This window comes from Zea mays, chromosome 2 (genome assembly GCF_902167145.1).
Source record: "Zea mays cultivar B73 chromosome 2, Zm-B73-REFERENCE-NAM-5.0, whole genome shotgun sequence".
In the NCBI taxonomy this organism is placed as follows: domain Eukaryota; kingdom Viridiplantae; phylum Streptophyta; class Magnoliopsida; order Poales; family Poaceae; genus Zea; species Zea mays.
In genome coordinates this window covers 212297121-212368473 of record NC_050097.1, presented here as the reverse complement: position 1 = coordinate 212368473, position 71353 = coordinate 212297121, and the positions used below count along the sequence as shown (strand labels likewise).

General features: G+C 46.6%; 2 protein-coding genes across 7 annotated transcripts; both read right to left on the bottom strand.

Annotated features, from left to right (window-relative positions):
* Window positions 1-29316: 29316 nt before the first annotated feature.
* Window positions 29317-38140, bottom strand: LOC100502312 (DUF707 superfamily protein). Of its 6 annotated transcripts, none has more exons than XM_008670340.4 (16): window positions 37775-38140; window positions 36550-36656; window positions 36307-36426; window positions 36177-36212; window positions 35924-36058; window positions 35699-35782; window positions 35514-35632; window positions 35268-35369; window positions 34319-34435; window positions 34187-34237; window positions 33940-34006; window positions 32886-32939; window positions 32380-32469; window positions 30210-30275; window positions 30078-30110; window positions 29368-29853 (listed from the first exon to the last, which is right to left on the bottom strand). In XM_008670340.4, the coding sequence occupies exons 3-16, from the start codon at window positions 36394-36396 to the stop codon at window positions 29722-29724; spliced, it is 1176 nt and encodes a 391-aa protein (XP_008668562.1). In that variant the 5' UTR covers window positions 36397-36426; window positions 36550-36656; window positions 37775-38140; the 3' UTR covers window positions 29368-29721. The 6 variants fall into 6 exon arrangements, 4 of the variants coding, with proteins under 4 accessions (XP_008668563.1, XP_008668562.1, NP_001350192.1 ...); NM_001363263.1 differs by having other exon boundaries at window positions 29417-29853; window positions 34187-34240; window positions 37775-38088; XM_008670341.4 differs by lacking the exon at window positions 32886-32939 and having other exon boundaries at window positions 29317-29853; window positions 34187-34240.
* A 133-nt stretch (window positions 38141-38273) lies between these two features.
* Window positions 38274-45177, bottom strand: LOC100384761 (uncharacterized). The gene is made up of 5 exons (NM_001177219.1): window positions 44824-45177; window positions 41720-41769; window positions 40655-40732; window positions 39611-40469; window positions 38274-39193 (listed from the first exon to the last, which is right to left on the bottom strand). Exons 1-5 carry the CDS (start codon window positions 44980-44982, stop codon window positions 38561-38563), a joined length of 1779 nt encoding a protein of 592 aa, NP_001170690.1. The 5' UTR covers window positions 44983-45177; the 3' UTR covers window positions 38274-38560.
* Window positions 45178-71353: the final 26176 nt, after the last annotated feature.

The window sequence follows — 71353 nt, the reverse complement described above, 5'->3', positions numbered from 1 at the left end:
CCTCCGACGACGAGGACGCCACCAACATCGCTGTCAACAAAGGACTCCTCTTCCCCAACGTCGGCTACAAATGTCTTATGGCAAAGGACGGCAAGAGAAAGAAGGTAAAATCCAAATCCTCCACTAAATATGCAACATCTAGTGATGAGGCCAATTCTAGTGATGATGAGGATGATTTGTTTACTCTCTTTGCCAACTTAAACATGCAACAAAAGGAAAAATTAAATGAATTGATTAGCACTATTTATGATAAGGATGAACTCTTGGATAGCCAAGAGGACTTCCTAATTACAGAAAACAAGAAGCATGTTAAGGTAAAAAATGCTTATGCTCTAGAGGTTGAAAAATGTGAAAAAATAACTAGTGAGCTAAGCACTTGACATGATGTTATTTCCAACCTTAGAAATGAGAATGTCAATTTAATTGCTAAGGTTGGGAAGCTTGATGATTGTGATAATTCAATTGTTAGTCTTAGAAATGATAATGCCAATTTAATTGCTAAGATTGACAAATTGAATACCTCTCTTGCTAGCCTTAGGAATGAGAATGAAAAATTGATTGCTAAGGATAAGGAACTAGATGTTTGCAATGCTTCTATTTCCAATCTTAGAGATGAGAATGATATATTGCATGCTAAGATTGTTGAATTTAAAACTTGCAAACCCTTTATATCTTCCGTTGAGCATGTTACTATTTGCACTAGTTGTAGAGATATTAATGTTGATGCTATTCATGATCACTTAGCTCTAATTAAACAACAAAATGATCACATAGCTCAACTTAGTGCCAAAATTAATGAGCATGACTTAGAAAATGAGAAATTTAAATTTGCTAGAAGCATGCTTTATAGTGGGAGACGCCCTGGCATTAAGGATGGCATTGGCTTCCAACAGGGAGACAATGTCAAGCTTAATGCCCCACCTAAAAGATTATCCAATTTTGTTAAGGGCAAGGCTCCCATGGTTCAGGATAATGAGGGTTACATTTTATACCCTGCCGGTTATCCCAAACACAAAATTAGGAGAATTCACTCTAGGAAGTCTCACTCTGGCCCTAATCATGCTTTTATTTATAAAAATGAGGCATCTAGTTCTAGGCAATCAACCCATGCTAAATTGCCTAAGAAGAAAACTCCTAAAGCATCAAATAATCATAATGTTTCATTTAGAACTTTTGATCCTTCTTATGTGCTAACCAACAAACCAGGCAAGGTAGTTGCCAAGTATGTTGGGGGCAAACACAAGGGATCAAAAACTTGTGTTTGGGTACCCAAAGTTCTTGTATCTAATGTCAAAGGACCCAAAACTGTTTGGGTACCTAAAATCAAGAACTAAACCTGTTTTGTAGGTTTATGCATCCGGGGGCTCAAGTTGGATCATCGACAGCGGGTGTACAAACCATATGACTGGGGAGAAAAGAATGTTCTCCTCCTACGAGAAAAACCAAGATCCCAACGAGCTATCACATTCGAGAATGGAAATCAAGGTTTGGTCAAATGATTGGGTAAAATTGCTATATCACCTGACCATTCCATTTCCAATGTCTTTCTTGTAGATTCTTTAGATTACAACTTGCTTTTCGTTTCTCAATTATATAAAATGGGCTACAACTGTCTCTTTACAGATACATGTGTTACTGTCTTTAGAAGAAGTGATGATTCAGTAGCTTTTAATGGAGTATTAGAGGGTCAGCTATACTTAGTTGATTTCAATAGAGCTGAACTCGATACTTGCTTAATCGCTAAGACTAACATGGGTTGGCTCTAGCATCACCGACTAGCCCATGTTGGGATGAAGAATCTTCACAAGCTTCTAAAGGGAGAACACATTTTGGGACTAACAAATGTACATTTTGAGAAAGACAGGATTTGTAGCGCATGCCAAGCAGGGAAGCAAGTTGGTGTTCATCATCCACATAAGAACATCTTGACGACTGACAGGCCACTGGAACTCCTCCACATGGACCTATTCGGCCCGATAGCTTACATAAGCATTAGCGGGAGTAAGTAATGTCTAGTTATTGTGGATGATTATTCTTGCTTCACTTGTGTATTCTTTTTACAGGATAAATCTCAAACCCAAGAGGCCTTAAAGGGATTCTTGAGACGGGCTCAAAATGAGTTCGGCTTGAGGATCAAGAAAATTAGAAGTGACAATGGGACAGAGTTCAAGAATTCACAAATAGAAGGTTTTCTTGAGGAGGAAGGGATCAAGCATGAGTTCTCTTCTCCCTACACGCCACAACAAAATGGTGTAGTGGAGACGAAGAATAGAACTCTATTGGACATGGCAAGGACCATGCTTGATGAGTATAAGACTTCGGATCGGTTTTGGGCCAAGGCGGTCAACACCGCATGCTACGCCATCAACCGGTTGTATCTACACCGAATCCTCAAGAAGACATCATACGAACTCCTCACCGATAAAAAGCCCAATGTTTCATATTTTAGAGTCTTTGGTAGCAAATGTTTTATTCTTGTTAAAAGAGGTAGAAAATCAAAATTTGCTCCTAAGGCTGTAGAAGGCTTTTTACTAGGATATGATTCAAACACAAGGGCATATAGAGTCTTTAACAAGTCCACTGGACTAGTTGAAGTTTCTTGTGACATTGTGTTTTATGAGACTAACAGCTCCCAAGTAGAGCAAGTTGATCTTGATGAATTAGATGATGGAGAGGCTCCATGCGTCGCGCTAAGGAACATGTCCATTGGGGATGTGTGTCCTAAAGAAGTTGAAGATCCTCCACAAGCACAAGATTAACCATCCTCCTCCATGCAAGTATCTCCACCAACTCAAGATGAGGATGAGGCTCAAGATGATGAAGGAGAAGATCAAGAAGATGAGCCACCTCAAGACGACGGCAATGATCAAGGGGGAGATGCAAATGATCAAGACAAGGAGGATGAGCAAAATCAAAGGTCGCCACACCCAAGAGTCCACCAAGCAATCCAACGAGATCACCCCGTGAACACCATCCTAGGAGATATTCATATGGGGGTAACCACTCGATCTCGTGTTGATCATTTTTGTGAACATTACTCTTTAGTTTCCTCTATTGAGCCACACAGGGTAGAGGAAGCACTTCAAGATTCGGATTGGGTGATGGCAATGCAAGAGGAGCTCAACAATTTCAAAAGGAATGAGGTATGACATTTAGTTCCACGTCCTAACCAAAATGTTGAAGGAACCAAGTGGGTCTTCCGCAACAAACAAGACGAGCATGGTGTGGTGACAAGGAACAAGGCACGACTTGTGGCCAAAGGGTATTCACAAGTCGAATGTTTGGATTTCGGTGAAACCTATGCACCTGTAGCTAGGCTTGAGTCAATTCGAATTTTACTTGCCTATGCTACTCACCATGACTTTAAGCTTTACCAAATGGACGTGAAGAGTGCCTTCCTCAACGGACCTATCAAGGAAGAGGTCTATGTTGAGCAACCTCCCGGCTTTGAGGATAGTGAGTATCCTAACCATGTTTACAAACTCTCTAAGGCGCTTTATGGGCTCAAGCAAGCCCCAAGAGCATGGTATGAATGCCTAAGAGATTTTCTTATCACTAATGGCTTCAAAGTCGGAAAAGCCGATCCTACTTTATTCACTAAAACCATTGAGAATGATTTGTTTGTATGCCAAATTTATGTTAATGATATCATATTTGGGTCTACTAACAAATCTATTTGTGAAGAATTTAGTAGGATCATGATTCAAAAATTCGAGATGTCTATGATGGGGGAGTTGAAGTATTTCTTAGGATTTCAAGTCAAGCAACTCCAAGAGGGCACCTTCATTAGCCAAACGAAGTATATTCAAGATATTCTCACCAAGTTTGGAATGAAGGATGCCAAGTCCATCAAGACACCCATGGGAACCAATGGGCATCTCGACCTCAACACGGGAGGTAAATCCGTAGATCAAAAGGTATACCGGTCGATGATAGGTTCTTTACTCTATTTATGTGCATCTCGACCGGACATTATGCTTTCCGTATGCATGTGTGCAAGGTTCCAAGCTGACCCTAAGGAAGTTCACCTTAGGGTCGTGAAGCGAATCATGAGATATTTAGTTCAAACACCTAAGTTTGGTCTTTGGTACCCCAAGGGATCCTCATTTGATTTATTAGGATATTTCGATGCTGATTGGGCAGGGTGTAAGATTAATAGGAAGAGCACATCAGGGACTTGTCAGTTTCTGGGAAGATCCCTGATGTCTTGGGCCTCAAAGAAACAAAACTCGGTAGCTTTTTCTACCGCCGAAGCCGAGTAAATTGCTGCAGGCCATTGTTGCGCGCAATTGCTTTAGATGAGGCAAACCCTTAGGGACTATGGCTACAAGTTTAGCAAAGTCCCTCTCCTATGTGACAATGAGAGTGCAATCCTCATGGCGGATAATCCCGTTGAACACAGCCACACTAAGCACATAGCCATTCGGTATCACTTTTTGAAAGATCACCAACAAAAGGGGGATATCGAGATAGCCTATATAAACACCAAAGATCAATTGGCCGATATCTTTACCAAGCCTTTAGATGAGCAATCCTTTACCAAACTTAAGAATGAGCTAAATATTCTTGATTCTAGAAATTTTGATTGATTCTTTGCACACATAGCTCATTTTTATACCTTTGATCATATCTCTTTTATGTCTATGACTAATGTGCTTTCAAGTGTATTATTATGTTTAGTCATAGATATTGAAATGAAAATGGAGTATTCGGCAAAGAAGGTGCTTCCACTCAAACTCCATTATTATTTGCTGGTATTCCGCATTATTCTCCACTATAGTATAATCTTCACTCATGTCTTTATTTACCAAAGGGGGAGAAAGTTTGATAACAAGGGCTTATATCTCACTCACAAGTATCCGTTTTTGGCGATTCATGCCAAAGGGGGAGAAAGTATGAGCCCAAAGCAAAAGGACCGCACTACCACCAAATTTAAAAATGAAGTTTTCAATTTGATATCTTATTGTGTTCAAAAAGGGGAGAAAATAGTATCTTCAAAACTTGCAAAACCCTCTTGAACACTAAGAGGAGAATTTTATTTAGGGGGAGTTTTGTTTTAGTCAAAGGAAAAGCATTTGAGACAGGGGGGAAAATTTCAAATCTTGAAAATACTTTCTTCAATCTTATTCATGTACCTTTGACTAATTGTAAAAAGTTTTTGAAAAGAATTTTACAAAGAATTTGCAAAACAAAACTCGTGGTGCAAATGTGGTCCACAATTTTAAATAAGAAGAAAAACCATCCATGCATATCTATTGAAATAAGTATATTGGTTTCAATTCCAAGTAACCTTTGCACTTACATTATGCAAACCAGTTCAATTCTGCACTTTTATATTTGCTTTGGTTTGTGTTGGCATCATTCACCAAAAAGGGGGAGATTGAAAGGGAAATAGGGTCAAACCTTTTCCAATAAAAATTTTGGTGGTTGAATAGCCCAACACAAATTACTGTACTAACTAGTTTGCTCTAGATTATGAGTTCTACAGGTGCCAAAGGTTCACAACAAACCAATACAAGTCAAAAGAAAGGGTTCAAACAAAGGGAGCAAAGTATACCGAAGGCAGCCCTGGTCTGGCGCACCGGACTGTCCGGTGTGCCACCGGACAGTGTTCGGTGCACCAAGGAATCCAACTCCAAACTTGCCAGTCTCGGGAATTTGGGAGGCCGCTCCGCTATAATTCACCAGACTGTCTGGTGTGCCAGCGGAGCAATGGCTACTTCGCGCCAACGGTCGTCTGCAAAACGCATTCAATGCGCTACAGTGCGCGCCAGAGTCAGAGCAGCGCCAGAAGGCGCATCGGACAGTGTACAGTGACTGTCCGGTGCAACACCGAACTGTCCGGTGACCCAGAAGACAGAAGCTCCAATGGTCGAACCCTAACGGTCGGGTGACGTGACTGGCGCACCGGACAGTGTCCGGTGGCGCACCGGACTGTCCGGTGCGCCATGCGACAAACAGTCTCCCAATGGCAACTTTTGGTGGGTGGGGCTATAAATACCCCAACCACCCCACCATTCATTGCATCCAAGTTTTCAGACTTCCTACACCTTACAAGAGCTATAGCATTCAATACAAGACACACCAAAGAGATCAAATCCTCTCCCAAGTCCAAAGATCATTCTAAATCAATTAGTGACTAGTGTGAGAGTGACTTGTGTTCATTTGAGCTCTTGCGCTAGGATTGCTTCTTTTCTTCCTCATTCTTTCTTGTGATCAACTCAATTGTAACCGAGGCAAGAGACACCAATTGTGTGGTGATCCTTGCGGGGACTTAATGTCCCGTTTGATTGAGAAGAGAAGCTCACTCGGTCTAGGTGACCGTTTGAGAGAGGGAAAGGGTTGAAAGAGACCCGGTCTTTGTGACCACCTCAACGAGGAGTAGGTTTGCAAGAACCGAACCTCGATAAAACAAATCACCGTGTCACACTCTTTATTTGCTTGTGATTTGTTTTTGCCCTCTCTCTTGGACTCGGTTTTAATTCTAACGCTAACCCCGGCTTGTAGTTGTGCTTAAGCTTTGTAAATTTTAGATTCGCCCTATTCACCCCCCTCTAGGCGACTTTCATGTATTCCTTGGGTACTCCTTTCACAGCACTGGGTATAGGTTCTTAATTATAAAATCTGATGTGCCTGATATGTATGTTGATACTATCATGGAATCAAGAGACGCAACATTTTTTGAGAATGAGTTTCCCATGAAGAATACACCTGGTGATATAAGTCATGAGACTATAATTCCCCATGAGCACGAACTATCGATTCCTATAGATCATGCTGGGGATCCTCACGTGCACATCCCTGAGGAGGATGACACTATAGTCACTCGAAAGAGCAAGAGACAGAGGGTTGCAAAATCCTTTAGTAATGACTTTATAGTATACCTTGTGGAAGACACACCAACTACCATTAGTGAGGCATATTCCTCTCCTGATGCTGACTTATGGAAGGAAGCAGTAAGGAGTGAGATGGAATCTATTATGTCTAATGGAACTTGGGAGGTCGCTGACCGTCCTTATGGTTGTCAATCTATAGGTTGCAAATGGATCTTCAAGAAAAAGCTTAGGCCTGATGGTACAATCGAGAGGTACAAGGCAAGGCTTGTGGCCAAAGGATATACCCAAAAGGAGGGTGAAGATTTCTTTGATACCTACTCACCAGTGGCTCGATTGACTACAATTCGCACATTAATAGCCATGGCAGCCTCTTATGGTCTTATCATTCATCAGATGGATGTTAAGACAACTTTCCTAAATGGAGAGTTGGATGAGGAGATCTACATGGATCAGCCAGAAGGGTTCATTGTGGATGGTCAAGAGAACAAGGTGTGCAGGTTGATAAAATTATTGTATGGCCTAAAACAAGCACATAAGAAATGGCATGAAAAGTTTGATAATACTCTTACAGCTGCTGGTTTTGCTATAAATGAATCTGACACGTGTGTATATTATCGGTATGGTGGGGGTGAGTCTGTTATGCTGTGCCTTTATGTTGATGACATCTTGATCTTTGGATCAAATCTCAATGTGATTGAGGAAGTTAAAAATCTTCTATCGAGCAATTTCGAGATGAAAGATTTGGGAGAGGCTGATGTCATTCTAAACATCAAGCTTGTTAGAGAAGCTGATGGTGGGGTAACTTTGTTACAATCCCATTATGTGGAAAAGGTATTGAGTCGCTTTGGTTTTAGTGACTGTGATCCTGCTCCAACACCTTATGACCCTAGTGTGCTATTGAGAAAGAATGGGAGAATAGCAAGGGATCAATTGACATACTCCCAGATCATTGGCTCGCTCATGTACCTTGCAAGTGCAACAAGGCTAGACATCTCTTATGCTGTGAGTAAGCTGAGTCGGTTTGGTCAAAACTAGAAGATGATCACTGGCGTGCTCTTGAGAGAGTGTTGCGGTATTTTAAAGGTACTATGACATACAGTATTCATTATACTGGAAACCCAAAAGTGTTGGAAGGCTATTGTGATGCCAACTGGATTTCTGATGCTGATGAGCTTTATGCCACAAGCGGATATGTGTTTCTGTTTGGAGGTGGCGCTGTTTCCTGGAAGTCTTGCAAGCAGACTATCTTAACGAAGTCTACAATAGAAGCAGAACTTGCAGCATTAGACACTGCTGGGGCTGAGGCCGAGTGGCTTCGTGATTTCCTATTGGATTTACTGGTAGTTGAAAAACCGATACCGGCTATTTCTAAAAGTCGCCTAGAGGGGGGGTGAATAGGCGAAACCTGAAAATTAAAACTTTATCCCCCAACTAGATCCCTTGATTAGTGGTTAGAACAAGATATACAAATATAGGAGTATACAAACTAAGTTCTTGCTTGAAAAGAGTATTGCTAAATAATGCAGAAGTGATAAATCAATACAACTATTAAGTTATAGAATAACAAAGCAAGAAGCCTTAGATGAGAAGAGCACTAGGACAAGTTCTTTCTTGCAACGTGTTGCTTCACTAAATGGAAATTTAACTTGAAGCAACACCAAATGATATTAGCAAATAATGGTGCAAGAAAACTTAGAGCAAGGGAAGACAAACAAATCACAAGCAATAAACACAATGGACACGGGTGATTTGTTTTACCGAGGTTCGGCCCTCGAAGGCCTAGTCCCCGTTGAGGAGTCCACTTAAGGACATGTCTTTTTCAACCCTTTCCCTCTCTCCCCCGATCACACAAGGATCGGCGAGCTCTTCTTCTTCTCAAGGATCACTCTCGACCCCGCAAGGACCACCACACACTTTGGTGTCTCTTGCTAGCTTTTACAAGCCTCCAAAACTTTGGAGGAAGTTCAATGGGAGTCAAAACTCCACGCGCAAATGAACACAAAGATGAAGCACACACTATCTCTCGATGAATCTCACAAGGCACTAGTGCTAAACTCAAATGAGTAGCTCTCTTTTGCTTGCTCTCTCTTTTGTGGCACTTGTGTTGGTTGTAGTGGTCTAAATCTTGTGTATAGGATGGATCAATGAATATATGTGGTTGGGAGGGCTTGAGTATGTCAACTATATGACTTGGAATGTTGCTTGGGCTCCCACACCTTGAAGTGGCCGGTTGGGGTGGTATTTATAGCCACCAACCAAAATCTAGCCGTTGGTGAAGGCTGTCTGTCGCATGGTGCACCGGACAGTCCGGTGCACACCGGACATGTCCGGTGCGCCAGCCACGTCACCCGACCGTTAGGGTTCTGACCGTTGGAACTCTGACTGCTGGGCCCGCCTGGATGTCCGGTGGCGCACCGGACATGTACTGTAGAGTGTCCGGTGCGCCATGCCACGCGTGCCTGACTTCTGCGCGCTCTGGCGCGCATTAAATGCGCTGGCAGGTGACCGTTGGCGCCGAAGTAGCCGTTGGTCTGCCGTTACACCGGACAGTCCGGTGTACACCGGACAGTTCGGTGTACATCGGACATGTCCGATGAATTATAGCGGAGCAGCCGAAGTGAATTCCCGAGGCTGCCGAGTTCGGAGCCACGACCTCTTGGAGCACCGGACACTGTCCGGTGTACACCGGACAGTCAGGTGAATTATAGCGCGCCAGCTTCCGAGAATTCCCGAAGGTGAAGAGTTTGAAGTCGACCTTCCCTGGTGCACCGGACACTGTCCGGTGGTGCACCGGACACTGTCCGGTGGTGCACCGGACAGTCCGGTGCGCCAGACCAGGGTGCCTTCGGTTGGCCCTTTGCTCCTTTGTTTGAACCCTTTTTCTTGGTCTTTTTATTGGCTTATGATGAACCTTTGTACCTGTAGAACTTATAAACTTGGGCAAACTAGTTAGTCCAATTATTTGTGTTGGGTAATTCAACCACCAAAATTAGTATAGGAAATAGGTGTAAACCTAATTCCCTTTCAATCTCCCCCTTTTTGGTGATTGATGCCAACACAAACCAAAGCAAGTATAGAAGTGCATAATTGAACTAGTTTGCAAAGTATAAGTGCAAAGGTTGCTTGGAATTGAGCCAATAAATATTACTTACTAGATATGCATGGATTGTTTCTTTATTTTTAACATTTTGGACCATACCATATGTTTTGTTTTTGCAAATTCTTTTTGTAAATCCTTTTCAAAGTCCTTTTGCAACATAGTCAAAGGTAAATGAATAAGATTTTTTCAAAGCATTTTCAAGTTTGAAATTTTCTCCCCTTGTTTCAAATGCTTTTCCTTTGACTAAACAAAACTCCCCCTCAAATAAATTCTCCCCCCTTTAGAACACAAAGAGATACCAATTTGAAATTTTCCAATTGAAAACCATTAATTTTAAAATTAGGGTGGTGGTGCGGTCCTTTTGCTTAGGGCTCACACTTTCTCCCCCTTTGGCATGAATCGCCAAAAACGGATACTTTGAGTGAGATATAAGCCCTTTTTCCTAACTATTTTCTCCCCTTTTTGGCAAATAAAACATATGAGTGAAGATTATACCAAAGATGGAGAGACATTGTGGAGTGATGGCGAAGGGTAGATAATATCGATAGAGTAGAGTGGAAGCTTTGTCTTCGCCAAAGACTCCAATTCCCTTTCAATGTACCTATGACTTGGTTTGAAATTCACTTGAAAACACATTAGTCATAGCATATAAAAGAGATATGATCAAGAGGATATATCAAATTAAACATGATCATAGTTCTATATAACATAGATTGCTCCCCCTAAATATGTGCGAGAGGAAAACATATTTTTGGCCTCAAATGCCAATTGCACATAATTAGGTAAATGAGAACATATCTATATCATACAGAATGTGAAGTGCATTGTGTCATAGTATAAGTGTGATGCTCATGACAATTTATGCACTTATGAAAGCATGTTGTAAACAATTTAAGCATTTTCCCTTAAGGATTTCAAAGAGACTTAAGGACCATCCACCTTTGAAACAAAGGCAGCTTATCCTCGTTACAAGGTTAAGCTTTAAGCTCTTTGACAATAAAAGCACTTCATCTAGTTTTACCAGAGATGCACTAAAGCAGGAATGAATCTTGGGAAATTAAACTAGGTATGAAGTAGGGATAATACATGGACATGCTTTCTCTTCCTTTTATACAGGATATCCAAAGAATGTATGGAAAAGGAAGATTTAGGTACAAGTTTTAAATGAAAGGAGATAGTTTTACCCTTTTGTACCTTCACATAGAGATGCTCTTCTTCATTGTGCTTTGTTCAAAGTCTTTACATGCTTAAGACCTATCTTCAATGACAATATATGGAAATATTTTGCACAAGAGAGAGTTTTACAACTAGTGATCCTTTTCAAGTTATTGTAAACATATATCAAATGGATCACCAATTGTATAAATGAATCATGAATTCTCCTTTTAACTTAGTGCATATCAAGAGAGATATTGATTGAAAGAATATGAGGCACTAAGAGGCATGGTTGTTAATGAAAGTCATTCAATGATCAAACAAATAACACATGTGATCAAAAGAACAACATACGCATTAGATTATCAATTAAGCTTAGGATAGGAGAATCCAGCAAATACTTCATGAGAAACTCATTCTCATGCAAGAGGCTATATGAAATTTCTAAGATAAAGTAATAGTCTCAACATAATCAAGATATAAAAAGAGGCTCCCCCTAAAGATATGCATCAAGTATTTGAATGAATTGAATGGATGCATTTACTTTAAAGACAAATAGAGAGAAGCATTATACACCTTGATCAAGGCTCATTAAATTTGTAATAAACAACTTGAGCCTAGTATTCTCATTATGAAAGGGTTTGGAATACTCACAACCACACTATTGATTGTTTCGTAGAAGTAGGTGGTGTTGTTCTTGATGTTCTCCTCTTTCATTTGAGAGTCCTCCCTTTGCAGTGGCTTCTTTTTCCTTTCAAACTTATTGAAAATACTCAAGAAGGATGTTAGTAATACAAGGGAGTATATAATGATAGATGATTTCTTTTAGATAGGAAATAAGCATAATTCATCATCCATAAGTCACACAGACATGAAGTAAAATCCTTAACATTAGTGCACTTTTACTTGAAAAGAGGAACATGCACTATTTAACAATTTGATCACTCATAGGAATTTACTTCTTTACATTGAACTTTGTTAATTATTACATAAAACAGGTCAATATGAGAATGGATATAGCAAAGGCATGAATTAGATTAGATACCCATTGAGATGGGAACTAAACTTAATTAATTAAAAAGATGAGTTCCCATACCTTTGCTTTTACCTTTCTTCCTTTGGGTGAGGATCAACCCATGAGGCTTGTGCACTTTCTCTCTTGTAGATTTTCATACTTGAACTCAAGAGGAATGTTAGTAGCAACACAAGCACTAGTTTCCCTCTTTGTAATCATTTTTGATAAGGAATGAAAAGTGAATTACTAAAGCATGGAAACTTTATAATATGAACTAGATCATTCCTTGAAGTATGCTTAGTTTTAACTAATGGAACAAGCATAGTAAGTTCTTTAGGATTATGAAAATAAATCTAATTCACAACATGGAGAGCGATGAATGAGGAAGAATCATATCCAATATAGGCAAGAAGCAAATCAACATAAATCATTGGATTGATTTTTCTTTTTATGTTAGATTACACGCTTCCAAAGAGAAACTTATTCTCTACACGTGAGACTACTTGGGTTACTTAGATAAAAAATCATTAGTCTCACTATTCTAGTTATAGAGAGAGTTTTCCTTTTACAAGTGTCCTAAGGATTTGAATTCCTTACATGATACCTTATTCTTTTAAGAACATGAAATATCTCTCTATATCTAGAATCATGGCAATAACAAGATAATTAGAGGAAGAATATGCCATGACATACTTGCAACAAATTAAAGCATGTAGATTGCCATAGTATGGAAATGATGAATGTGCAATCTACCATATGAGAGGAAATTCTTCAAAGAATGGTAATATCAATTTAAAGACATTTGAAGTGCTTCAATTTTTCTATGTGACTACACAAGACACATAAGAAATGATATTCTAAAATACTTGCACTTAAAAGATAAGTGTTACCATCCTTTGGCTTTCCTTCATGTTGTAGGCCTTGATTTTTCGCATATGATATCTGTTCACTTCCTACAACATATAATATCTTCCTCGAGATGATATGAGTTTAAGACATAGCAATTTGAAAAATAACCTTGGGTCAATCATGTATATAGATCATTGAAGATTGATAGCTTGAGTTGATAAGAATTGAATGAACTTTCTCAGGCACCCCAAAGACTTCATATCATCTTCTTCTCCTACAAAGCTTGTCAAGCATATTTTGGTACCCATCGCTTGATGGGTCCATCACGGTTAGTCAACAAAGATCTAGGAACCCAAAAGTCCTTTGCGTTAGCACTAGGTAAACTCATTACCTTTCTAGCACAAGTTGTAATTTTGGGTTGCCTAGTTACATGAGAATTAATTGACAAGCTAGGAGTGGAATTGTTACCAATGGGACAATCCTTGCATTGATGTCCCTTCTTTCGGCATGTGTAGCATAGGCGTTTTTCAAGTTTTGAAGTTTTCTTCTTTCCTTGTTTGTTGCTTGCTACATGGTTAGTAAAAACTTTCTTTTCTAACCCTATGCCTTTTTGTTTTAAATGGGGACAAGATCTAAGCAAGTGTCCCTTCTTGGAGCATTTAAAACGAAGTCTATCATCCTTGTTAATAATCAAGCCATTTTTAATGTAGGGACATGACCTAATCAAGTGCCCCGTTTCAAAGCATTCACTACACCTCTTAATGTGAAGTGTGGCTTGATCATTACCTTGGATGTTACCTTTTGTGGAGGCGTGGTTGAGGCTTTTGGAGGAGGTGTTGAGTTTCATCTTTTGTTTCTTCCTCTTGACAATCCTCAAATCCTTGACATTTTCTTCAAGGGATGTAGAGCATGCCACGGTTGTTCCCGTCTCAAGCTTCTTCACCATGTGATCACGGTTATCTTGAGAAGGTTGGGCAATGCATTTCCCTTTTAGTTGTGTCAAGCTCTTCTTTAGCCTCTCATTTTCTTCTTTGAGCTTTTGATATGAATCATCATTTGTTCCTGCAAATTCTAGCTCAAAGGAAGATTTGCTTGTCGACAAACAACAAGCATTAGCACATGGTAATATAGTATCAATTTGAATACATGTGCACGAATGAGGTTGTTGGGATTTTAAGTTTTCTATCACAACCTCATGAGCAATGTTTAATATGATATGATCATCCATAAGATTTTCATGAGAACATAGAAGCGTATCATATTTTTCTTGAAAAGCTGGATTTTCAACTTTTAGCTTTTCTACTTGGTCCTTAAGCAAGGTATTCCTATTTACTAATTGAGCGATACAATGTAAAGCGTTATCATGCTCAATTGAAACAGTTTCATACCTTTGGACCAAATCAACATGAGAGCACTTTAGCTCCTCATGTTCTTTAGTCAACTCGTCAAAGTGTAGCATTTTCATGGAGAGAACATCTTCTAGCCTTTGACGAGCTTCGCTTTGCTCTCTCGCTCTTTCTAGAAGTTTGAGCATGACCGCCTTATCTTCTTGGCTTAGGCGAGCGTAGAGATGCAAGAAGCTTCTTTCTTCCTCCTCATCCTCATTTGTCCTTCCGCTATCATTTTCATTAGCCACACAACATATGTGGGAATTGAAATGGGAAGACAAACCTTTTGGAGAGGTGGATTCATCGTTTGGTCTCCATCATTCATTTTCTTCTTCTTCCTTGCAAGGGTTAGTAACACAAATACCAAAGGAAGTAGAAGCACAAAATGAACTATCATGTTTGGACTCATTAAATTTGCTTTTAATTCTAGTCCAAATATCGTGCGCATTATGGATGGATTCGTCATAATTTGATATGAAGGCACGATAATCTTCTTTGCTAAGAGAATTGCTTAAGATGTCAAAAGCTAGGTAGTTTAAGCGAAAACATCTTTGATCCTCCTCGGAGATAATTTTTCTATTAAAACTAGGAGGGAAGATACTCTTGTCTAAAATTTGTTCTAATTGTGGATCTATGGTTCTAAAAGCATTTATTACTCTAGTAGACCAAGAAACATAATTAGAACAATCGGAAAGTAATATCTCAAGAGTTACCTCCTTGTTTTCCTGGGTCTTCTTGTTCTTTTGGGATCTTCTACGAGCCATCACTTCGAGTTGTTAGACTCAAGATGAAGTGCCTAGCTCTGATACCAATTGAAAGTCGCCTAGAGGGGGGGGGGGGGGGTGAATAGGCGAAACCTGAAAATTAAAACTTTATCCCCCAACTAGATCCCTTGATTAGTGGTTAGAACAAGATATACAAATATAGGAGTATACAAACTAAGTTCTTGCTTGAAAAGAGTATTGCTAAATAATGCGGAAGTGATAAATCAATACAACTATTAAGTTATAGAATAACAAAGCAAGAAGCCTTAGATGAGAAGAGCACTAGGACAAGTTCTTTCTTGCAACGTGTTGCTTCACTAAATGGAAATTTAACTTGAAGCAACACCAAATGATATTAGCAAATAATGGTGCAAGAAAACTTAGAGCAAGGGAAGACAAACAAATCACAAGCAATAAACACAATGGACACGAGTGATTTGTTTTACCGAGGTTCGGCCCTCGAAGGCCTAGTCCCCGTTGAGGAGTCCACTTAAGGACGGGTCTTTTTCAACCCTTTCCCTCTCTCCCCCGATCACACAAGGATCGGCGAGCTCTTCTTCTTCTCAAGGATCACTCTCGATCCCGCAAGGACCACCACACACTTTGGTGTCTCTTGCTAGCTTTTACAAGCCTCCAAAACTTTGGAGGAAGTTCAATGGGAGTCAAAACTCCATGCGCAAATGAACACAAAGATGAAGCACACACTCTCTCTCGATGAATCTCACAAGGCACTAGTGCTAAACTCAAATGAGTAGCTCTCTTTTGCTTGCTCTCTCGTTTGTGGCACTTGTGTTGGTTGTAGTGGTCTAAATCTTGTGTATAGGATGGATCAATGAATATATGTGGTTGGGAGGGCTTGAGTATGTCAACTATATGACTTGGAATGTTGCTTGGGCTCCCACACCTTGAAGTGGCCGGTTGGGGTGGTATTTATAGCCACCAACCAAAATCTAGCCGTTGGTGAAGGCTGTCTGTCGCATGGTGCACCGGACAGTCCGGTGCACACCGAACATGTGAAAGGGAAGTGTGCCCTTGGGCCATTTCTATGAATTTTGGTGATTGAGTGCCAACACATGTGCTTAATTGGGAATTTATGTACATGGATGAACAAGGTGAAAATCATGAAGTAAAGGTATGTTTCTAAGCCTTAGTACATTGGTTTTAAGTACTAATATATTTGTCTAAGTGTTAGAAACAGAAAGAAGAAGAATAGAGAAAAGGAGAAGGGACTTGGCTGTGTGCTGCCAAGACCCAGCTCGGTCTGGAGCACCGGACTGTCCGGTGAGCACCGGACTGTCCGGTGTGCACCGGACAGTGTCCGGTGCGCCAGGCTGGCGCGACTCAAACTGGCCGCTCTCGGGAAATTGACCGGCGACTTCGGCTAAAATTCACCGGACTGTCCGGTGTGCACCGGACTGTCCGGTGAGCCAACGGTCGGCCAGGGCCAACGGTCGGCCGCGCAATCCGCGCGGGACACGTGGCCGAGCCAACGGTCGGAAGACGGCACCGGACTGTCCGGTGTGCACCGGACATGTCCGGTGCGCCAACAGCGCCAGATCTGCCAACGGTCTGCAACGGTCGTCTTCACCGTTTAAGGAAACAAATCGGGCACCGGACAGTGTCCGGTGTGCACCGGACTGTCCGGTGCCCCCGACGACAGAAGGCAAGGATGGCCTTCCGGATTTGCTCTCAACGGCTCCTAGCTGCCTTGGGGCTATAAAAGGAGCCCCTAGGCGCATGGAGGAGATACACAAGCAACCTTTGAGCATTCTTGATCATCCACACTAAGTCTCTGCGCATTCGTTTGTGTTTCTAAGTGATTCGAGCTCTGTTCTAAGTGAGAACTCTGAGATAGTCTTGTGAGCTCGATTCTTGGCCGTGTGTGTGCGCTTTTGCTGTGGATTTGTGTGTGTTGCTTCCCTCCCTTACTCTGTGTTTCATTTGTGATCATATACTTGTAAGGGCAAGAGACTCCAATTTGTGGAGATTCCTTGCAAACGGGATAGTGAAAGGAAAACAAAACACCGTGGTATTCAAGTGGGTCTTTGGACCGCTTGAGAGGGGTTGATTGCAACCCTCGTCCGTTGGGACGCCACAACGTGGAGTAGGCAAGCGTTGGTCTTGGCCGAACCACGGGATAAAACCACTGTGTCACTCTGTGCTTGATTGGATTCTTGTGGTTATTGTGTTTTGACTCCTCTCTAGCCACTTGGCATAAACTGTGCTAACACCTAATCAAGTTTTGTGGCTATAAGTTTGAAGTTTTTTTTTACAGGATCACCTATTCACCCCCCCCCTCTAGGTGCTCTCAATTGGTATCAGAGCCGTTCTCTTCAAGAAAGGGACTAACCGCCCGAAGAGATGGATCCTAAGGGGAAGGGAATTGTGATCAACGACAAGGAGAAGGAGTCCTTCGTCAACGAGCCAAGGGATGACAAGTCCAATGACTCGGGCTCGGGCCACAAGCGAAGAGATGGGAAGAAGAAGAAGACAAGACGCATCAAGGAGATCGTCTACTACGACAGCGATGAGTCTACTTCTTCCCAAAAGGACGAGGACCACAACAACTACGAGAGAAGAAAACCGGTTAATTCGAACTTTTCTTTTGATTACTCTCGTATTCCGCAAAGTTCACATTCTCATTTGCTCTCCATTCCACTCGGCAAGCCCCCACACTTTGATGGAGAGGACTACGGATTTTGGAGCCACAAAATGCGTAGTCACCTATTCTCTCTCCATCCTAGTATATGGGAGATTGTAGAGAGTGGAATGCATTTTGATAGTTCGGATAGTCCCATGTTCATTAATGAACAAATTCATAAGAATGGACAAGCTACTACTGTTCTTCTAGCTTCCTTGTGCAGGAATGAATACCATAAGGTGAGCGGCTTGGATAACGCCAAGCAAATCTGGGACACCCTCAAGATTTCTCATGAGGGGAACGACGTCACCTTACTCACCAAGATGGAGTTGGTGGAGGGCGAGCTTGGACGGTTCGCAATGATAAGGGGCGAGGAGCCAACGCAAACATACAATCGGCTCAAGACCCTTATCAACAAGATAAGAAGCTACGGGAGCACGCGATGGACGGACCACGACGTCGTCCGCCTAATGCTAAGGTCATTTACCGTTCTTGATCCTCACTTGGTGAACAATATACGTGAAAATCCCAGGTACACCAAGATGTCGCCCGAAGAAGTTCTTGGGAAATTTGTTAGCGGGCGAATGATGATCAAGGAGGCGAGATATGTGGACGACGCCTTGAATGGTCCGATCAACGAGCCGCAACCTCTCGCTCTCAAGGCAACACGAAGCAAGGAGGCGCTACCTAGCAAGGTGGCACAAATTGAGGCGGCCGGACTCAACGATGAAGAGATGGCTCTCATCATCAAGAGATTCAAGACGGCGCTAAATGGTCGCAAGGGGCAGCCAAGCAAGACCAAGACCAAGGGGAAGCGCTCATGCTTCAAATGCGGTAAGTTTGGTCATTTTATCGCTAACTGTCCCGATAATGAAAGTGACCAGGAAAAGGGAAACAAAAGAGAAAAGAAGAAGCAATACAAGAAGGCAAAGGGCGAGGCGCATCTAGGAAAGGAGTGGGACTCGGATTGCTCCTCCTCCGACTCCGACAACGAAGGACTCGCCGCCACTGCCTTCAACAAATCGGCTCTCTTCCCCAACGAGCGTCTCACATGTCTTATGGCAAGGGAGAAGAAGGTGAGTACTCAAGACTCCACTTATGCTTCTTCTAGTGATAGTGGGTCTAGTGATGATGACATAGATTATTCATGCTTGTTCAAGGGCTTAGATAGATCTAAGATAGATAAAATCAATGAATTGATTGATGCATTGAATGAAAAGGATAGGCTTTTAGAAAAGCAGGAGGATTTATTGTATGATGAACATGATAAATTTGTAGAGGCACAAAAATCATATGCTTTAGAAGTAAAAAGAAATGAAATGCTTTCTTATGAACTATCTACTTGTCATGAAACCATTTCTACTTTACAAGGTGTTAACAATGATTTAAATGCTAAGTTAGAAGTAGCAAATAAATCTAATTCTTGTGTAGAACATGTTAAGATTTGCACTAGGTGTAAGGATTTCGATGTTGATGCCTGTAGTGAACATCTAGTTTTAATTTCCAAATTAAATAAGGAAGTGGCTAGTCTTAATGCCCAACTTAAGACTAGCAAGAATGAAGTTGATAAAATAAAATTTGCAAGGGATGCCTATACGGTTGGTAGACACCCCTCAATTAAGGATGGTCTTGGCTTCAAGAGAGAGGCCAAGAACTTAACAAGCCATAAGGCTCCCATCTTCGTCAAGGAGAAAGGGAAGGCCCCTATGGCTAGTAATGCTAAAAAGAACCATGCTTTTATGTATTATGATAGGAGAAATGCTAGAAATGCTTATAATGATTTTGATTCACATGTTTATGATTCTCATGCCATGTTTGCCTCTAGTTCTTCTTATAAGCATGATAGGGATATGCCTAGGAGAAATATTGCTCATGTGCCTAGAAAGAATGTTATTCATGCTCCTAGGAAAGTAGTGAATGAACCTTCTATAATTTATTGTGCTTTAAACACTTCCTTTGCTATTTGTAGAAAGGATAGGAAAATAGTTGCTAGGAAGTTAGGGGCAAAATGCAAGGGAGACAGGACTTGCATTTGGGTCCCTAAGGATATTTGCACTAACCTTGTAGGACCCAACATGAGTTGGGTACCTAAGACCCAAGCCTAAATTTACCTTGCAGGTTTATGCATCCGGGGGTTCAAGCTGGATTATTGATAGCGGATGCACAAACCATATGACGGGGGAGAAGAAGATGTTCACCTCCTACGTCAAGAATAAGGATTCCCAAGATTCAATCATATTCGGTGATGGGAATCAAGGCAAGGTAAAAGGGCTAGGTAAAATTGCAATTTCTAATGAGCATTCTATATCAAATGTATTCTTAGTGGAGAGTCTTGGATATAATTTGCTATCTGTCAGTCAATTATGTCAAATGGGATATAATTGTTTATTTACAAATGTAGATGTGTCTGTCTTTAGAAGAAGTGATGGTTCACTAGCTTTTAAGGGTGTATTAGACGGCAAACTTTATTTAGTTGATTTTGCAAAAGAAGAGGCCGGTCTAGATGCATGCTTAATGGCTAAGACTTGCATGGGCTGGCTGTGGCATCGCCGCTTAGCACATGTGGGGATGAAGAACCTCCACAAGCTTCTAAAGGGAGAACATGTGATAGGTCTAACCAATGTTCATTTCGAAAAAGATAGACCTTGTGCAGCTTGTCAAGCAGGGAAACAGGTGGGAGGAGCGCATCACAGCAAGAATGTGATGACCACTTCAAGACCCCTGGAGCTGCTGCATATGGATCTCTTCGGACCCGTCGCCTATCTAAGCATAGGGGGAAGTAAGTATGGTCTAGTTATTGTTGATGACTTTTCCCGCTTCACTTGGGTGTTCTTTTTGCAGGATAAGTCTGAAACCCAAGGGACCCTCAAGCGCTTCCTCAGGAGGGCTCAAAATGAGTTTGAGCTCAAAGTGAAAAAGATAAGGAGCGACAACGGGTCCGAGTTCAAGAACCTTCAAGTGGAGGAGTTCCTTGAAGAAGAAGGGATCAAGCACGAGTTCTCCGCTCCCTACACACCACAGCAAAATGGTGTGGTAGAGAGGAAGAACAGGACGCTCATCGACATGGCGAGGACGATGCTAGGAGAGTTCAAGACCCCCGAGTGCTTTTGGACGGAAGCCGTGAACACGGCTTGCCACGCCATCAACAGGGTCTACCTTCATCGCCTCCTCAAGAAGACGTCGTATGAGCTTCTAACCGGTAACAAACCCAATGTATCTTACTTTCGTGTATTTGGGAGCAAGTGCTACATTCTAGTGAAGAAAGGTAGAAATTCTAAGTTTGCTCCCAAAGCTGTAGAAGGGTTTTTGTTAGGTTATGACTCAAATACAAAGGCGTATAGAGTCTTCAACAAATCATCGGGTTTGGTTGAAGTCTCTAGCGACGTTGTATTTGATGAGACTAATGGCTCTCCAAGAGAGCAAGTTGTTGATTGTGATGATGTAGATGAAGAAGATGTTCCGACGGCCGCTATACGGACCATGGCGATTGGAGAAGTACGGCCACAAGAACAAGATGAACGAGATCAACCTTCTTCCTCAACTATGGTGCAACCCCCAACCAAAGATGACGAACAGGTACCTCAAGTGGAGGCGCTTGATCAAGGGGGAGCACAAGATGATCAAGTGATAGAGGAAGAAGCGCAACCGGCACCTCCAACTCAAGTTCGAGCGATGATTCAAAGGGATCATCCCGTCGACCAAATTCTGGGTGACATTAGCAAGGGAGTAACTACTCGATCTCGATTAGTTAATTTTTGTGAGCATTACTCCTTTGTCTCTTCTATTGAGCCTTTCAGGGTAGAAGAGGCCTTGCTAGATCCGGACTGGGTGTTGGCCATGCAAGACGAGTTAAACAACTTCAAGCGCAATGAAGTTTGGACACTGGTGCCTCGTCCGAAGCAAAATGTTGTGGGAACCAAGTGGGTGTTCCGCAACAAACAGGACGAGCACGGGGTGGTGACGAGAAACAAGGCTCGACTTGTGGCAAAAGGTTATGCCCAAGTCGCAGGTTTGGATTTTGAGGAGACTTTTGCTCCTGTGGCTAGGCTAGAGTCAATTCGGATCTTGCTAGCATATGCCGCTCACCATTCTTTCAGGTTGTTCCAAATGGATGTGAAGAGCGCTTTCCTCAACGGGCCAATCAAGGAGGAGGTGTACGTGGAGCAACCCCCTGGCTTCGAGGATGAACGGTACCCCGACCATGTGTGTAAGCTCTCTAAGGCGCTCTATGGACTTAAGCAAGCCCCAAGAGCATGGTATGAATGCCTTAGAGATTTCTTAATTGCTAATGCTTTCAAGGTTGGGAAAGCCGATCCAACTCTTTTTACTAAGACTTGTAATGGTGATTTGTTTGTGTGCCAAATTTATGTCGATGACATAATATTTGGTTCTACTAACCAAAAGTCTTGTGAAGAGTTTAGCAGGGTGATGACGCAGAAATTCGAGATGTCGATGATGGGCGAGTTGAACTACTTCCTTGGGTTCCAAGTGAAGCAACTCATGGACGGCACCTTCATCTCCCAAACGAAGTACACGCAAGATCTGCTAAAGCGGTTTGGGATGAAGGACGCCAAGCCCGCAAAGACTCCGATGGGGACCGACGGACACACCGACCTCAACAAAGGAGGTAAGTCCGTTGATCAAAAAGCTTACCGGTCAATGATAGGTTCTTTGCTTTACTTATGTGCTAGTAGACCGGATATTATGCTTAGCGTATGCATGTGTGCTAGATTTCAATCCGATCCTAAGGAGTGTCACTTAGTGGCGGTGAAGCGAATTCTTAGATATTTGGTTGCTACGCCTTGCTTCGGGCTCTGGTATCCAAAGGGGTCTACCTTTGACTTAGTTGGATACTCAGACTCCGACTATGCTGGATGTAAGGTCGATAGGAAGAGTACATCGGGGACATGCCAATTCTTAGGAAGGTCCCTGGTGTCATGGAACTCTAAGAAACAAACTTCCGTTGCCCTATCCACCGCTGAGGCCGAGTATGTTGCCGCAGGACAGTGTTGCGCGCAACTACTTTGGATGAGGCAAACCCTCAGGGACTTTGGCTACAATCTGAGCAAAGTCCCACTCCTATGTGACAATGAGAGTGCTATCCGCATGGCAGAGAATCCTGTTGAACACAGCCGCACAAAGCACATAGACATCCGGCATCACTTTTTGAGAGACCACCAGCAAAAGGGAGATATCGAAGTGTTTCATGTTAGCACCGAGAACCAGCTAGCCGATATCTTTACCAAGCCTCTAGATGAGAAGACCTTTTGCAGGCTGCGTAGTGAGCTAAATGTCTTAGATTCGCGGAACTTGGATTGAATTGTAGCATACATGTGTTTATGCATTTGATCAGGTTCATTCTGCATTTTGTTGCTTATTGTGGTGCTCAAGTTGTACAAACCCTCCCTGGACCTCACAAGTCCGTTGCAAAGTGATGCACATGTTTAGGGGGAGATGTGTTACAACTTGACCCTTTGAGACTAACCATGTGCTTGAGTTTGATAATTTAGTCTCGAAGGAGGATTGAAAGGAAAAAGGTGGACTTGGACCATGAAAGACTTCCACTGCACTCCGATGAGAGGGTAACTAATTCCAAGTTCATCTCATGAAATCTTATTACCATTTGGTGAGGCAATGGGGTTAGAAGGCCAAGATTGATCCCGTTTTGGTGCTTGATGCCAAAGGGGGAGAGAATAAAGGCCAAAGTGATAAATGGATCAGCTACCACTTGAGAGATTTTGAAAATAGTAGAATAGAGTTTTTGTTTTGTCAAAAGCTTTTATTGTCTCTTATTGTCTCTATTTTCAAAAGTTGGCTTCTTGTGGGGAGAAGTGTTGATTATGGGAAAAAGGGGGAGTTTTTGAAATCCGTGGTCAAATTCTTTTGAAATGACTCTCTTTATGCCTCAATATGTGTGTTTGACTTATAGATAGAGATTTGAGTTTGATTTGCAAAAACAAACCAAGTGGTGGCAAAGGATGATCCATATATGCCAAAATTGAATCAAAAACCAATTTGAGTTTTTATTTGAAGTGATTTTGCACTTGTTCCACTTGCTTTATGTTGTGTTGGCATAAATCACCAAAAAGGGGGAGATTGAAAGGGAAGTGTGCCCTTGGGCCATTTCTATGAATTTTGGTGATTGAGTGCCAACACATGTGCTTAATTGGGAATTTATGTACATGGATGAACAAGGTGAAAATCATGAAGTAAAGGTATGTTTCTAAGCCTTAGTACATTGGTTTTAAGTACTAATATATTTGTCTAAGTGTTAGAAACAGAAAGAAGAAGAATAGAGAAAAGGAGAAGGGACTTGGCTGTGTGCTGCCAAGACCCAGCTCGGTCTGGAGCACCGGACTGTCCGGTGTGCACCGGACAGTGTCCGGTGCGCCAGGCTGGCGCGACTCAAACTGGCCGCTCTCGGGAAATTGACCGGCGACTTCGGCTAAAATTCACCGGACTGTCCGGTGTGCACCGGACTGTCCGGTGAGCCAACGGTCGGCCAGGGCCAACGGTCGGCCGCGCAATCCGCGCGGGACACGTGGCCGAGCCAACGGTCGAAAGACGGCACCGGACTGTCCGGTGTGCACCGGACATGTCCGGTGCGCCAACAGCGCCAGATCTGCCAACGGTCTGCAACGGTCGTCTTCACCGTTTAAGGAAACAAATCGGGCACCGGACAGTGTCCGGTGTGCACCGGACTGTCCGGTGCCCCCGACGACAGAAGGCAAGGATGGCCTTCCGGATTTGCTCTCAACGGCTCCTAGCTGCCTTGGGGCTATAAAAGGAGCCCCTAGGCGCATGGAGGAGATACACAAGCAACCTTTGAGCATTCTTGATCATCCACACTAAGTCTCTGCGCATTCGTTTGTGTTTCTAAGTGATTCGAGCTCTGTTCTAAGTGAGAACTCTGAGATAGTCTTGTGAGCTCGATTCTTGGCCGTGTGTGTGCGCTTTTGCTGTGGATTTGTGTGTGTTGCTTCCCTCCCTTACTCTGTGTTTCATTTGTGATCATATACTTGTAAGGGCAAGAGACTCCAATTTGTGGAGATTCCTTGCAAACGGGATAGTGAAAGGAAAACAAAACACCGTGGTATTCAAGTGGGTCTTTGGACCGCTTGAGAGGGGTTGATTGCAACCCTCGTCCGTTGGGACGCCACAACGTGGAGTAGGCAAGCGTTGGTCTTGGCCGAACCACGGGATAAAACCACTGTGTCACTCTGTGCTTGATTGGATTCTTGTGGTTATTGTGTTTTGACTCCTCTCTAGCCACTTGGCATAAACTGTGCTAACACCTAATCAAGTTTTGTGGCTATAAGTTTGAAGTTTTTTTTACAGGATCACCTATTCACCCCCCCCCCCTCTAGGTGCTCTCAACATGTCCGGTGCGCCAGCCACGTCACCCGATCGTTAGGGTTCTGACCGTTGGAACTCTGACTGCTGGGCCCGCCTGGATGTCCGGTGGCGCACCGGACATGTACTGTAAAGTGTCCGGTGCGCCATGCCACGCGTGCCTGACTTCTGCGCGCATTAAATGCGCTGGCAGGTGACCGTTGGCGCCGAAGTAGCCGTTGGTCTGTCGTTACACCGGACAGTCCGGTGTACACCGGACATGTCCGATGAATTATAGCGGAGCAGCCGAAGTGAATTCCCGAGGCTGCCGAGTTCGGAGCCGCGACCTCTTGGAGCACCGGACACTGTCCGATGTACACCGGACAGTCCGGTGAATTATAGCACGCCGGCTTCCGAGAATTCCCGAAGGTGAAGAGTTTGAAGTCGACCTTCCCTGGTGCACCGAACACTGTCCGGTGGTGCACCGGATAGTCCGGTGCGCCAGACCAGGGTGCCTTCGGTTGGCCCTTTGCTCCTTTGTTTGAACCCTTTTTCTTGGTCTTTTCATTGGCTTATGATGAACCTTTGTACCTGTAGAACTTATAAACTTGGGCAAACTAGTTAGTCCAATTATTTGTGTTGGGTAATTCAACCACCAAAATTAGTATAGGAAATAGGTGTAAACCTAATTCCCTTTCAATTTCCATGAACTGTGACAACCAAACTGTGATTACAAAGGTTAACAGTTCTAGGAATAACATAAAGTCTACAAGGCATGTTAAGAGGAGATTGAAATCTGTCAGAAAGCTGAAAAACTCTGGAGTTATAACGGTGGATTATGTCCACACATCTAATAATCTGGTAGATCAATTCACTAAGGGTCTGTCACACAATGTGATAGAAAGTGCATCGAGAGAAATGGGTATGAGACCCATGTGAAATCTACTCTAGTGGTAACCTGCTCTATGTGATCAGAGATCCCGTGAAGTAGAGTGGAGAAACAAGCTAGGAGTAGATTGTGAGGAAAGATCCCTTCCTTAACTCATTTCTGATGCACATCTTTCCTATCTGTAAGGCAGGATGGTTTTTACCTCAATGTATTCCAAGAGTCTTATAAAGGTGAGATGTTGTCCTACAGAACATCTTCTGAGGAATACACCTATATGAGTCAGACTGCTGGTCACAATCTATGGGACTTGGGTAATCCCTAAATACTCATGAAAGGCACTGAAGTGTGACTTATATGCTTCTAAACAGCGGGAATGCCCTTTTGCAGCCTAGTATCAGCAAAGGATTTGAGTGAATCTCATTTCGCACAAAACTGTCAATTCAAAGCTTAGTCCATTGTTCAGTTGTGAATGAGTGAAACTCTTATTCTAGATGGATGTTCAACTTAACAGTCTCCATCGAAACACTGGTATATCAAAGGATTGTGATTCTGATACTTCATCATTACAAACCCTAGAGTTTGGTGGGGATTGTTGGATCTTTTATGGGCTTGGCCTATTTATTGAATAAACTCTATGGTGTGTAATGGTAGAGAATACCAATAGTACCATATTGGAAGTCCAAGAGTCTTTTGGCTTGACTTATATGGTGGGATTTATTCCACTTAATTTGAGAAGTCAAGAAATGGACAAAGGCGTGCCACGCGCGCGCGCGCCGCCGCCGCCGGCCGGGCCGGGCGTGGCGTGGCAGGCGGCGAGCGGGCGTGGTGTGGTTGTGTTAATTTTTAGCACTCATTAACCGCGGGAGTTTCAACTACGGGTTAAACCTTTCAGTTGTCTGTCTCTTCGTCAGCTGCATGCGAGACCCTTATCCTTCAGCTGTCTGTCTCCTGACGTGCCGCATGCGACCCTTCTTCTTTAGCTTCCCTTTGCGAGAGGTTAAGTAGAGGAGAACCCCTGACACTTGGTACACGGGAACAGAACCATTTCAGAGTCACAGCCCAGCCGCAAGTGAGAGTATTTCCATCTCGTGACTCTGCGCGCACAGAGCAGCGAGAGGGCAGGTGCCTCCGAAGCCCTTGCCGTTCGAGACCTTGCACGGGGGATCGACAATTAGGTTTTTGGGGAGCGTCTACGCGACTGCCCAAAACATCTTCTTTCTGGCGACATGACAAGGGAAGATGGACAAGGATCTGGATCATCAGAGCGCATGGGAGGGTATGATCAGTTTATTTCCTTACTGTTTTACGTTCTGCAGATTATATATGTTTTATATATTCATCTGTGCTGTTTTATATGTAGCAATGATTTTATCTAATCTGTTCTGTCATACTATAATATGTTATATCTGTCTGTTTTAATTTTACAGTCATACTGTTTATGTTTCTATCTGTTTATTTTTAATTGTTCAGTCAGTTTATATGCTTATCATTTTTATATGATTTATATGATTCATATGCTTTGTGTTCTCATGATCCATATTGTTATGGATATATTTGAGATCACGATTTCTATGATTAATTATTTGATATTTATCATCATTATAATGTTAATTTATGGAATTAAAATGATATGAAAAATACCTATAATTCTAACAAAAATAACAAGAGAGAATAAAAAAGATCAACTACCTCAACGTCCGAGCTCAACAAAGATATCTTAATAATGATGTACTCGAATAAAATGAGAGTGAGATAAATACGAGGCCATAGAGAAATTTGAAGTATGAATGTGTAAATGAGTTCAAACAATTTACCTCTATTTTATAGACCGGATTCTAATATATTTTTTTATTTTGTTGGGCTTTTTAAACAATGAATAACGAGAGAAGAGAGGGAAAAAAATCAACTACCTCAATGTCTGAACTCGACAAAGATATCTTAACAATGATGTACTCGAATAAACGAGAGGAGGATAAATATGAGGTGATAGAAAAATAGTGTGGGATGTAAAGTTAGGTTCGTTAAGAAATCGAGCAAGATGATTAACTCGACTCGGCTTGTTTGCAAGTGAACTGGCTTTTTTAGCTCGCGAGTCACAATAAATACAATGTACACATATATACAACAATATAATCAATTATTAGTTAATTCTAAAATAATTTAACACCAAAAAAATACTCACAATTTTATATACCACATCAATCCAACATCAAATTAACATAGTCCATCACTTATTAGTCCATCCAATGCAAGTGCAGACTTTGTTGTGTTGACAAATGGTTCAAGCTAACGAGCCCAGCTCGAGCTTGGCTGGAGCTGACTCATCAACAAACCAAATTAAGATGCTAGCCCAACCTGTGACAAAAGTAAAACAAGTCGAATTGATCATGAGTCGAACGAGCTCACAGGCTACGAGTATTTCATTCAAGCCTAATGGGATGTGTAAATGAGTTCAAAAAATTCACCTCTATTTATAGACCGAATTCCAATATTTCTTTTTTTTGATTTTTTAAATAAGATCCAAAATAACGTAGACCAATAAAAACATCACGTGTCAACAACAAACGGTCGATATCGATCGATCATGATCGGTACCATTAAAACTTTTTAGTAGTAGGGTTGATACAGACCGACAGTCACGACGGGAGTGTTAGACTAAGCCTGTTTGGTTCAGCTTTTTTAAAGACTTTTTTTAGAGAGAATCTAAGTATCGTGGAGATTACATACAAAGTAGATAAAAAAATCATAGGATTTAAGATGTAGAAAGATGGTTTTTATTATCACAATGACTCGTCTGATTATGTATTTATATTAATTTTAGACGGTTTTAACTAAAATGATTCTAATAGAAGCGACTAAAAAGCTGGACGTTTTACGATCTACCGCAACAGCGAGAAGTAAAAAAAAACTGAAACAGCATACAGAGGTGACGGTTGATACCGAACGCCGCCCACGCTACACAAGCGGACGATGTGCTGAAAGCTGCCTGAAGAACCGGATGCGGCGACCGGCTGCGAGGACGTGCGACATGTTCATCGCTTCTGTTTTTTCTCGCTACCAGGCCCGATCAGACATTTTCGCTGTGCTGGGTTTTCTTTCTGAAGGTAAGCACAATCCATCACAGGGTAGCAAAATGGAGAGTCAGCCAAGTAGCCAACGACAGCACCAATGGACTCAGCAATCGAGGCATCGAACCACTAATTTTCATTGCTATAGTGGGGTGGGTGCCTCTGGAGTTATGCTATGCACTCACTCCCAACGCTCTTTCGGAAGCAGAGTGTCCCAGTTGAGATTAGGGACACAAACTAGCTCGTCCGTATGACATCCGGTTTCAGATACAAGGAGGCTGAGCTCACAACTCCCACTCGAACCATGCAATTATATACACTAAAGGCATGTTTGGTATAACTCTGTTCTACTTTAGAGCAGTTCCACTTCAAAACTCTGGATGAAGCAGCTCTACTCCAGATTTAAATTATTTTCTCATAACCAATGACAGTGGCGGATAAATAACTCCAAACTCCACGTCTAGGTTGTTTTTTTAAGTTTTCAGAGCAGCAAAAGAAGTACTCCAACTATATGTACTACAACTCTGAAAACTTTATGGAGTTTGCAACTCTAGAGTTACGAGTGTTTAGTAGACTCTTGCTAGCTCCTCCTTAGAATTCTGCTCTGGAGCTATATCAAACACACCCTAGATGGTAGGTGCAGACGAATTCTGTGCAAGCTTAAACAATGATGATTATGCTTATCTACTGTGGGTTTCTATTCCTCCGCTTTCTTCGGGAGTGGGCAAACGGATCAACCCATGTTCTGTCTTCCCTTGCAGCCCGGGCCCAGCGCTTCTGGAAATCACGAAGCTCCGATCGTGATTTTCTCCGGATCTGCAAGGTCGAAACAAAATTGTGGCAAACTGTGAGAACTGATCGATTAATGGATTGCAAATTCTGATGCGTTGCATAATCTGATAGCTACTGATTATTGAGCTGTTATTGGCAAGTTAAAAAGGGCATACAGAATTTTACAAGTGAAGTGACAGGTTTTTGAACTCTGAATTTTCGGCTTATGCCAACAATTTTCGAGTATACCAAGTGCTTTGTTAGCTCACCTTTGTTCGCATATCAAGGCCAGGATCCCTCCCCTGGTATGTCATAACAGATATCATGATCACAGAATAAAATGCAGCAACATAAGTATGCAGCAAACTTTTTCATTAACGTGTCAGGCACACATAACATACTCTCGATTTTTGGACTTGAGCTGCTTTCTGGCGGAGTGACTGGGCATTTTTGCCACGAATACCATCCTTCCAGAATTCAAAACAGAGGAAACATTTAACATTATTTTGCACATCCACGAAGAAAATTCACAATATAAAAGATGTGAAGATACAGACACAACACAAGGCATAGTATTATCTAAAGACATTTCCATTGCAAGCGAAGACAATTCCCTGTTCCCATCATAACTTTACCTCATAAAAAATAACAATTATGACAAAGGGTTTTTTTAACCGAGGTCAACCTCATTTCCATTACTCCCATAACAGAAATGCAGAAGTCTGATGAAAAAGAACCTATAAAAGTAAGGGGAAACAAAGGGCTTTTGTTCTCATAAAACAACTTAATTAAGGATTGTATGAATTATGCACACAAGTATAGATGAAGCCTTTTTTTCCTGAGTGTAAGGAGAGATTACGTACAATGTGTGGATGGTATTGCATTGAGCCTCTAGGGAGAATATACAGGAGTACATGACTTGAAGGGCAAGAACTCTACCCTAAAGATAAGAAAGGTTATCCTAGATACAAGGAAGGTTATCCCAGGATTACAATCAATACTAAACCAACCATATCAGGAGTTGCCTAATATATTCTAACATCCCCCTGCAGTCGTAGCGTTAGCAATATGAACCGAAAGACTGGAGAACAGTGGAGATATCCCCCATAGTCGAAACACGGTGCGAATGCTGCGACTGGAGTAGCCTATGCAGATGATAGCCCTTTGTGCCGATTATGTCAAGATAGCCGAGTGCAAGGGCGCCGAGGCGTTGTCAAGGCGTCGTGCGTTGGGTAGCTATGGACGTGGTCGATGTAGCTGTCGAGGACACCGAAGAAGACAAGCCGCACAAGTCGCGAATGCAGGTGTAGTACGCGGGAAGGCCCACGGCGCGCCAGGAGGCGCCAGGGTGACGGCGGCGTAGGAGGGCGCCATAGACGAAGACGGAGACACAGTCTAGGCAGTCGTAGAGGAGGTAGCCGATGCCGAGAACGATGCTGTCAAACCGCCATGGACGAGGCGTGCTCCAGGTTTGCCACGCCTAGAAACGCGTCGTAGACGAATGCGCGTGCCAGTGTTGCCAGTACCACACGTACTAGGTAGAAGGCACCAACCAAGTGTCAGCGTCTAAGGGACCAGCAGAGAAGACCTCCACGACTGTTGTTATGGAATCAGTTTATAGAATCATAGAAACAGATGCATCTTTGATGGCCTTTCCCCTAATATTGCTAATTTCTTAATTCAAGTTGGGGACGAGCGCCGTCTGTGAGAGTCTACTGGAGCCAAGGGATTGTCCTCCCTTGCTGCCTCCCTCTCAGACGTGGATTAGAGCTTTATAGATAGATCAGTTTATGTTTGTTACGTTTAGACCGCCATAAGGCGTCTCTTGTACTCCGGTCTATTTTGGACCTTGTTTATTTCTCCTTTTAATATAATGATACGCAACTCTCCTGCGTGTTCGAGAAAAAAAATGGTGACCGAAGTTGTCGCCCAGTAGGGAAACCGATTACTTCGATAAAAAAACCCTATTACAAACTAGGATCCTCTTTATAGAACAAAGGTTTCCACAAACTCAGGGATAAGCCCTTGGCCAGCCTTGGGGGATAAGCCTCCTCCCCTGGTTATTCTCTAACAGACTGCAGATCGGCTAGCTAAGCCTGATCTGTTATTTTTCAAACAAAGCTCTCCTCTATCCACTAAACCTTCCTGCGCTGATATTTGCGCCCTATAAATGAGTCCACAAAATTGGTGAGAAACCATTGGATATTTAAGCAAGTCCCACTCTCTGTGGAAGCTTGTAAAGCTAAGTTCAAACATGATTTCACTATGCTTTTGCATCGTGCGAAGAGTTATTTCCTAGCATTACTGACTGGCTAGATAGCTTCTTTAATTTCTCTCTATCTCTGTTTTTTTTTTCTCGTTTGGACTGGCTGTTCTACTTTTTTATCTATTTATATATATATACAGTAGGGGCAAGCCCTTCCTGTTTCCTAAAAAAAAAGATTGTGTTATTGCATTAGGAAACGCAGCTCAAATTCATGGAGTGTACTGAAATATTGCCACGATCTATTGCTTTGCATATAAGATATCAAGGTTCTAACTTGCAATAACAAAATAAAAGTTAAGACAAACCTTTGTTATTGTAGAACCTCCTAATGTCTGCACTCCTCGGTGAACTATAAATTCACTATCAACTACGCCGATGTTCTTTGTCCTGTCACCCTGAAAGCAGATTAAGAAAAAATAGTTTAATTTGAAGTCTTGACCAAAAAGAAAATGGCTAAGTTTGCTTGGACAACTGGGTCACGAATTCAGGATGACTAAATTACAGATTAAAAGATGCTAGATGCACAATAAGAGCATAAAGAGGTACAAATGTTTATATTACTTTGTATATCAACCTCGGCCAAAACATGATCACTTTCAATAGATTACCATAGAAAAAATATATTAATTGAATATATGAAAAAATAGTGCTATATGATTTTTCTTGTGAATACCAATCATAATCCATAATTCACAACAATAATTCTTGCATGGATAAAGGTCAAACAAACAACTTAATCAATACTTTGTGCTTTAGATAAAATTAAACTATAAGGCATGCCACAGTTACTTGAAGAACAATTTTATCAAACCTGAGCACAATACCCAAACTTGTAATCGATGCCCCATCCATGTATAAGATCATTCTAAATAAATATAATGTAGATATATTAATAGCTGGAATACTCCATAAAAATTAATCAGGTAAAACCATAAAAGACAAAGGAGATTATCACAAAAAGTAAATTTTATCCAAAAACAGGTTGATGAAATGGCAATGTCCCTTCTCATAGCAATCAAGTACTCAGCTTAAAGACCTATGAACTAATGTGGATCCATTTTCCTGTGTCCCTGACAATTGCAGTAGTGAATGCATGGAGCCATGAAGTATGTGAAGGCACTGTAGTGAGTTCATAAATACCTATAAAATTACGACCAGAATACACAGAAATAACATGAACCTATTCAAGAATTCTCCACAAGTAATGACACAAAATGCCAACCAGTGTAGCATAAAAACTGACCTTACTTGTAAATATTATAAATCGAAAAATATAGTGTAGCCAATGCATTGTTTTCAAGTCGGACGACTTGTTGGTCGTTCTGGTTGACCGACTTGCACGATTAATCACGATTAGTTGGACGACTTGGACAATTAATCGCGATTGGTCCAAACCGACTTGGACGATTAATCACGACTCATCGCGATTAATCTGATGACTTGAAAACAGTGAGCCAATGAGACAAGTAATTAACTCCTAGCTTGTATATATCTATTGCTTCTGCGCTCCATGTTATTTCAGAAAGAAGCAAAATATAAATACATAACACATTCAGAAAGAGATAAAATGTGAAGACTCAACACTAAGAGAGGTGAATGTAGAGCCTAGGTTAAAAAATGTACTAGCTTTGCCTGTTTGGGTTCCCACCCCTGCTATTCTCAACACAGTTACGCATTGTTCCCAGTGTTCCCTGACTCCAAATACCAAGGAATAACATTACACATGGAAATCTAATGCTATACCATTTTGTACAACTCATACTCAGAATTTGTGGATCACTGGAAGAAAAACAGACATATTGTCTGGTACAATAGAAAGTCAGATGTGCAACATGGTTAAGAATACATATGAGAACAAAGTTTACCTGTATAAGGTGCCACACACATTGCCAAGCGTACTTTGAGAAAACCGGTGCCATGCCTTCGACCCATCTATAGATCAATTAATTACCACGTCAACCACAACTCTCAAACATATTTGTCGCAAAATATACCATGGTTAGTAAATAGAAAGACAATTCTAGTGAAAATTATTATGTGTAAAAATGTAAAGAGCTAATCAGCAAAAAAATCTGTTGTAGCATAAAAAAGGGTTCAGGAAAGAAAATATACCCAGAACAAGGCGGTCCTTCTCTTAAACAACGTTTGTTAGCCCGACTAACTCTTCTATCAAAATACACATCATGTTTCATTGTGTTATGACATAAAAAAATCCAAAATAAAAGGTGCACTACAAGAACTTACCTATGAAAGGTCCCTGTATTTTTACGAACAGTTATTCGGTGATGAATTTCAGAAAGCTTAGAATCAAGACCTGGTTGTGATATCTCCAGTCCTTCTGATCTAACTATATTTAAGTACCTGAAAGTAATCAATGCATTAGCTAAATTGGTGTCAAAAAATGAAAAGATCAAACAAACTCATTTTGTGTGTGAGTGCATGTGTTTTTGTGTGGAGAAGGTTAGCATAATATGACATTTCTTCACAAGTTTCTCCTATCTGGAACAAGAACTTAAGGTGGATACTTTCAAGAAACTGTTTGCCGCCTAGCACCTAGCACATACCTGACACTGGCAGCAGAAACATCCAAAAAACTATCATTTTATACTAGTAGCTTCTGAGCGAAAGGGCTTCTAACCGAGTTGATTAGGTAGCTTGAGGAGGGTTAGACCATATGGAAGCGAATTTTAGGCCAAGGTTATCCTCATCTATCCCACATAAACTCACATGCCTAAGGCCAGGGGCGGACCCAGCGGCGGGTGATCCATATGGGACACGACACACCATAAGATCATATAATGGTAGTTAGTATAGCGATGTAAGTACTATCTTTTGAACTTGGCAGTCAAGGTTCGAGTCTTGATGATCTTTGTTTTTTTTGATATTTTTCTTGGCACACTCTAGTGTAGCAGCTGGGTCTGCCACTGCCTAAGGCCCAGCTCAGTCATGGTCATTCTCCATGGGCTACGGTGTCGTTGTGTACGGGTGGAGCAAGAGTTCGTAGGTTTTCTCGACCTGCATGAGAAGTCTTCTTAATGCAATGTCTAGGGGTTATCTTATCTCCGCAGGTCGAGTTTTTTTACTAGTAGCCTGATTTAAAAGTCAAATAAGCAGGGCTCTTTTGTTGTTGTTGCTAGGCAATGGTAAGTTTGACAATATAGGGCTAGTATCATGTAATCCAATTAGAAAATACCTTCTCGGATTAAAGTTATCTACTTCCAGGTCTTCATCCCAAAGAAAGATGTACTGGTACATAGACACAACAGCAGGATGGAGGAACCTCTTTGCAAACCACCTATAAAAATAAATATCTTGTCATCTTATCTTGAAGCTAAAACGATATCAGATCAGAATTCAGAATTAAAGGGTGGAAAATGCCCTTTTTGTTGCAAAATAGAGACAAATGCCGAATTTCAGTGCAAAGGAAGAGATGACATACCATTTAGTCTGGTTAGAAGCAGCTATATGTATCACACTTTTGCTCCATGGTAGATCATTCCACCCATTGACATTCCCGTCGTAATGGAACAATACAGCTGTAAAATTTTCTGGAAGAAACTGAAGAATCAAGAGTCACATGACAATTTTATGTGCAATTACTGCACAGAGGTGTAAATGAAGTACCTTCTTCATTATAGCGTCCACACTTTTCTTTTGATTTATACCGGCAGCAATAGCAATCAAGAAGTGATCTTTTTGTTTAGACTTCTGCTAGGAACAAAACACTCAGAGCATTAAATAATGGTTAGGAGGTGGGAACAGCTAATGATTGTTGAGTTTGAAAAGTGAAACCAACAGAAATACTGTACCGGACTCAAAAGTCCATCAGGTATATTGTACTTAACTAACCTTTGACTGCGCACTTGTTGTCAACCACAACGGTTTCAACTTCATGTCGGAGTTAGACTCCACTATACCATGGGGTAAATAACCAATCCTAACCTCAGCTTTTTGGGGCAACTTAACAGCATCTCTGTCAGAGACCTGATGTTTACATTGGAGCACAAATCATAATTAGAAACAGAGGAAAATCTGCATTTGGATTAATAGGGGGAAAAGCCAAATCTTCTGGTGTTTTTAACGAAAAAATGCGTTCACCTACCGTCACTGTATCAAATGGATGGGATTTTGCTTCCGACTGTAAAGTTGCATAATCACATCAGATTAATCTTTTAGGTATATTTACGTTCACAGAACCCTGTTTCAATAAACCAGGGGATACTGGTTGTTACCGATGTCTGCTTATGTTGAAAGCTAGCCATGTTGTACACCAGGAATATGATGATCACGCACAGGACCAACAGATGCAACCGCAGTTTCATCTTAGGACACCTACCGCCCCCCTTACCATTCTGTACGATCAAAAGTAGGTAGCAATATAGTATCATGACCTCGCACTCAACCAACCCTTTAAGGGTTCAGAAAATGTAGATGTCACTAGTAAGTAATCATCAAAAGAACACAAGCAAACTCACCTTATCTTTCAAGGCACTAGCTTTCTGTGTGCAACTGGAAACAGATGGATCGCCTTCTTATGGTGTCAAGAAGCAACTCAAGCAAGTCAGGTTCATTTCATGACGCCCTGCTTGCAGGATGGCAGGTCATAAAAAAACAGCACAATGAATAATGCCATTATTTTTATAATGGAAAAAATGGCTCATCACGTTTCATTCTGGGTGGTCCCGAAATATGTTCTAAGTAAAGATTTGGCGTGTTGCTCAAGTTCAGGCATACCACACAGAACAAAGGAGAAATTTCTTAACATATAACATGGAACACCATTGTATTTGATGGAGCCAGGCGGCCAGGCCTAGAAGAGGTAGTACACCATCCGTGTTAGTCAGATTTGTTAGTACACAATCCGTGTTAGGCACTTAAAATATGTTGGGCTGTTTGTTAGTCAGGTCTTACCATGTCTTTTGTAAGCTTTAGAGTTTTAGTGGTTTTGTCTACGGTCTCCTATTTTGTCCGGGATAGGAGACTATCATGTAACGGACTTTTCTTCTTCTTAATATAAAGATACATAGCTCTCCTATATATTCAAGAAAAAATATTAAAAATACACTTTTTTAGTTCCAGAGACCTGTCCCAGCCGAACTTTGCAAAAGGACCAAAACACCTCACACAGGACACATTGATCACACAGTCAAACAACCTGAAATCAACAGGTTCCAGGCGCGCGCGCACACACACATCAGATAAGAAAAATACTTTAGCATCGCTTTCTCCAAATTTTGCTGGTGAAACGGAAAAGGAGAGGAAGTTGACAAGGGGGCGAAATCTCGAACGAATAGATAGATGAACGTCTGGCGCAAGCATCATGCATGATCTCGCTTTTGTTTGTTCGGAGTGCAGCAGTGCCCCCTCGAAGCAAATTGACGGCAAAGGGATGTGACGCGCGCATCGATGCCGAGGCCCAAATGGGGCGGGAACACTGACGCGCCTGCCGAGACCGAATTACGCTACGCTCTATGAAGTATGACTGTATGAACCCAACCTTCTCCAGTTTACAGGTCTGGGGGCACCTCGGGATAACGAGGGCGCCCCAACCCCAAGAGATCGTTTCCCAAATCCCAATTACAGACAGGTAAGAGCACCCAAGTCCCAAGGCACGATCAGAACCAATCCATGATATACCAGGTGCAGTAGCACACGGATATCTGAACAATCGGATTGAGTGAGGAGAACAAAACGAATTACCACGGCGGCGGGAGGAGCCGGAGATGATGCCGCGGCGAGCGGGAGGCCTCGGAGCTGAGCGCGCAATGGGCGGTGGTGGAGCGCCACTCGTCACACGAGCGGGCGCCTTGGCAGCGAGGGCACCGGTGGTGCTGATTGTGTCGTGGGAATGGCTAACGAAACATCTCGCGGTGCCGGAGCCCGGAGGGATTGGGAAATGTTGGGTGGGAGTTGGGACGGGGCACGGGCACGGGCACGGGCGGAGGCGACCGCGGGAAGGAGCGAGACAGCCGAGAGCGCGAGAGGAACGGCGATGCTCACAGCTCGCTCGCGCGCGCGCCCCACGCGGCCTCCTCCGCGACCGGGTTTTCCGCTCGGTTTATTGGTTCATCGTCGCTGCGCTGCGCTGGCGCGTGTGCTAGACGGTGACGCACGGCCCACGAGCGGATCGCCATCAGCCCATCCCTGACGTTGCTCTTATCTGGTTCAGTGTGACAGACTGATGATAGGTAACTTCGGTGTTCAAGCATCAGTTCACATGGTATAACAACTTAAACTACTATAAGCATTACATGGTCAGATATGTATAGCCTAACTCGGATAATCTCAATATAAAAATGAGGGTTCCCTTCTAATTGTCCTTACTCCTTACAAAACAACATCAGAAACAACTAACCCTTCCTGTTACATCAGTTTGAATACTGGGACAATAACTTTTTTTTGTCAGGTAAACAAACCGGAAGGGAACAGCCTATGATATATGGTTAAGCTGTACACAGTTTCACCGGCATTGAGCTGATGGTAGCTTCACCGCCGGCTCCTCTTGCCCCCTTTGCTGGAGCTATCATCATGTGCTTCCACACTCCTCTTCCTGCCTTTGCTGGGGCTATCTACCTGTGCCCCAGCGCTACTTTTCCTGCCTTTGATGGGGCTATTTTCCTGTGCCCCAGCAATCCTCTGCCCACTCTTTGGAGGCCGACCCACACCCCTCTTCTTGGCTGGCTCATTTCTCTTTGTAGTCTTTTGATTAGCCAGCTCATCACTGCAAGGTCTCTTGCCATCCCCTTCCTTGGCAGCAGCATCCCTTGAAGAAACCTTGCTTGCCCTTGCATCCCCAGAGTGCAAGCTTGTTCTTGAAAAATGCAGGGCTCGAGCATTCTTCTTTATTACAGGGGCACCAGCTGTTCTGGTCTCTCGATGGCTTTTCAAGAACAAGCTTGCACTCTGCTTCACAGTTTTGCATGCAAAGTCACGAAGCTCAACCGCAGCCATGTGCTCTAATGTAGTCTTCGGATAGAAGGTTATTACATTATTGATGAAAATAAGTATATCTCTCAAAAGCTCCTTGGTGCCAGAGATTGCGCCACTCTTGATCTTAGAGTGAAGCATTCGGAAGTCCATATGCCGGCGAATCATCTTCTTATATCTAGCTCTTTTCCTCTGTATATATAGACGAATGGTAAGGAGTCAGATGAAATTCAGACCATAAGTGTTCACGCTATTTCACAGACCTTGAGAATGATTTGATGGAACAATTAACTTGAAAAGTAAAACAATCAACTATAGCCAGCTAGTGAGAAAATAACCATCATTAAAACCCCACAAAAATCTTAGCTGAGTAACTAGCAGGAAAAAAAGTGGAACAGTTTTAATAGTAGTCTTAAAATTATTAGCACCCACATGAAGTATCCCATCTCTCAAATGACCTAAGGAGTCATTATAGTACACACACACACACAGAGAGAGAGAGAGAGAGAGAGAGAGAGAGAGAGAGAGAGAAGAGAGAGAGAGATAATTTAGACCATCACTGAGGCACTGCAAAAACAAAATTGATGAAACTCGGTGAACCTATCATACCTGGGTATCAAGTTGGTGTTGCAACATTTTGCAGTCATCTTGAGTTGATATAGTATTCAAAATCTCTGCCAGCTTTAGTTTAACGCTCTCAATCACAGGCTGGCAACATTCTGCCTTTGGAGATCTCAAGCCCTTCTTCGTAACATCAGATCCTGCTTTGGGAGTTTTCCAGTCCATAACATCAGGTTCTACTTTCGGTATTTTCATCCCCTTCTTCATACCATCAGACTCTGCTTTAGAAGTTCTCACGCCCTTCTTCATCATATCAGATTCTGTTTTGGGAGCTTTCAAGCCCTTCTTCATTATACCAGATCCTACATTTAGGGTTTTCAAATCCTTATTCATCACATCAGATTCTACCTTTGGAGTTTTCACACCCTTCTTCACAACAACTGATTCTAAGTTTTGAGTTTTGAAGTTCTTCATGCAGCCTTTGGACAAACCCTCCCCCTGTATGCATGCTGTAGATGTAGGCTCACCATCCCCACTACTATCACCAGCTTTCAGAAGTGTCCTTCTAGCTCTCATTACTCTTTGTTTTCTAGAACCCCAAAGCAAGCCATCTTTGGGACCGACCTTTTCAACTTGGGCCTGGGGATATGACTCGTCTGGTGATGGATTGATAACTTGAATTGAATCAGTATCACACTGCTGCACTTTCTGAGATTTCTGACTGTTGCTTGCTTCCTCTGTGAAACTAGCAGCTGATGATCTATCCCTGGACGTTTCTTTACCTGAGGAATTAGTATCTGCTGTATTTTCAGAATGTGGACATGATTCAGTATGACTGGTGCGGCATTCAGAACTCCCATCAACGTGTTTGCTATTGCTGAGGCTTTGAATCACAGATTGGAGGGATCTGGAAGAGTAAAAAGATCACACATTACCAAAAAGTTGGCAAAGCATCACAGTGGCTTGCTTGGATGAAAAACAATCAACAAAGATTGCATCTGGGTTCTGGGATAGTCAACAATAAAACAAAATATAAATATTAAATAGCTCAACTGAAATTCAAAATTGCTCTGTGAACAACTTGTCACTGACCCAATAGAATTTTCTGACTTCTCCAATTCCCTTTTCAGTTCAGCAACTCTCTGCTTACGAAGCTCTTCATACCAAGCACTGCATTGAAGCAATTAAGATGATCGGAACTCAGAAAAGATATAAGATGCTTCACATCAGAGTTATCTATTCAACTGCAGCCATCTGAAAGGCAGCGCAATGCCTGCATTGTTGTATGCATAACTTATTGCTTACAGGATTGAGAATCCAATCTTAAAGTTGAGGTTGTTGATCACTAAGAGCTCTATGTTTTAGTATTTCCCTCTTTATTCTCTTCATTGTATATTATCTTTTCTTCAAACTGAGGTTGGTGATCTTTACTTGTGAAATAGTGTAAGATGCAAATTTAAAAACTTGAATCACCAACATGCGAATAGAAAGAAGTGCAGGCATTTCTGACTGTCTAGTGCAGAAGCAGACATGATCAGCAACTACTCCCGATGTTCCAAATTATAGTTCACTTTAGTTTTGTCCTACGTCAAACCTCTAATTTTGACCATGTTTTTAGAAAAATACATTAGCATCTACAAGATCAATCAAATGTACTACCAAGATATATTTCTTTTTTTCTCGAACGCGCAAGAGAAATGCGCATCATTATATTAAGAAAAGAGAAATAAGAGGTCCTTAGAGGACCGGTACATATTTCATGAAGAATTTGACGAAAATAATTTGATATTCTAGATGTTGATGTATTTTTCTATAAAATTGGTCAAAGTTAGACAAGTTTGAATTAGGACAAAGGCGCAAAGCTAAAATAAACTATAATTTGAGATGAAGTACTGTCTAATATGATCCAAATGTAGCACGCTGCTTACATGTTATCTTTTACCAAAACAGCAAAGACTCCACCCGACAGTTATGTTTAAAGATTCACAGAGTTCTTATTCAGCTCCTGACAAAGGCTCAAAATTCATATTATTTCAACTTCTCTAAATATATAATGATAACCAGTAGGTATTCTATGCCACTCATCCAATTTGCAAGGTCATGTAATGTACAAGAAGGCACATAGTATGAACATGACACAATCAAGTATACACTTACTTGCACGCAGAGTACCGCAACTGTATCTCTGCAAATTTTGCTTCACATTCCTGCAGATATTAACAACTGTAAGCAAAGAAATGGTAAGTAATTCTAACAACAACCACTTCATCAGTCTGCCATAACTTCAAGATGATAATAAAAGTATAAAACAGTTCAATTGCAATTAGGGGTGACAATGGGCCCCAAATTTTACACTATAGAACTTAAGGATCGGATCGAATTAAGATCGGGCTTTATTTCTATTCATTTTTGAACTATAAATAATTTAGGGCCCTAATAAATTGTGAAGAGACATTTGGATCGCGATCCATTACCACCCCTAATTGCAATGCAATCAGAAACAATTTGATGCGTAAAACAAACTGCACAAAAAAACCATATTGTTAGGCAAGTTTCTATTACATTTCATTGTTAAAAAAGGCAACATAGTAGTATCACCCCAAAAATGCCTACGAAATCATACAGCAGCAACAATAGAGCCTTTTTTCCCAAGCAAGTCGGGAAAGGCTGCTGCATGGAAAATTATCTTGTTTCTAAGAAAATAGCTGACGCCTAAGGCCTTGTTCGGTTGTATTCGGATCGGAAGAGATTGAGGTGGATTAAATCCCTTCCTATTCAAATTTGACTAGCAAAGGATTTAATCCCTCCAATTAAGGATGGCAATGGGTACCCGATATCCGATGGGTAAAAACCCTTTTAGGGCACGGATATGGCGGATTTTAATACCCATGGGTATTTTATTGGGTCATTTGTTATACCCATCGGGTATGGTGGGCGTGGGTATGTTCTCTTTTGCCCCATACCCACTACCCAATGGGAGACCCGCTAACATATGACATGTGGGTTCGGATTAAGGGACTTGTTCTTTCTCATGCATGGGCATGGTCTTTGAGGCGACGCCTAGGCGTCCGAGCGGCGAAAGGAACTGGGCGTCGGCCACGCCTGAACAGGATCCTGTAGGGCGTCCGCCTGAAGCCGAAAGGCGTCGCCTAGGCGTCGTCGGACGTCGGAATCACGTCCAACTAGGAAAAGGCGATGTTGATGTCAGAACACGCTTGATTAATTTGAGAAATGATGGTTGGGAGCCATTGTTGGAAGAAGCCACAACATTCTGCCTTGCAAATGATATCCCAATACCAAATCCAAATATGAGTCATGTTGTACCACGTTTTGGTCGATCAAGGAAAGGTGGGAGAAACAATATTACCACAGAACATTTTTATCATGTTGATACTTTCTATGCTGCTATAGATTCTATCACCACAGAGTTCGATCATCGCTTTAATGACCTACCTTCAGAGTTGCTTGTGTGTTTTTCTTGTCTTGACCCAAGGAATCATTCTCTAAGTTTGATGTGAATAAGCTTGCTCGGCTCGCGGGTATCTATTATAATGATTTTTCTTTTGATGATCGCAAGACTATAAAAGATCAGCTAAGAACTTTTATTATTCATGTACGAAGAATTGAAGAGTTCAAAGCTTGTTATGATCTTGCGTGCCTATCAAAGACAATGGTTCAACTTGAGAGACGTATTGTGTTTCCATTGGTATATAGACTTATTGAGTTAACATTGTTGTTACCAGTGGCGACTGCAACAGTTGAAAGAGCCTTCTCTGCTATGAAGATTATTAAGACTGAGTTGTGCAACAAGATGTCTTGGTTAAATGACTTGATGGTGTGCTACATTGAAAGGGAGATTTTTAAAAGACTCGATCTTCAGAAAATTAAGAAGGCATTTCAAAACAAGAAAACTAGACAAACGCAATTGCCTAGGTCTCCTAGAACTGGACTCAACTATAGGTATATTCTTATTTCACTTGTTCAACAATTTTTACTTCAATTTGCAATTGTTAACTTATTTTTCTTTTTTCAGATTTTATTCGATATATGGCATTTGGTTATAAATGGATTGTGGTCGTTATTACTCTTTAATAAGGTATTTTCCAATATATATCACTTATTTTGTAGCTATGAATTGCTTTAAATTGTGTCGTGAATTTTCATTCGCCATTGTGTTAGCAACACCTTGATTTTTCGACGTCCTCCGCCATTGGGCAACAACAACTGCAAAAGGGGGAGTGGAGAGTACATCTCAAGATTGGACAACAAAAATGTTCGTATTCTTTGATCCTTCTAATTTTTGTGCCGCTATAGTGTTAGGATTTGTGTGTATCCTCGTCTAGCCTATGTTCATAAGGCGTCGCCTCGCCACGCGCCTAATTTGCCTAGGCGTCCAGAAGGTGGCGGAACGCCGCACCTCGCCTTACCGCCTTAATAACTATGTGCATGGGCTTGTATGATGTTTCCATTTAATGTTGAATGTTGTTGACCCTGTGAAAAAGATAGTATGTTATTTTAGCATCTTTCTATATTGATGAGGTATGGGGTTTCAATGTTTTGTATTTGGTACTTACTTTTACGATTCAAATGATCATGTCTACTATAATGTTAGTGGGTATGGGTACCCGCTACACATGGTGGGTATGGGTATGGCGTAATTTTGTACCCATGATGGGTAGCGGGTATGAGGCATTTTTCTCTAGTGGGTACGGGTATGGCTTTGTGTGCGGTGTGCCCATTGGGTACCTTACCCACTACCATCCCTACCTCCAATCCCCTTCAATCCACCCCTAACCGAACATAATAATTAATAGTGTGCTCCTCTTGTGTGAACTTGAAAATAAGCAAATAGTGCACACAATTTCAATGGCTATAATAACATGTAAGCAGAAATTTGTGCAGAAACCATGCAATGTGCATCGTCATGCCATTGCTAGTTACTGTATCGCACTTCATTAATGCACACATGGTTATTTCTGGGCTCCCCTCTGTTCAACTCAAAATCATTGCATTGTAAATCGCACAGCCTACTCAGCAAGAAACCATCTCGATCACAGATATTCAGCATTTATAGAATCGCATAGCTCTACGGGCATTGCAAAATCAAACGCAAAGGTAGGGCCATGAAACCCTATCCTCAATATTAGGTCGAGACAGTTATTCGGCGCCGATCGGGCCCTAGGGCCATGTCCTAATCCGTATCCTAGTTGGTCTGGAGCTGTAAACACGAGCTAGGGTTTGACAGGGTGCGGGGTACGTACCTCGGGCGAGAAGGTGCACGGAGAGCGGGTCCGAAGCTCGTCGGCGACGGTGGCCCACGCGGCGCTCCCGTGCCGGAGCACTGCGCCGCCCAGCACCAGCTCCTCCCACGTCCCCCAGCCACCGCCGCCGCCGCCCCCTCCCACCGCCACCACCACCATCGGTTGCCGGCTCTGGTCGACTTGATCGCCTGAGAGACAGGCGGTGGATAGCCAGTATGAGTCGGAACTCGGAAGGAGAGGTGGACGAGGTGTCGGGTCGTCGCGGTATCGGGGCGGTGGTATGGTACTCTGGTTTCCCTGCCCCGCCTGCTGTTTTTTCGGGTTTAGTTCGCGTGGGCGTGGCGTGGGATGATGGATTTTCATTTATGGGCTCCTATCCTATTCCTGGGTCTGGGTGGTTTGTGGTTTTGTGCGGCGCCTCGGACTCGGGCGGGAGAGCGTGCGTGACGTGGGGACCTGGTTGGTGGGCCCCCACACCTCCATCTTTTCTTCCCGTTGCGACAGTGTAGTAGTGCATTGGAATTCGGAATCGTATGACCCGACGGGGACTTGAATAGGGTCTGTGAGGGCTGGTTTAGCGGACAGTAAAATAGAGGGGAGGGATCTAGAGTCTCTTCTATAAATTCCCTCCATTTATTTATCCATTAAAGGCTAGTTTAGGTACTCTAGTATTAAATTGGTTTGGAAGGATTCGAGAGTGTATAAATCTCCAATAAATCAAAAACTCCCACAATACATCTCAATTAACTCTAATCTCTTTAATTACTAAAGTATCCAAACTAGGCGAGTTCGGTTCTACTCCAATCCATATAGATTGAGGGGAATTAAGGATGTTTTAATTCCTATAAAATGAAATCTCTGTCAATCCATATTAATCCCCTCCAATATATATGGATTGAAAATAACCGAACAAGCTCTAAACCAGTCTCCAAATGGAATTGGATTGCAGGGGTGGACGACAAGCATGGATTGGACCAGAAAATTTTCAGCGGCATCTCAACAAACGGTGGACGTGGAGTGAAATCAATCGTCAATAGGATCACAAATGGTCTAATATATTTGTTAGACTTCTTGGTATTTACATTATAGTCTAGATAACCACGCTTAATCACACCAAGTGATCTGGAACCGGGCACTGAGAAATGTATTTTTCAGACTACAGAATTACAACAATGATCATCAGATATTCAGAGGAACATTACTGGCAAATGGCAATGGACAAAACGCGGTGCAGTCTTTGCATCCTGCTACTGTGTTCCATCCATCTTGCCTTGGCCAAAATATCCTACTACTACCGCATCAACCATCAATGATCATCAAAGCGTCTTGCAACGTGGCTAAAGAACTGGATCTGGCAAGAAGCTCCAAAACGAGGTGCATTCTTGAATTCTAAGCACGGGCCTCCACATTTTCCCCTTCCTACATGAAAGCCCTTGATACACTGCTTACCATGCTTGAGTTAAGTCTTGTACAACTTTTTTTTGAAGTAAAGGTTAAATGTAGGGGGGCCTACAGTATTTTATTGCTTAAGGAAACAAGAGTGGGGTAAAGATACAGGAGGGTGAGTACAGAAGAAAAAAATTAGAGTTACAGAGCAGAATAAAGAAGCCAGACTCTAATTTTATCCCATATTACTGGCTTAACTCGATGACTAAGAAGATTCATTTCAGATTTGAACATATCTCGACAACCTTCCACCGTGGGCGGGGTCTCATTGAACACCCAATTATTTCTGCATTTCCAAATGCCCCAGGTCAATAAGATTATGGCTTCAAGTTTCCAAGGGACTTGCCAACGTCTTCTGATTCTTAAAATGGTGTTGAATAAATCCGCAGAACGAGAAGGAGAGATTCCAACCAAGGACCAACATCTCTTAGCAAAATTGCATCTGAAAAAAGGTGAATGGCCGTCTCTTCAACTTGAAGAATACAGTTGTCACAGGAGTAAGAGTCCAGAAACATGGACCGCTGCCTAAAATTGCATTTGAAAATTGCATCTGAAGTCCTGTACAACTTCAGACATTGGTGGCCTGAATTCCGGTTCATGCTGCATAAAGTTTAAGGTAGTTAGTCACGCTGCATAACTTTTTATTTTTTTGGCAACAAACACACCGCATGCCTTTGTGTGGCGAGGATGACAGACAGATGTAGGATCAATTGTTTTTTACCTGAATGCAGCGGCTAATAATGTCAGCGAAACGGGACAATGCCTTTTCAGAACATTACCCTCGAATTGAGGGGTCTCAGCCATCTTCGGTCTTCGCTAATGGCATCAATATCAGAGAGTTGAGAAGTGGCCCATCGCACTAGATGTTGTTCAGCTCGTGGACGTGAAAACTGCAGATTCAGTTCCAAGTGAAGTTGTTAGATTCCCTAGGTCAGAATATAGAAATCATCTTCGAGAAAAATAAATGTGACAGATGAGTGTGTAAAAATCGATCGGTGTTCTTTATTGCTAATGTTACCTGTCATATGGTTGACGCCCTGTTAGAAGCTCCAACATAACTACACCGAAATGTAAATGTCACTTCGATCACTTATGAGATGTTTGGTTTGAGAAATAACTCTATCCAAAATGAAATGATGCATTATAGGTCCATTCCTTAAATTTGGTGGAATGACCACATTCCACATATTAGTACTAAATAACTAACTATTAGGAATGAGGTGGTGATGGATTAACTCATTTCATTCCACAAACCAAACAAAAAGTGAGGAGTGAGAAGATAATTGACCATCTCATTCCTCAAACCAAACACCCCATTACTGATCCAGATTCGTGCACTTCAGGTGCTTCGTGATGAAATAAGGTGCGTTCCGACAACTGTCATGCAAAGTAAAATGTTTATAAACTATAAAGAGGTGGAATAATAACATCAATATTAAGGATATGTTTGGTTTAATTTTAATCTATGTGAATTGAGCGAATTTAAATCTTAAATAAGATAAAGTTTTTTATAATTTGTTTTTAATATGTGAATCGGAAATAACCAAACAAGAACTAAACGGCGCTGTATCTACCTATACTTTCTGAAAAGTTAGTTAAACAATGGCCAGCGCTAGCCGCTAGGGGTCCATGTCAGGCCCCGCAGCCGGCGATGGACACGCACTGGCACCAGAACAGGACCGCAACGCCGCGTGTTCAAATTCTGAGATTCCTGACCGAATCCTAATCATGGTGGATTTTATTACTGCGATCCAAAACGGATGTTGCCGTCGAGGAGTGACGGCTGCCCTCATGCGCATCGCTGACCCAGTCAGTAATTAATCACGGATCATCTTGCCCTCGTCCCGCATCCCGGGAAAGTTAATCCAAGTTGTCCTACTGACCTACTGTACGGCGCGACAGGGAGGCGCAACCACGCCACGCAACTGACGCAAGACGCAAGTGAACAGGCGGTGGCGGCGACCGGCCAGACCTGTCGTCGTATCCGTCGGCCCGTCGTGCTGCAGAGGTCGGTCTGACCGCCACTCGTGCTCGGCACGGTGGTTGCAGCGTGATTCTGTCACCGCGTGATCCTGGGCCCTTGCCGCTCGCCAATGACTGCTTTGGAGTTTGGAATGTACAATCGCATGTCTGCCTCAAACCGTTCAGCATCGACACGAGACGTCGGTCACCTGAGTACCTGAATGACAATGAAACGCTAGCGAGCCGCTTCTAAGGTTATCAGCACTCTTCTTGCTCTAAGGCCCTGTTTGGTTTCATAGGACTAATCTTTAGTCCCTATCTGTTGGACACCAAATGTGTCTCGCGGATCGTCCGGCCTCAGTGATGGTGGCGCGTACGGTCCGCGCGTGCGCAGAATCAGTTAAGGTTCCTAGTTTCTCGCGGGATTGGTTACCTAAAACCACGAGATTAAGTCGGAAATCAGTTTAAAGCGGATCCAGACCTCCCCTTTATATAGATGAAGGGCTACGGCCGATTAAACCCCCAACAATCGATCAAATCAAGTCTATTACTCGTTTTTACCTTATACATTAGGAGTAGTTCTAGTCTAGTTCTAGTTTAGCCCTAGTTTAGCCTTCCAATCCCCAAATTCTCCGCCTCTCTTCGACTCTACGTCGATTAGAGGAGTCTAGGTCGGTCTACCCGAGCCTAGACAACCCCTAGGATCTCTCCTCCCCGACGAGGTCCCTCCCGGGAGCGAGATCTAGGCGCCGCCGGCGACCTTCCGCCGCCCCTACGCACGGGCGGACCGTCCGGCCCCAGGGCGCGGACCGTCCGGCCGTCAGGCAGGGAACCTGAGCCCCTGCGCCAGGTCGCGGACCATCCGGCCCTATGCCGCGGACCGTCCGCGCCTGACCAGAGAGCACCGCCGCCGGTTCTTGTTGAGTGTTTGGCGCTCCGAAAAGTCGTCAACATACTTTTTGGCGACTCCGCTGGGGAAAGGTGTTTAGATCTACTAAAAATCAGGCCCTCAAATGGCCGGTTCTAAAGATCACACCGATATCTCCCCATATAATATCCTGAAGACGGTTGTCGAAAATCTAACAGCCGATGAGCAACAGCAATACGAGGACTACATGCGCCAAGCGAAGGAGAAATTCTTGTCGCAATACACGGTGGATCGCCACCAGAAGGTTATCAAACATGGAGAGACCGATGTTGCATCCCTTCTATCTTCGCTTCAAGTCCCCAACGTAAGTAAACCCGACGATATCCAATCTATTAAATATTATGTAGATCAGCAGCAGGATCAAATGAAACAACAGATTGTAGGGTTAGAAGAATCAATTAGAAAATTAACGCGTACATTGGAGAAGTCTGTTGCTCCTAGTTTTCCATCATATGAGACTAGTAACAGGATAACTATGTCTAATACTGTCGGCGTTCCGAGACCGGGGGGGTCCCTGGGCCGACGAGTGAATGTCGCCGCGTGCCCCAGCCCAGATGGGTCGAGCGCGAGGGCGAGCGCGAAGAGGGGAGAGCGAGGCGGCCGGAGACAGGCGTGAGAGAGGTGGGAATCCCGCGGCCTTCGTGTTCGTCTCGCGCCCATGTCGGGTGCGCTTGCAGTAGGGGGTTACAAGCGTCCATGCGGGAGAGGGAGCGAGCGGCTCCAGGCGAGCGCCTGTTCTCGTCCTCGTCCCCGCGCGGCCAACCTCCTCTAAGAGGGCCCTGGTCCTCCCTTTTATAGACGTAAGGAGAGGATCCAGATGTACAATGGGGGGTGTAGCAGGGTGCTACGTGTCTGGCGGAGGTGAGCTAGCGCCCTAGGTACATGCCGTTGTGGCAGCCAGAGAGATCTTGGCACCCAGCTGGTGTGATGTCGTGGCCGTCGAAGGAGCGATGGAGCTTGGCAGAGGGACAGCTGTCGGAGCGGTTGAGCCCTTGCTGACGTCCTCTTGCTTCCGTAAGGGGGCGGAGAGCCGCCGTCGTCACAGAGCATGCGGGGCGCCATCATTGCCTATCTGGCGGCGCGAGCCAGATGGGACGCCGGTCTTGTTCCCTGCGGCCCGAGTCAGCTCGGGGTAGGGTGATGATGGCACCTCCTGTCGACGTGGCTGGTCTACGCCCTAGGTTGGGCGATGTGGAAGCTCCTCCGAAGCCGAGGTTGAGTTCGAGCCCCTGGGTCGGGCGAGGCGGAGATCGTCGTCTTTTGGGGCCGAGCCCAATTCCGAGCCCTGGGTCGGGCGAGGCGGAGATCGTCGTCTTCTGGGACTTAGCCCGAGTCCGAGCCCTGGGTCGGGCGAGGCGAAGATCGTCGTCTTCTGGGACTTAGCCCGAGTCCGAGCCTTGGGTCGGGCGGAGCGGAGTTCGCTGTCTTCTGGGACTTAGCCCGAGTCCGAGCCCTGGGTCGGGCGGAGCGAAGTTCACCGTCTTCCGGGACTTAGCCCGAGTCCGAGGCCTGGGTCGGGCGGGGCGGAGTTCGCCGTCTTCCGGGACTTAGCCCGAGTTCGAGCCCTGGGTCGGGTGAAGCGGAGCTTCCTAGGGTGCCTCCGGTAGGGCCTGGCCGCTTGTCAGTCCTACTCTGTCCAGTGGCACTGTAGTCGGCGTGGCGTAGGCGGCGCTGTCCTTTCGTCAGGCCGGTCAGTGGAGCGGCGAAGTGACGGCGGTCACTTCGGCTCTGCCGGTGGGGGGTGCGTGCCAGGATAAGGGTGTCAGGCCACCTTTGCATTAAATGCTCCTGCGACTTGGTCGGTCGGTGCGGCGATTTGGTCAGGGTTGCTTCTTAGCGAAGGCAGGGCCTCGAGCGAGCCGGGAATATGTTCGCCGCTAAAAAAGGGGGGCCTCGGGCGAGACGGAAATCCTCCGGGGTCGGCTGCCCTTGTCCGAGGCTAGGCTCGGGTGAGGCATGATCGTGTCCCTCGAATGGACTGATCCCTGACTTAATCGCACCCATCAGGCCTTTGCAGCTTCATGCTGATGGGGGTTACCAGCTGAGAATTAGGAGCCTTGAGGGTACCCCTAATTATGGTCCCCGACAGTAGCCCCCGAGCCTCGAAGGGAGTGTTTGCACTCGCTTGGAGGCTTTCGTCGCACCTTTTTGCAAGGGGACCAGCCTTTCTCGGTTGCGTTTTGTTCCGGTGGGTGCGCGCGAGCGCACCCGCCGGGTGTAGCCCCCGAGGCCTCGGAGGAGTGGTTTCACTCCTTCGAGGTCTTACTGCCTCACGTAGTGCTTCGGCTGGTCTGGTCGTTCCCTCATGCGAATTGGCCGTAGCCCAGGTGTACGGTCGGGTCCCAAGTTCTCGGGCTGGTATGTTGACGCTGTCAACGGTTTGGCCGGAGCCGGGTTTGCGAGAGCAGCCCCCGAGCCTCTGCACAGAGCGAGAGGGCGATCAGGGGTAGACTCGGCTTTTTTACATACGCCCCTGCGTCGCCTTTCCGCAAGGAGGAGGGGGGGGAAGCGCCATGTTGCCCTCGATGGGCGTCGAACATGGTGTCTCCGACGAGCTGCAAGCGGGTAATCCGAGTGAACGTCCGTGCCCCGTTCGTTAGGGGTCGGCTAGGGGCCCAGAGGCACGCCCAAAAGTACCTGCGGGTGATCTACCAGACCCGGTCCCCTGTCGACGGGGTCCGAGGGCTTGATGCCTCCCTCTGGTGGGATTCTGTTACAAGATCGTTCCCGCCGGTCTCGGAAATGTCCTAGGGTACCTCGGGAGCGCAGCCCGAGCCTTGGTTATGTATCGAACGTACCCATGGTCATCCCTCGCTCGGCGTCTGAGGCGGCTGTGAACCCTTCGGGGGCCAGCCTTCGAACCCCTGATCAGTATTGGGCGCGGAGCCCGAGCAGCCTGAGGCGGTCGTTGAACCCTTTCGAGGGGCCGGCCTTCGAACCCCTGACCAGTAGTGGGTGTAGGGCCCACGTGATCTGAAGCGGTTGTTGAACCCTTCCGGGGGGCCAGCCTTCGAACCTCTGATCAGTAGGGGGGCTCGGAGCCTGGTTCCTTCTCGGGGAAGGATCCTTTTCGGGGTATCCCCCTTTTCCGGTCCCTGTTGCAAGAGAGAGAAAGAGGAAAAATGGAAAAGGATACGAAATCGAACGGCGTACCTTTTTGGACGCGTTCATTTTGGCGAAGGGGAAGCGTCGCCTGCTTCTCCTGCCAGAGGCGCTGCGTGTCCCGTCGCGGAGTTAATGTGACGGGGCGAGTGGTTGGAGAGGCGACCGTTGCGCGTGCGCGAGCCGCTCGAGGAACGGCTGTTTCGCTTCGCGTTTTTGGATCCCACGTCCGGTCCGGGCGGAACGTTTGAACCGGCCACGCCTTGGTCTTCATATACTCGGGAGAGGGCCGGGCGATGGTTCTTTGCTCCGCTTCCTGTCTCCCTCTTAGATTTTTCCAGCCTGAGAGACTTAGCCAGAGAAAAGGTAACCGCCCTCCCTGTCCTTTGCGCTGCCACCCCTTCCGCTCGGCGATGGCTGACCGGGTGACCATCATCTCGCCGCGCGACCCATGGCCCTTCTCCACGGTGACGGCGAGTGATCTGGAGGATCTCGTTGGCGAGGGTTTACTTCGCCCTCTCACCGATGAGCAGCGACCGGAATGGATCCCCCCCGTGGGCGGAGCCGCTCCATCCCCACCGTCGGGGTACATCGTGAGCTTCATCTCCTTCCACGAGCGGGGCTTTGGTGTGCCGGCGAGCCGCTTTATGCGGGCGATCCTGCACCACTACGGGGTGGAGTTGCACAACCTCAGCCCCAACTCCATCTCGCAGACCGCCATCTTCGTAGCGGTGTGCGAGGGGTACTTGGGGATCGCCCCCCATTGGGATCTGTGGACCCATCTCTTTTTCGCGGAGCTTTTTGCCTCGCCGACAGGGGAGAGGAAGGTCCGCGCAGCGATGCGTGCTGGCGGCTGCACCCTCCTGCTGAGGCAGTCGCGGGCGTCGCTGTATATTCCCGCCATCCTCGTGTCCTCGAACAAGGGGTGGCAGCGCCGGTGGTTCTATCTCCGGAATGACGACGAGTTGCTCCCGCCGTTCTCTCAGCGAGTAGTCACCGCCGCCGCTGATGCTTGGCGCCACGGGACCCCTCATGAAAGACAGAAGAACCTCGAACCCCTCCTCAAGGCCTTGGAGGTGTTGAGGAAGGGGGGACTCACTGCTGCCGGGTTATTGCCGCCATCCACCGCCGGAGGGTGCTTCCCTTGGCGGAGCGACGGCTGCCGCTTTGGGAAATGACACCGGAGGCGGAGTTGGAGGGCTCGCGGATGTCCTCTGATCCCCTTCCCCCCGACGTCCTCCACGGGCGGGTGTCCGTTGCGTTGGGGAAGCCGGACCCCAGCGCCCTCTCCCAGCCTTTGATGCGCCCTGACCAAGGGTGCGTGACTCTGGTGAGTGTCCATTTCTTTCTTCTAGCGTCGGATCGTCCCTGGTTTCTAAGGCCAGGATTTCCACCCGTCTTCAGGAGGTAGGGTGGCACAAGTCTTCCCTGCCACGGGTCCCGCAAGATGCGGCGGACCGAGCAGCGCGGCGGGTCGCCGCGGAGGAGAAGAAGAAAAAGAAGGACGCGGAGAAGGCCCGGGCCCGCGAGCGGAGGCGGGCTCGGGACGCCTTGGAAAAGCTTTGTCGCCGGCAGGAGAGGGAGGGACTCCCCTGGGAGCCGTCGCCGGAAACGCCCGACGACGACGACGATGACGAAGATGATGACGAAGAAGATGACATGGCTGCCCGCCTTGGCCTCAGCCCCGGTTTGGGGTCAGGCCTGGAGCCATCAATCCAGCCCCCGAGCGGGTTGACGCCGTCAGTCCTCGGAGTCAGGACGCCGGGGTCCCGGCCCGAGGAGCGGGGGCAATCCGGGAGGGTACTTGACCCCTCGGCTGGAGGAGCCAAAGCGACCCCGGGGAGCCAGGCCGGGGCGTCTGCTCCCCGAGAGCCGCCTCCCACGCCGGCAGCGCAGGGGAGCGGCCCCCAGGTCGTCGTGGCGGTGCCTGAGCAGCCCGCCTCCCAGGCGTCCAGGGCGCCCAAAGCAAGGGTGATGCCGAAGCCGCCGGCGAAGCGGACCTCGGCGGCGTTGCCGGGGGTCGAGGTCCGAGAGACCTCCCCCCAGGCACGGTTGATCATGGCCCGAAGCGGGTGAGTATCCTGGAACGTCTTTGCCCTGGTTTTTCTTCTGTATGTACTGGCCGTGATTTTTTCCTTTTTTCCCCAGCAAGCGAAGCCATGGGCTGACTGACCTGGCGCCCCGGAAGGCCCTTAAGACGACACCGGCTTGCATGGCCAGCGCCGCTCCGGGCCCTGCCGTTCAGGTGACCTTCTCGCAAGGCGCTCCACAGCAGGGGGCTCAGGCAGCACCAGTCGCCGTGGAGCGGATTCCCGAGGCTGGCGCTTCTGTCGGGGCGGCCGTCGTGATGGGGGTGGCGGCCGACGCGGACGTGGCCCTGGGCCCACCGGACGTGCCGGCGATGCCGGCACCTGTCGCTACCGAAGTCGCCGCCGTCCCAGTCGGGGAGCGACCGGCCGCTGCCGACGTCGAGACGGCTGAGGCGTCGGCGCTCGGTGCCTCGGAAGAGGGGGGCATGGAGGCGCGATCCGTCCCGCCGGGCGGCAGCCTCATCGCTGTGCGGCGGAGCTCCGAGGGCCGGCGCCAGTTGCTCCGGTTCCGGACCCGTGAGGCCTCGGATCCCGGCTTTGTTCTCGACGATGAGCGGGAGGACCAGTCCTGGGACGAGCTCCGCGAGTGCGCCGAAGCAACGGTGGGGTCGCTCCGGTCGTCGCTGGAGGTTTTCTGCAGGGACGTCCCCAAAATCCTCCAGGTAACAGTTTCAGGCGTACCTTTTCTCTTTCGTGACCAAGGCGCCTTTCGTGACGCCCCGTTTCCTTCCCTCAGGATCTGACGGATCGAAGCGCCGCCAAGTCGTCGTTCATCCGCCGCGAGGTCGACGTCTGGGGCTCGCTGTGATCCCTGAGGACCTCGCTTGCCGGGGCTACTGCGCGCCTCTCCCAGCAGGGTGCTGAGGTGGCGAACCTTCGGTTGCTCTGCACCGATCTGAGAGCCGAGGCGGCAGCGGCGCGCGCGGAGGCGGCCGCGGCGCGTGCAGAAGCGCAACGACAGCAGTCGGAGTTCGCCCGGGTCGTCAAGGAGCGGGACCAGTCTCGGGGCCAGGCTGCCGAGGCCGAAAGCCGGGCCGAAACCCTTGCGGCTGACCTAGCCGCAGCCCAGGTCGCAGCCTCGGAGCAGCGTACCCGAGCCGGAGGTACGCCTTGGCCATCTTCAGTTTTCGTTTCTGCTTGTTTCTTCTGCTTGTGTTTGAGATCCTTCCTTTGGTTGTTCGCAGAGCTTGAGTCCGCCCTCGATGAGTCTGCCAAGGCGCTTGCCGAGGCGCTTGCCGGGGCGGCCGAGCAGAGGGAAGCCGACCACACGGCCATGTCCGAGGCCGTCTCGGATGTTTACCGGGTCCTTGGCTCCGGCGACGTCCCCTCAGGAAGCTCCCCTCGAAGCCGCCTTCAAGTCTTGGGCGATCATGTGCGCGGCAGGCTCCGCGAGGCGTTGCACCACGGCGTCAGGTGGGCCTTCGCCGTACTCGCTTCCCACTACGTTGTGGACCTGGAGCGGGTTAGCGAGGGGTATTGCCTTCCCGACGAGGACGAAGCCGCCTTGGCAGAAGTCCAGAGGCTCAATGCGGCCGCCGCGGGTCCGAGCGCAGTGCTGGCGACCACCTTCGAGGCAGAGATCCTCCCACCTGCGCCGTCGCCGGAAGCCGGGATGGACTTTGCCGATGGTGGGGACGAAGCCGAAGGTGCGGCTCCTTCCCGAGGCGACGCCTAACTTTGTTGGATCAGTTTCTGTCGGATGCCCGTGTGTCCTTCTGCGGCCGCTGAGGCCTGAACACTTTGTTACCGTTGCATGAAGTCGTACTCCTTTCCTTTTTGCGTGTCCGGCTGCGCCTGTTTAGTAACAGGGTGGTTTTCCCAAGTAGGGGTCACTTTTCGCGGCGGGTGACGAGTGAGGTGTTCCTAACCCGAAGGCGTAGGAGTCCCTCGGCTCAGTCGGCCTTGCCGCTTACATGCACCCGCGTTCGCTCCTTGGGGCCTTGCTTCCGACATAGCTGGGGGGAATGCAAAAAGCTTTTTTTTAATTTGAAAATCTTGGACGCAAAGAGGTCCCTCAACTTTGATGCGGAGGGGTTTCCCCCCTTTTAGCCCCCGAGGGAGGGTCGGGCTTTGCCGAGGCGAGGCCAACCCTTCCTTGATGACTAAACTTAGCGTGGGTGCGAGGTATATGATCAACTTGAAAACGTCTTAAGGGTAGAAGCGACGTAGCTGTTGGATGTTCCAGGCGTTGTCGTAGACCTCGCCTTGGCTGTTGGCCAGCTTGTATGTTCCGGGCTTCAGAACCTTGGCGATGACGAATGGCCCCTCCCAGGGAGGCGCGAGCTTGTGCCGCCCTCGGGCGTCTTGTCGCAGCCGAAGCACCAGGTCGCCCACCTAGAGGTCTCGGGACCGGACCCCTCGGGCGTGGTAGCGTCGCAGGGACTGCTGGTACCGCGCCGAGTGTAGCAAGGCCTGGTCCTGAGCCTCCTCCAGCTGGTCCAGCGAGTTTTCTCGGCTGACTTGGTTGCTTTGGTCGGTGTAGGCCCTCGTCCTCGGGGAGCCGTATTCTAAGTCTGTGGGCAAGATGGCTTCGGCCCCATAGACTAGAAAGAACGGCGTGAAGCCCGTGGCTTGGCTCGGCGTTGTCCTCAGACTCCAGACCACCGAGGGGAGTTCCTTCATCCATCGCTTGCCGAACTTGTTGAGGTCGTTGTAGATCCGAGGCTTGAGCCCTTGTAGAATCATGCCGTTGGCACGCTCCACCTGCCCATTCGTCATGGGATGAGCCACGGCGGCCCAGTCCACCCGGATGTGGTGATCCTCGCAGAAGTCCAGGAACTTTCTGCCGGTGAACTGGGTGCCGTTGTCGGTAATGATGGAGTTCGGGACCCCGAAGCGATGGATGATGTTGGTGAAGAACGCCACCGCCTGCTCGGACCTGATGCTGTTCAGGGGTCGGACCTCGATCCACTTGGAGAATTTGTCGATGGCGACCAGCAGGTGCGTGTAGCCCCTGGGTGCCTTCTGCAAGGGGCCGACGAGGTCTAGACCCCACACTGCAAAAGGCCAGGTGATGGGTATCGTCTGCAGAGCCTGAGCAGGCAGATGGGTCTGCCTCGCGTAGAATTGGCACCCTTCGCAGGTGCGGACGATTCTGGTAGCGTCGGCCACCGCCGTCGGCCAGTAGAAGCCTTGCCGGAAAGCGTTCCCGACAAGGGCTCGAGGCGCTGCGTGATGGCCGCAAGCCCCCGAGTGTATCTCTCGCAGGAGTTCCTAACCTTCGGCGATGGAGATGCATCGCTGGAGGATGCCTGAGGGGCTGCGGTGGTAGAGCTCCTTCTCATCTCCCAGCAAGACGAACGACTTGGCGCGCCGCGCCGCCCGCCGAGCTTCGGCTCGGTCGAGGGGCAGCTCTCCTCGGTGGAGATATTGCAGGTACGGGGTCTGCCAGTTTTGATTAGGCGCGACCCCGCTTTGCTCCTCCTCGACGCGCAGTGCCTCACCCTCGGGGGCCGAGGGTACCTCGGACTGAACCGAGGGCGCCTCGGGTCGAGCTGAGGGTGCCTCGGACTGAGCCGAGGGCGCCTCGGGTTGAGCCGTGGGTGCCTCGGACTGGGCCGAGGGTACCTCGGGCTCGGACGTGTCGTCGATCTTGACGGAAGGTTGATGCAGGTCTCGGGAGAAGATGTCCGGGGGAACCGTTGTTCGTCCCGAGGCTATTTTAGCCAGCTCGTCCGCAGTTTCGTTGTAGCGCCGAGCGATGTGGTTGAGCTCGAGCCTATAGAACTTGTCTTCCAAGCGCCGAACCTCATCGCAGTAGGCCTCCATCTTCGGGTCGCGGCAATGGGAGTTCTTCATGACTTGGTCAATGACGAGCCGCGAGTCACCACGAGCATCGAGGCGTCAGACCCCTAGCTCGATGGCGATCCGCAACCCGTTGACCAGGGCCTCATATTCGGCCACATTGTTGGACGCCGGGAAGTGGAGGCGTAGCACGTAGCGTAGATGCTTTCCGAGGGGTGAGATGAAGAGTAGGCCTGCGCCGGCTCCTGTCTTCATCAGCGACCCGTCGAAGAACATGGTCCAGAGCTCCGGTTGGATCGGAGCCGTCGGTAGCTGGGTGTCGACCCATTCAGCCACGAAGTCCGCCAAGACCTGGGACTTAATGGCTTTCTGAGGAGCGAACGAGATTGTCTCGCCCATGATCTCCACCGCCCACTTTGCAATCCTACCCGAGGTCTCTCGGCACTGGATGATCTCCCCCAGGGGGAAGGATGACACCACAGTTACCGGATGAGACTCGAAGTAGTGTCGCAGCTTCCGTCGCGTTAGGATCACCGCGTACAGCAGCTTCTAGACTTGTGGGTAGCGGATCTTGGTTTCGGACAGTACCTCGCTGACGAAGTAGACTGGCCTCTGAACGGGCAGTGCATGCCCCTCTTCTTGCCTCTCGACCACAATCGCGACGCTAACCACCTGGGTGGTCGCGGCGACGTAGACCAGGAGGGCTTCTCCGGTAGCTGGGGGCACCAAGATAGGCGCCTTTGTGAGGAGCGCCTTCAGGTTCCCGAGGGCTTCCTCGGCCTCAGGGGTCCAAGTGAAGCACTTGGCCTTCCTTAAGAGGCGTTACAGAGGTAGACCTCTTTCGCCGAGGCATGAGATGAAACGGCTCAGAGCCGCGAGGCATCCCATGACCCTCTGTACGCCTTTCAAGTCCTTGATGGGCCCCATGCTGGTAATGGCTGCGATTTTTTCCGGGTTGGCTTCGATGCCCCGCTCGGAGACGATGAACCCCAAGAGCATGCCTCGGGGCACCCCGAAGACACACTTTTCGGGATTGAGCTTGACGCCTTTTGCCTTGAGACATCGGAATGTCGTTTCAAGGTCGGAAAGGAGGTCGGAGGCTTTCCTCGTCTTGACTACAATGTCATCGACGTAGGCCTCGACCGTGCGGCCAATGTGTTCGCCGAACACATGGTTCATGCACCGCTGGTACGTCGCGCCCGCATTCCTCAAACCGAACGGCATGGTGACATAGCAGTACATGCCGAAGGGTGTGATGAAAGAAGTCGCGAGCTGGTCGGACTCTTTCATCTTGATTTGATGATACCCCGAGTAGGCATCGAGGAAAGACAGAGTTTCGCACCCAGCAGTGGAATCCATGATCTGGTCGATGCGAGGCAGAGGGTAGGGAACCTTCGGACATGCTTTATTGAGACCAGTGTAGTCTACACACATCCGCCATTTCCCCCCTTTCTTTCTCACAAGCACAGGGTTGGCAAGCCATTCGGGATGGAATACCTCTTTGATGAACCCTACCGCCATTAGCTTGTGAATCTCCTCGCCTATAGCTCTGCGCTTCTCCTCGTCGAATCGGCGCAACGGCTGCTTGACGGGTCAGGCTCCGGCTCGGATGTCCAGCGAGTGCTCGGCGACATCCCTCGGTACGCCGGACATGTCCGAGGGACTCCACGCGAAGACGTCGGCGTTCGCGCGGAGAAAGTCGACGAGCACTGCTTCCTATTTAGGATCGAACCCAGAGCCGATCCGGATCTGCTTGGAGGTGTCGCCGCTGGGGTCGAGGGGGACAGACTTAACCATCTCCGCTGGCTCGAAGTTGCCGGCGTGACGCTTCACGTCTGGCACCTCCTTAGAGAGGCTCTCCAGGTCGGCGATGAGGGCCTCGGACTCGGCGAGGGCCTCGACGTACTCCACGCACTCCACGTCGCATTCGAATGCGTGTTTGTACGTAGGGCCGACGGTGATGACCCCGTTGGGGCCCGGCATCTTGAGCTTCAGGTAGGTGTAGTTGGGGACGGCCATGAACTTCGCGTAGCATGGTCTCCCCAGTACCGCGTGGTAGGTTCCTTGGAACCCGACCACCTCGAACGTTAGGGTCTCCCTTCGGAAGTTGGAGGGTGTTTCGAAGTAGACGGGAAGGTCGAGCTGTCCGAGGGGTTGGACGTGTTTCCTAGGGATGATCCCGTGAAGGTCGCGCTTCCCGGGGATGATCCCATGGAAGGGCGCAGCGCCTGCCCGGACAGAGGACAGATCAACACGCAGGAGCCCGAGGGTCTGAGAGCACCTAGAGGGGGGGGGGTGAATAGGTGATCCTGTAAAAACTTAAACTTATAGCCACAAAAACTTGTTAAGTGTTAGCACAATGATTGCCAAGTGGCTAGAAAGGAGTCTCAACAAAACACAATACCACAAGAGATCAATCACAGAGATGACACAGTGGTTTATCCCGTGGTTCGGCCAAGACCAACGCTTGCCTACTCCATGTTGTGGCGTCCCAACGGACGAAGGTTGCAATCAACCCCTCTCAAGCGGTCCAAAGACCCACTTGAATACCACGGTGTTTTGCTTGCTTTTTCTCAATCCCGTTTGCGAGGAATCTCCACAACTTGGAGCCTCTCGCCCTTACACTTAAGATTCACAAAGAAATACGGAGTAAGGAGGAATGAGCAACGCACACAAGACTTCAAAAGATCAGAGCAACAACGCACACAAGTCGCAACAAGAGCTCGCAACACAACTCAAAGAGTTCTCAACTCCACAAGAGCTCTATATGCTATCACAATGAAACGAATGCGTGAGATCGATGTCTTGGTGCTTAGGAATGTTGTAGGAATTCTTGGTGTACTCCTCCATGCGCCTAGGGGTCCCTTTTATAGCCCCAAGGCAGCTAGGAGCCGTTGAGAACAAACCAGGAAGGCCATCTTTGCCTTCTGTCGTCGGGCGCACCGGACAGTCCGGTGCACACCGAACACTGTCCGGTGCCCGATTTCCTTCCTTAAACAGCGCAGTCGACCGTTGCAGATGCGGGAGCCGTTGGCGCACCGGACATGTCCGGTGCACACCGGACAGTCTGGTGCCCCCTTCCGACCGTTGGCTCGGCCACGTGTCCCGCGCAGATCGCGTGGCCGACCGTTGGCCCGGCCGACCGTTGGCTCACCGGACAGTCCGGTGCACACCGGACAGTCCGGTGAATTATAGCCGTACGTCGCCGGTGAATTCCCGAGAGCGGCCACTTCGCTCGAGGCAACCTGGCGCACCGGACACTGTCCGGTGCACCACCGGACAGTCCGGTGCCCCAGACCGAAACAGCCTCTTGGCTGTACACAGCCAACTCTCCTCTTTTCTTCTTCTTCTTCCTGTTTCTGATACTTAGACAAGTATATTAGTACATAAAACCAATGTACTAAGACTTAGAAACATACCTTAGCTCTTGATTTGCACTTTGTTCATCCATGGGCATAGATTCACATTTAAGTACTTGTGTTGGCACTCAATCACCAAAATACTTAGAAATGGCCCAAGGGCACATTTCCCTTTCAATCTCCCCCTTTTTGGTGATTTATGCCAACACAACATAAAGCAACTAGAACAAGTGCAATATCACTCAAATAAAACTCAAATTTATTTTGATTCAATTTTGGCATATATGGATCATCCTTTGCCACCACTTGGTTTGTTTTTGCAAATCAAACTCAAATCTCTATCTCTAAGTCAAACACACATGTTGAAGCATAAAGAGAGTCATTCCAAAAGAGATTGATCAAAGATTTCAAAAACTCCCCCTATTTCCCATAATCAACACTTCTCCCCACAAGAAGCCAACTTTTGACAAGAGAGACAATAAGAGACAATAAAAGAGTTTGACAAAACAAAAACTCTATTCTACTATTTTCAAAATCTCTCAAGTGGTAGCTGATCCATTTATCGCTTTGGCCTTTATTTTCTCCCCCTTTGGCATCAAGCACCAAAACGGGATCAATCTTGGCCCTTTAACCCCATTGCCTCACCAAAATCTTCAATAAGAATACAAAGAGGCAATAAGAGTCTAAAGATGAACTTGGAATAAGTTACCCTCTCATCGGAGTGCAGTGGAAGTCTTTCATGGTCCAAGTCCACCTTTTCCCTTTCAATCCTCCTTCGAGACTAAATCATCAAACTCAAGCACATGGTTAGTCTCAAAGGGTCAAGTTGTAACACATCTCCCCCTAAACGTGTGCATCACTTTGCAACGGACTTGTGAGGTCCAGGGAGTGTTTGTACAACTTGAGCACCATAATAAGCAACAAAATGCAAAAAGGAACATGATCAAAAGCATAAATACATGTATGCTACAATTCAATCCAGGTTCCGCGAATCTAAGACATTTAGCTCACTACGCAACCTGCAAAAGGTCTTCTCATCTAGAGGCTTAGTGAAGATATCGGCTAGCTGGTTCTCGGTGCTAACATGAAACACTTCGATATCTCCCTTTTGCTGGTGATCTCTCAAAAAGTGATGCCGGATGTCTATGTGCTTTGTGCGGCTGTGCTCAACAGGATTCTCCGCCATGCGGATAGCACTCTCATTATCACATAGGAGTGGGACTTTGCTCAGATTGTAGCCAAAGTCCCGGAGGGTTTGCCTCATCCAAAGCAGTTGCGCGCAACACTGACCTGCGGCAACGTACTCGGCCTCAGCGGTGGATAGGGCAACGGAGGTTTGTTTCTTAGAGTTCCATGACACCAGGGACCTTCCTAAGAATTGGCACGTCCCCGATGTACTCTTCCTATCGACCTTACATCCAGCATAGTCGGAGTCTGAGTATCCAACTAAGTCAAAGGTAGACCCCTTTGGATACCAGAGCCCGAAGCAAGGCGTAGCAACCAAATATCTAAGAATTCGCTTCACCACCACTAAGTGACACTCCTTAGGATCGGATTGAAATCTAGCACACATGCATACGCTAAGCATAATATCCGGTCTACTAGCACATAAGTAAAGCAAAGAACCTATCATTGACCGGTATGCTTTTTGATCAACGGACTTACCTCCTTTGTTGAGGTCGGTGTGTCCGTCGGTCCCCATCGGAGTCTTTGCGGGCTTGGCGTCCTTCATCCCAAACCGCTTTAGCAGATCTTGCGTGTACTTTGTTTGGGAGATGAAGGTGCCGTCCTTGAGTTGCTTCACTTGGAACCCAAGGAAGTAGTTCAACTCGCCCATCATCGACATCTCGAATTTCTGCGTCATCACCCTGCTAAACTCTTCACAAGACTTTTGGTTAGTAGAACCAAATATTATGTCATCGACATAAATTTGGCACACAAACAAGTCACCATCACATGTCTTTGTAAAAAGAGTTGGATCGGCTTTCCCAACCTTGAAAGCATTAACAATTAGAAAGTCTCTAAGGCATTCATACCATGCTCTTGGGGCTTGCTTAAGTCCATAGAGCGCCTTAGAGAGCTTACACACGTGGTCGGGGTACCGTTCATCCTCGAAGCCAGGGGGTTGCTCCACGTACACCTCCTCCTTGATTGGCCTGTTGAGGAAAGCGCTCTTCACATCCATTTGGTACAACCTGAAAGAATGGTGAGCGGCATATGCTCTAGCCTAGCCACAGGAGCAAAAGTCTCCTCAAAGTCCAAACCTGCGACTTGGGCATAACCTTTTGCCACAAGTCGAGCCTTGTTCCTCGTCACCACCCCGTGCTCGTCCTGTTTGTTGCGGAACACCCACTTGGTTCCCACAACATTTTGCTTGGGACGAGGCACCAGTGTCCAGACTTCATTGCGCTTGAAGTTGTTGAGTTCCTCCTGCATGACCAATACCCAGTCCGGATCTAGCAAGGCCTCCTCTACCCTGAAAGGCTCAATAGAAGAGACAAAGGAGTAATGCTCACAAAAATTAACTAATCGAGATCGAGTAGTTACTCCCTTGCTAATATCACCCAGAATTTGGTCGACGGGATGATCCCTTTGAATCATTGCTCGAACTTGGGTTGGAGGTGCCGGTTGCGCTTCTTCCTCCATCACTTGATCATCTTGTGCTCCCCCTTGATCAAGCGCCTCCACTTGAGGTACCTGTTCGTCATCTTCGGTTGGGGGATGCACCATAGTTGAGGAAGAAGGTTGATCTCGTTCATCTTGTTCCTGTGGCCGCACTTCTCCAATCGCCATGGTTCGTATAGCGACCGTCTGAACATCTTCTTCATCTACATCATCACAATCAACAACTTGCTCTCTTGGAGAGCCATTAGTCTCATCAAATACAACGTCGCTAGAGACTTCAACCAAACCCGATGATTTGTTGAAGACTCTATACGCCTTTGTATTTGAGTCATAACCTAACAAAAACCCTTCTACAGCTTTGGGAGCAAACTTAGAATTTCTACCCTTCTTCACTAGAATGTAGCACTTGCTCCCAAATACACGAAAGTACGATACATTGGGTTTGTTACCGGTTAGTAGCTCATACGAAGTTTTCTTGAGGAGACGATGAAGGTAGACCCTGTTGATGGCGTGGCAAGCCGTGTTCACGGCTTCCGACCAGAAACACTCGGGGGTGTTGAATTCTCCAAGCATCGTCCTCGCCATATCGATTATCGTCCTGTTCTTCCTCTCTACCACACCATTTTGCTGTGGTGTGTAGGGAGCGGAGAACTCGTGCTTGATCCCTTCCTCCTCAAGGAACTCCTCCACTTGAAGGTTCTTGAACTCGGACCCGTTGTCGCTCCTTATCTTCTTCACCTTGAGCTCAAACTCATTTTGAGCTCTCCTGAGGAAGCGCTTGAGGGTTCCTTGGGTTTCAGACTTATCCTGCAAAAAGAACACCCAAGTGAAGCGGGAAAAGTCATCAACAATAACTAAACCATACTTACTCCCTCCTATGCTCAGATAGGCGACAGGTCCGAAGAGGTCCATATGCAGCAGCTCCAGGGGTCTTGAAGTGGTCATCACATTCTTGCCGTGATGCGCTCCTCCCACTTGTTTACCTGCTTGACAAGCTGCACAAGGTCTATCTTTTTCGAATTGCATGTTAGTTAAACCTATCACATGTTCTCCCTTTAGAAGCTTGTGAAGGTTCTTCATCCCCACATGTGCTAAGCGGCGATGCCACAGCCAGCCCATGCTAGTCTTAGCTATTAAGCATGCATCTAGACCGGCCTCTTCTTTTGCAAAATCAACTAAATAAAGTTTGCCGTCTAATACACCCTTAAAAGCTAGTGAACCATCACTTCTTCTAAAGACAGACACATCTACATTTGTAAATAGACAGTTATATCCCATATGACATAATTGACTAACAGATAGCAAATTATATCCAAGACTCTCCACTAAAAATACATTAGAGATAGAATGCTCATTAGAAATTGCAATTTTACCTAACCCTTTTACCTTGCCTTGATTCCCATCACCGAATATAATTGAATCTTGGGAATCCTTATTCTTGACGTAGGAGGTGAACATCTTCTTCTCCCCCGTCATATGGTTTGTGCATCCGCTGTCGATAATCCAGCTTGAACCCCCGGATGCATAAACCTGCAAGGCAAATTTAGGCTTGGGACTTAGGTACCCAACTCTTGTTGGGTCCTACAAGGTTAGTCACAATTTCCTTAGGGACCCAAATGCAGGTTTTATCACCCTTGCATTTTGCCCCTAACTTTCTAGCAATTACCTTTCTATCCTTTCTACAAATTGCAAAGGAAGCATTCAAAGCATGATATATTGTAGAAGGTTCATTTAATTTCCTAGGAACATTAACAACATTTCTTCTAGGCATATTATGAACAACAGTTCTCCTACCAACATTTCTATCATGCACATAAGAAGAGCTAGAAGCAAACATGGCATGAGAATCAAAGTCATTATATGCATTACAACTCCTATAAGCACTTCTAGGTTGTCTTTTATCATAGTACATAAAGGCATGGTTCTTTTGCACACTACTAGCCATAGGGGCCTTCCCTTTCTCCTTAGCGGAGATGGGAGCCTTATGGCTTGTCAAGTTCTTGGCTTCCCTTTTGTAGCCAAGTCCATCCTTAATTGAGGGGTGTCTACCGATCGTGTAGGCATCCCTTGCAAATTTTAGCTTGTCAAATTCATTCTTGCTAGTCTTAAGTTGAGCATTAAGACTAGTCAATTCATCATTAAGCTTGGAAATTGAAACTAGGTGTTCACTACAAGCATCAATGTCAATATCTTTACACCTAGTACAAATTACAACATGTTCTACACAAGAATTAGATTTATTTGCTACTTCTAATTTAGCATTTAAATCATTGTTGACACCTTCTAGAGTAGAAATGGTTTTATGACAAGTAGATAATTCACCAGAGAGTATTTCATTTCTTTTAATTTCTAGAGCAAGAGAATTTTGTGCACTAACAAATTTATCATGCTCCTCATATAAAAGATCTTCTTGTTTCTCTAGTAATCTATTCTTGTCATTCAAAGCATCAATCAACTCATTAATCTTATCTATTTTAGATCTATCTAAGCCCTTGAATAAGCATGAATAGTCTATGTCATCATCATCACTAGACTCATTATCACTAGAAGAAGCATAAGTGGAGTCTCGAGTACTCACCTTCTTCTCCCTTGCCATAAGGCATGTGTGACGCTCGTTGGGGAAGAGGGATGACTTGTTGAAGGCGGTGGCGGCGAGTCCTTCATTGTCGGAGTCGGAAGAGGAGCAGTCCGAGTCCCACTCCTTGCCTAGATGCGCCTCGCCCTTTGCCTTCTTATAGTTCTTCTTCTTTTCCCTCTTGTTCCCTTGATCCTGATCACTATCATTGTCGGGACAGTTAGCAATAAAATGACCAAGCTTACCGCACTTGAAGCATGATCGCTTTCCCTTGGTCTTAGTCTTGCTTGGCTGTCCCTTTCGACCTTTTAGCGCCGTCTTGAATCTTTTGATGATGAGGGCCATCTCTTCATCATTAAGACCGGCAGCCTCAATTTGTGCCACCTTGCTGGGTAGCGCCTCCTTGCTCCTTGTTGCCTTGAGAGCAATGGGTTGAGGCTCGTTGATCGGACCATTCAAGGCGTCGTCGACGTATCTCGCCTCCTTGATCATCATCCGCCCGCTTACGAATTTTCCGAGTACCTCCTCGGGCGTCATCATCGTGTACCTGAGATTCTCACGAATATTGTTTATGAGATGAGGATCAAGAACAGTAAAGGACCTTAGCATTAGGCGGACGACGTCGTGGTCCGTCCATCGCGTGCTTCCGTAGCTCCTTATTTTGTTGATAAGGGTCTTGAGCCGGTTGTAAGTTTGGGTTGGCTCCTCTCCCCTTATCATTGCGAATCGTCCAAGCTCGCCCTCCACCAACTCCATTTTAGTGAGCATGGTGATGTCGTTTCCCTCGTGAGAGATCTTGAGGGTGTCCCATATCTGCTTGGCGTTGTCCAAGCCGCTCACCTTATTGTACTCTTCCCTACACAAAGATGCTAATAGAACAGTAGTAGCTTGTGCATTTCTATGGATTTGTTCATTTATAAGCATAGGGCTATCCGAGCTATCAAATTTCATTCCATTCTCTACAATCTCCCATATGCTTGGATGGAGAGAGAATAAGTGACTACGCATTTTGTGACTCCAAAATCCGTAGTCTTCCCCATCGAAGTGTGGAGGTTTGCCAAGAGGAATGGAGAGCAAATGCGAATTCGAACTATGTGGAATACGAGAATAATCAAATGAAAAGTTCGAATTGACCGTCTTCCTGTAGTCGTTGTCGTCGTCCTTTTGGGAAGAAGTAGACTCATCGCTATCGTCGTAGTAGACGATCTCCTTGATGCGCCTTGTCTTCTTCTTCTTCCCATCTTTACGCTTTTGGCCCGAGCTCGAGTCAGTAGGCTTGTCATCCTTAGGCTCGTTGACGAAGGACTCCTTCTCCTTGTCGTTGATCACGATTCCCTTTCCCTTAGGATCCATCTCTTCGGGCGATTAGTCCCTTCTTGAAGAGAACGGCTCTGATACCAATTGAGAGCACCTAGAGGGGGGGTGAATAGGTGATCCTGTAAAAACTTAAACTTATAGCCACAAAAACTTGTTAAGTGTTAGCACAATGATTGCCAAGTGGCTAGAAAGGAGTCTCAACAAAACACAATACCACAAGAGATCAATCACAGAGATGACACAGTGGTTTATCCCGTGGTTCAGCCAAGACCAACGCTTGCCTACTCCACGTTGTGGCGTCCCAACGGACGAAGGTTGCAATAAACCCCTCTCAAGCGGTCCAAAGACCCACTTGAATACCACAGTGTTTTGCTTGCTTTTTCTCAATCCCGTTTGCGAGGAATCTCCACAACTTGGAGCCTCTCGCCCTTACACTTAAGATTCACAAAGAAATACGGAGTAAGGAGGAATGAGCAACGCACACAAGACTTCAAAAGATCAGAGCAACAACGCACACAAGTCGCAACAAGAGCTCGCAACACAACTCAAAGAGTTCTCAACTCCACAAGAGCTCTATATGCTATCACAATGAAACGAATGCGTGAGATCGATGTCTTGGTGCTTAGGAATGTTGTAGGAATGCTTGGTGTACTCCTCCATGCGCCTAGGGGTCCCTTTTATAGCCCCAAGGCAGCTAGGAGCCGTTGAGAACAAACCAGGAAGGCCATCTTTGCCTTCTGTCGTCGGGCGCACCGGACAGTCCGGTGCACACCGGACACTGTCCGGTGCCCGATTTCCTTCCTTAAACAGCGCAGTCGACCGTTGCAGATGCGGGAGCCGTTGGCGCACCGGACATGTCCGGTGCACACCGGACAGTCCGGTGCCCCCTTCCGACCGTTGGCTCGGCCACGTGTCCCGCGCAGATCGCGCGGCCGACCGTTGGCCCGGCCGACCGTTGGCTCACCGGACAGTCCGGTGCACACCGGACAGTCCGGTGAATTATAGCCGTACGTCGCCGGTGAATTCCCAAGAGCGGCCACTTCGCTCGAGGCAACCTGGCGCACCGGACACTGTCCGGTGCACCACCGGACAGTCCGGTGCCCCAGACCGAAACAGCCTCTTGGCTGTACACAGCCAACTCTCCTCTTTTCTTCTTCTTCCTGTTTCTGATACTTAGACAAGTATATTAGTACATAAAACCAATGTACTAAGACTTAGAAACATACCTTAGCTCTTGATTTGCACTTTGTTCATCCATGGGCATAGATTCACATTTAAGTACTTGTGTTGGCACTCAATCACCAAAATACTTAGAAATGGCCCAAGGGCACATTTCCCTTTCAGGGTCTCGGCGTAGATGATGTTGAGGCTGCTACCTCCGTCCATGAGGACCTTGGTGAGCCTAACATCGCCGATGACGGGGTCGACGACGAGCGGGTATTTCCCCGGGCTCGGCACATGGTCGGGGTGATCGTCTCGGTCGAAGGTGATGGGCTTGTCGGACCAGTCTAGATAGACTGGCGCCGCCACCTTGACCGAGCAGACCTCCCGGCGCTCTTGCTTGCGGTGCCGAGCCGAGGCGTTCGCCGCTTGCCCACCATAGATCATGAAGCAGTCGCAGACCTCGGGGAACTCTCCTGCCTGGTGATCTTCCTTCTTGTCGTCGCCGCGGGCTTTGCCACCCTCCGCGGGTGGCCCGGCCCTGTGGAAGTGGCGCCGAAGCATGACGCACTCCTCAAGGGTGTGCTTGACCGGTCCCTGGTGATAGGGGCACGGCTCCTTGAGCATCTTGTCGAAGAGGTTGGCACCTCTGGGGGCTTCCGAGGGTTCTTGTACTCGGCGGCGGCGACAAGGTCCGCGTCGGCGGCGTCGCGTTTCGCTTGCGAATTCTTCTTGCCCTTCTTCTTGGCGCCGCGCTGAGTTGACGCCTCGGGAGTACCTTCCGATGGGCGGCCCTGGGGCTGCTTGTCCTTTCAGAAGATAGCCTCGACCGCCTCCTGGCCGGAGGCGAACTTGGTGGCGATATCCATCAGCTCGCTTGCCCTGGTTGGGGTCTTGCGGCCCAGCTTGCTCACCAGGTCGCGACAGGTGGTGCCAGCGAGGAACGCGTCGATGACATCCGAGTCGGTGATGTTGGGCAGCTCGGTGCGCTGCTTCGAAAATCGCCGGATGTAGTCTCGGAGAGACTCTCCCGGCTGTTGTCGGCAGCTTTGGAGGTCCCAGGAATTCCCGGGGCGCACATACGTGCCCTGGAAATTGCCGGCGAAAGCTTGGACTAGGTCGTCCCAGTTGGAGATCTGCCCCGGAGGCAGGTGCTCCAACCAGGCGCGAGCGGAGTCGGAGAGGAACAGGGGGAGGTTGCGGATGATGAGGTTGTCATTGTCCGTTCCACCTAGCTGGCAGGCCAGACGGTAGTCCGCGAGCCACAGTTCCGGTCTCGTCTCCCCCGAATACTTCGTGATAGTAGCCGAGGGTCGGAACCGGGTCGGGAACGGCGCCCGTCGGATGGCTCGGCTGAAGGCTTGCGGACCGGGTGGTTCGGGCGAGGGACTCCGATCCTCCCCGCTGTCGTAGCGTCCCCCACGCCTGGGGTGGTAGCCTCGGCGCACCCTCTCGTCGAGGTGGGCCCGTCGGTCGTGGTGGTGGTGCTCGTTGCCGAGGCGACCCAGGGCCGCAGGCGCGGTGTTGCGCGTGCGCCCGGTGTAGACCGGGGCTTCCCGCATGAATCGGGAAGTCGCGGCACGAGGTTCCGAGGGGTACCCCTGCCTTCGGGAGGCAGAGCTCTCGACCCATCGGACCATGGCGCCTTCCAGGAGATTCTTGAGTTCTCCCTGGATTCACCGCCCCTCGGTGGTTGATGGCTCTGGCATCGCGCGAAGAAGCATTGCTGCTGCCGCCAGGTTCTGGCCGACCCCACTGGATGCGGGTGGTGGCCTGAGCCTGACGTCGTCGGCGATGCGGTGCTGGAAGCCCTGGGGTAGATGACGTATTTCTCCGGCCGGAGGTTGGCCCGCCCATGCCTGCCCGACGTCCCGACGGATCGGCTCCAGCGCTCCTGCTCCCTCGTCGAGCCTGGCCTGCACCCCGCGGATTTGCTCGAGCTGTGGGTCATGACCCCCCGCCTGAACGGGGACCACAACTAGCTCCCGTGGGATGTCAACACGAGGCACCGGCCTAGGGAGGTCACCGTCCTCCGGCATGCCGAGATGGCTGCCTTCGGGGGGACTCCCTAGATCGACGTGGAAGCATTCGTGACTTGGGCCGCGATCCTCGTCGCCGAGGCTTCGGCCACCGTCGGAACAGTCGGAAAGGCAGTAGTCGCATGCGGTCATGAAGTCTCGCATGGCACTGGGGTTACCAAGTCCAGAGAAATCCCAACAGA

Excerpts from the sequence above, each read along its gene's own strand:
- LOC100384761 (NM_001177219.1), bottom strand. The coding sequence starts at position 44,982 with ATGGTGGTGGTGGCGGTGGGAGGGGGCGGCGGCGGCGGTGGCTGGGGG. Across the intron at positions 40,733-41,719 it reads TTGCGGTACTCTGCGTGCAA|TGCTTGGTATGAAGAGCTTC; the intron begins GTAAGTGTATAC and ends GCTTCAATGCAG. Across the intron at positions 40,470-40,654 it reads AAGTCAGAAAATTCTATTGG|ATCCCTCCAATCTGTGATTC; the intron begins GTCAGTGACAAG and ends TTACTCTTCCAG.
- LOC100502312 (NM_001363263.1), bottom strand. The coding sequence starts at position 36,396 with ATGAAACTGCGGTTGCATCTGTTGGTCCTGTGCGTGATCATCATATTC. Across the intron at positions 36,213-36,306 it reads TTCAACATAAGCAGACATCG|TCGGAAGCAAAATCCCATCC; the intron begins GTAACAACCAGT and ends GCAACTTTACAG. Across the intron at positions 30,111-30,209 it reads CTCAAGTCCAAAAATCGAGA|GGGAGGGATCCTGGCCTTGA; the intron begins GTATGTTATGTG and ends ATGACATACCAG.